The sequence below is a fragment of the Nicotiana attenuata genome, chromosome 3 (assembly GCF_001879085.1).
Source record: "Nicotiana attenuata strain UT chromosome 3, NIATTr2, whole genome shotgun sequence".
NCBI lineage: Eukaryota > Viridiplantae > Streptophyta > Magnoliopsida > Solanales > Solanaceae > Nicotiana > Nicotiana attenuata.
The window spans coordinates 59,211,735-59,283,823 of record NC_031991.1 but is presented as its reverse complement, the minus strand read 5'-3'; the positions used below and the strand labels follow the sequence as shown (position 1 = coordinate 59,283,823).

General features: G+C 41.0%; 3 protein-coding genes and 1 long non-coding RNA gene across 7 annotated transcripts; 1 reads left to right on the top strand and 3 right to left on the bottom strand.

Annotated features, from left to right (window-relative positions):
• LOC109223845 lies at window positions 16,821-24,578 on the top strand. Of its 4 annotated transcripts, XR_002067665.1 has the most exons (4): window positions 16,826-17,040; window positions 17,124-17,228; window positions 17,339-17,419; window positions 22,472-24,578. It is a non-coding gene; the product is annotated as an uncharacterized LOC109223845 (long non-coding RNA). The 4 variants fall into 4 exon arrangements; XR_002067666.1 differs by having other exon boundaries at window positions 16,821-17,228; window positions 22,508-24,578; XR_002067663.1 differs by having other exon boundaries at window positions 16,826-17,228.
• LOC109223843 (protein ECERIFERUM 1-like) lies at window positions 18,713-21,259 on the bottom strand. Its single transcript, XM_019388290.1, has 6 exons — window positions 20,448-21,259; window positions 20,253-20,360; window positions 19,807-20,007; window positions 19,635-19,733; window positions 19,274-19,447; window positions 18,713-19,184 (listed from the first exon to the last, which is right to left on the bottom strand). Exons 1-6 carry the CDS (start codon window positions 20,772-20,774, stop codon window positions 19,002-19,004), a joined length of 1,092 nt encoding a protein of 363 aa, XP_019243835.1. The 5' UTR covers window positions 20,775-21,259; the 3' UTR covers window positions 18,713-19,001.
• On the bottom strand, window positions 25,267-27,179 carry LOC109223844 (protein ECERIFERUM 1-like). The gene is made up of 2 exons (XM_019388291.1): window positions 26,862-27,179; window positions 25,267-25,910 (listed from the first exon to the last, which is right to left on the bottom strand). Exons 1-2 carry the CDS (start codon window positions 26,919-26,921, stop codon window positions 25,638-25,640), a joined length of 333 nt encoding a protein of 110 aa, XP_019243836.1. The 5' UTR covers window positions 26,922-27,179; the 3' UTR covers window positions 25,267-25,637.
• LOC109224733 (RNA-directed DNA polymerase homolog) lies at window positions 33,552-33,971 on the bottom strand (the record flags this gene model as incomplete). Its single annotated transcript, XM_019389258.1, has 1 exon — window positions 33,552-33,971. A coding segment is annotated over exon 1 (420 nt), but the record flags the coding sequence as incomplete, so codon positions are not given.

Here is a 72,089-nt window from a genome sequence, read left to right as displayed (position 1 = left end):
CGCTTCGCAAATGCGAACCTGCTGCAATGTCTGCTTCTGTCGCAATTGCGAACAATTTGTCGCAATTGCGAAGGTTGACTTCCCTTTTGACTTCGCAAATGCGAAGGAAATGTTCGCAAATGGGGACTAGGCTGGCCAGGGCTTCTTCACAATTGCGATAGAGCCCCTCGCAATTGCCAAGCATGTGAGGCTCGCAATTGCGAAGCCTGATCTCGCAATTGCAAGATCAGAGCCTGCAACAAAATACCAGATGCAGCAGCAAATTTTCTAAGTCCAAACTTACCCCGTGGCCTATCCAAAACTCACCCGAGCCCTCGGGGCTCCAACCCAATCATGCACACAAGTCTAAAAATATCTTACGGACTTGCTCGTGCGATCAAATTGCCAAAATAACATCTTATACAACGAATTTAACACCAAAACTCATGAAATTCATAAGATAGTTCAAAATTTTTATTTTCTCAACCAAGGGTCCGATTTATGTCAAATCTCTTCCGTTTTTCACCAAATTTCACAGATACGACTAAAATACCATATTAAACCTCTATCGGGCTCCGGAACTAAAATACGGGTCCGATACCATCAAGTTCAAACATTATTCAATTTCTAAAACTCCTTATATTTTCCAGCAAACAATTTTCTTCAAAATATTCATTTCTCGGGCTAGGGAACTCGGAATTCGATTCCGGCAAACGCCCAAGACTCTTATTTTACTAAAAACCCTACGGGACCGTCAAATCACGGGTCCGGGTCCGCTTACGATAAATGTTGACCTAAGTCAACTTTAATCAATTTAAAAAGGCAAAAATTCAATACTTTTCTTAAATTTTTATATAAAGGCTTTCCGGAAACGCGCCCGGACTGCGCACGCAAATCGAAGAGAACAAAAATGAGGTTTTCATGGCCTCAGAACCCAGATTTAGGTTCTAAAACAAAAGACGACCCTTTGGGTCATCCCATGAATGAACAATATCAAAGCAGTGAATTCAGAAGAAAGCATCAAAGTAGTAAAAATATCGGTATCTTCTCTTGGTGAGCTTACTGAAAATCTAATTTATGTGTGATCAAAAGATAAAAAAGTTACTTGTCTAGCTATAAGGATGTATTAGGTAAGATATGTTTCATTACATGTTTGTATCTTATAAAATTAGAAAAAAAATACATGTATCTAATTAAACTTTGATAGTTCACCTTCGCAAGTTCAAATATCCAATCATTTCGGTCTCGATAAATAAATCACAATATGACGATCACACTGATCATTCATAAAAACTTATACTTTATTATTTTGTATATAATAATTTACCCATAGCTTTATTTTAATAACATTTATTTTATTTTTTAAAATCGTATACTACATGATTTGGTATACACGTGCAACACACATGCCGATAAACTAGTAATCCAAAAATATAAAATATCCAAGTTCTTTTGTCTCCAAAAGATTTGTTTCCATGTGAAATAACAATCCAAAGACCAAAATGATCCACGACCTTTTTTTTTGTAGATAACTATGAAGGTACAATGATNNNNAATTTAGGAAACTTGTGTTAATGGTTAGAAAATTGCCTAAATAGTTAGAGTTCGCTCTTGTAAGCCTTTATTTACTAGTTCTTACTTCGTTTGATTAGTTTGGGATTGTTCGGCTTCGAATTAGGACTTGGGCTCGTTCTTGGACATTGGAAGTGCACTTTGGAGCGAGGTGAGTCTCCTTTCTAACCTTGTAAGAGGGAATTGTCCCCATAGGATTATAAATGAGTAATTGTTGTTAAATGCGGGGGCTACGTACGTACTAGGTGACGAGAGTCCGTGCGTAGCTACTATAATGATAATTGTTCGGGTAGTTTAGGACCCACGTCATGTCTAATTGGGGAATATTTCTTGTTTTAAATTGCCAATATGATCGTTTATGATTTGCTAGAGACTTGAGGAAATGAAAAGTGAACTTATGAGTTTGTTGAGTCTTGGTAGGAATTCCCTTGTATGTAACTGAGCCTTATGTGCTTTCCTGATAATTTCTTGATGATTATGGACCGGGCCGATCGCCTCGGTGAGAATAGATGCATCTATGGTTCGTGCCGCTCGACCCTCGGCAGTGCACAATTTATTTTCTGTTGGAGCGGGCCGTCGACCTCGGCATGATTGTGCATGATTTATATGCTTACATTTAGATATGACATGATCACTTGTTTAATATGAAAAAGGGAAAACTGATAGTTTAATTATGTCAAGAACATGAATATGACTCTTCTCTTAAACTTGTGTTATTGGAAATTCTTCATGCTGTATATCTCACTTTATTATTATATTATCTTGACCTTAGTAAGTATCAAGTCGACCTCTCGTCTCTACTTCTTCGAGATTAGACGGGATACTTATTGAGTACATGTGGTTTATGTACTCATACTACGCTTCTGTACTTAAATGTACAGGATTTGAGGCAGGTGGATCTGGACATCATCCTGGTGCGCATCAGTGAGCACGCTTGGGGACTTCTACGGTGAGCTGTTTCTCTTTCATGCCGATCCGCAGCCGAAGAAGTCCTTTCTTGTACTTTTTGTTTCTGTCTAATCTGATTCAGACAGTAGGATAATGTATTATTCTTTTGTGTATATTCTACTAGTCGCCCGTAGCTTGTGACACCAGGTTCTGGCACACACTGTAGTAGACATTTACTTTGGGGTTGTATCGCTATTTTAGCACTTTATGATCTTTACTGGTCTTATCTTTAAATTCGAAAATCTAGTATAACTGTCTTTGGCTAAAGTAACATGAGAACTTAATCACATTCTGCATCGGCTGGCCTGACACGGTGTTAGGCGCCATCATGACCTATTATGGAAAATGGGTCGTGACATAACCCAATACCGATATCCCAATAAATAATAAACGGTTCGGGTTATCGGTTTCACCCGATATATGCCCACCCCTAGTATGCTCCACCCCCCCCCCCTAGATGAAGAGTGTACGAGTCCCAAGCGCCATTTCATTCAAGGGATATTCCTTACCTTGATAACTTGCCAAGAATGCCGGATGTGGAAGCTCCCACAAGGGATTTTGATGAAATTCGGACAGCAATGTGGGATGAGTCTAGACCAACATGCTGGCAAAGGGCATGCTTTTTCCTGATAAAGCGCACCTAAGCAGGGCTTGTAAAATGCACAACGTAAAAGAGTGCCGTGAGATGACGGTATGGGAGTCAAGTCCGGTTGTATACAAGGTTGTTTGTCGCAGGTGGTTTTGGCCATGTCATTGGATGTTGCGTGCGAGCAAGAAGAAGACAGGTCTGTGGAAAGTGGGTAAACATATTCCCACCCACACATGCGAAATGGACACATTTAACGGGAATCACTTCAACTTGGATATTAACTTGATTTCTCTTGTCCTTATTCTACACATCGAAGCGTCCATAAGGTATAAAATCAAAGAGTGCATTACATCAGTCCACCAGGAACATGGCCATACCATTACCAAAAGAAAGGCATATCTCGGTCGCAAACGAGCGTTTTAAATAGTCTATGGTAACTGGGATAAGTCATTTGCAGCTCTGCCCAGGTACATGGTCGCAGTGCAGCACTTTAACACCGGGATGGTTGTTGAATGGAAGCTTGAGCGGAGTCCGGGTAAACTAGAATATATATTCAATTACGTGTTCTGGGCGTTTAAACCAGCAATTGATGGTGTTTCGCATTGCCCGCCCGTAATATCCATAGACGGCACTCATGTCTATGGAAAGTACGATATCAAGCTATTGATAGCCGTGGCAGTAGATGCTAATGGACAGATATTTCCTCTAGCTTTTGCTATTTATGCCAATGAAAGCCAAGAGACGTGGACGCTGTTTTTGAACCACTTGAAAGAGCACGTTGTCAAACAGCGTTCCAGTATTTGTCTAATATCTGATCGGCACGGTGGTATCATAAGTTCTGTGGAGAACTTGACTGTATGGCAAGAACCTTATGCCTACCACCGTTACTGTGTGAGGCACTTTAAATCCAATCTCCAGAAGGCATATCCCAACAAGGATCTGCATGATTTGATGTGGATGGCAGCAACAGACCACCAACAGCATAAATTCCGGAGGCACATGGAATATATCAGGCAAGAAGACGAGGCAGCCTATCGTTGGTTAATGCGACATGACCCTGAAAAGTGGACTTTGCATGCAGACGGTGGCAGACGATGGGGAACTCTGACTACAAATGTGTCAGAGTCTTTCAATGGGTTATTGAAGTCGGCAAGAGGATTGCCTGTCACAGCCATGGTGCGGATGTCGTTCAAGCAGATGGCGGAGAGGTTTGTTGAAAGGTCTGCAGCTGCAACGTCATTGATGGAAAGGGGTGTTGAATTTATGCCAGTGTCGATGAAGAGATTTGAGAAATACAGACGGCGAGCACATTGGTATTCATTTTTGCAGTATGATAACGAAAGAAATGTTTTTGAAGTTCGCACTGCTATCCATAAAAATCGAGGGAATAATGTACATATTGTAAATGAATCTAGAAGGTTATGCTCTTGTGGGAAATGGTCCATCTACCACATGCCTTGCTCACATGCCATCAAGTGCTTTCAAAAAGTTTTTTTAGGTATAACCAACTATGTTGATCAATAATATAGTGTTGCCAAGTACCTAAACACATATAGTGGGCAGTTGCAGCCAGTGGGTGCTGAGCATTATTGGCCGCTTGAACCATTTAAAATGGTGTGTAACAAGTCCTATTTGCGTCGAATACAGGTGCAGAAGAGAACGCGTATACGGAACCAAATGGATGTTAGTGATACCGTTTATGCGCGCAGATGTGGTATATGCTCGCAAACAAGACACGACCGTCGAAAATGTCCTTCGGCTGGTTTGGGTGGCAATAGTAATCAAGATCGTGGTGGGTGTTCTTATAGTGTGCGTAACTATCAATGAGTTTATGTTGTAATATTTAGTTGTTTTGTTTATGTTGCAAGATTTATAAAATAAAATTATGTTTGTTAATTATGATTTTAACTTTTCCATTTCAGTTTTTTAATGATAATTAAAAAAAATTATATATTCGGAAGAACTGGAAACAACATTGAAATTTCATAAAGCTGATTAATTTAATGTTAATTATGTTTGTTATTTTATATATGTGTGTTGTCTTGTCGAACTGAAAAAGCTGCCCAACTGACATAAAGCTGTTTCGTACCCGTCAGAACCTTTAACACGCAAAGCATAGCGCGGTTAAATACTACGTTATGTGTATACATAGCGCGGTTAAATACTACGTTATGTGTGTTGTCTTGTCGAACTGAAAAAGCTGCCCAACTGACATAAAGTTGTTTCGTACCCGTCAGAACCTTTAACATGCAAAGCATAGCGCAGTTAAGTACTACGTTATGTGTATATATAACGCGGTTAAATACTACGTTATGTGTGTTGTCTTGTCGAACTGAAAAAGCTGCCCAACTGACATAATGTTGTTGCGTACCTGTCAGAACCTTTAACACGCAAAGCATAGTGCGGTTAAATACTACGTTATGTCTATATATAGAGCGGTCAAATACTACGTTGTGTGTGTTGTCTTGCCTATTAATAACGGGCTCATTCTAGTTATTTTCTGCACTCAACAATAACTAATAGCAAATCTTTCAAGAAAAGCAAGGTTTTGTTAACGCACAAATGTCTCAACCTCTTTATGTACCAAGGTGCGAGTGTGAAAAAAAATGCATGATGCAAAATTGTTGGGATAATGGTGAAGTTGGATGCCGCTACTGGCACTGTGTGAACAAAGTTTTATAAGGTTCCCGACGAACCTATTTGCGATTTTGAGGTATGGGTTGATGAACCCTGTTATCAGGAATGCTACAAAGAATCTTTGCAGCATCTTCATAATTTGTGTTTAAAACAGTGGGAACGTGAAAGAGAACTTAAAAGAGAGGTTGCGGAGTTGAAAGCGAAACTGAAAGAGGTAAAAGAAGAAGAAAAATAAGCTGGAAGAACAATTTAAGTGGTTGGAGCAGAGAATAATGGACGGCAGGGACTAAACATTGACATGTATGTGATTAGTGTATTACTTTATCTTTATGTTTCCCGTGTCGTGTATTTTTATTAGTTGTACTGAATTTTAATTATGTTAAGTTACTATGTTTGTTTGTGTTGTAGTATTAAACTAAATTAGTTGTACTGAACTTTATTTTCATTAATTGTAATGGAAGTTAAGTATTAATGCTTGTGTTTGTGTTGTAGTACGAAACTAACTAATGAACGGAGAAATAAAAAAGTAATGCGTATATTATATAAAAATAATTGTTAATGTATATACAAAAATATTATTTACATCAAATACAAAAAAAAAAGGAAAGAAAATCAATGTGTCCCGCATCCATTGTGCTTCAATGCAGCCGCTGGCCTGAGGCGCATCGCATCCCACCTGGAAACGCTATCGGGATCGTCATCATCAAGTCGCCTCCTTATAGCCGGATGCGCCGTAACATGATCATCAGTGGTGCTTACAGGATCGGCAGAAGGGGCCGTCAGTCCAGTAGAAACCTACATAAGAATAGAAAGCTCAGTATAGCAAGGTATATAATAAGTCACAATAAATTAAATTTTCTTACCACGATCTCGTCGGGCTCCTGAATGTAATCATCTATCGCAGCCATGTCAGCATCGCACAAAGCCTTAAAAAGGAAATTAATAAAGTTATGGAAAATAAATGAGAAGAATAAAAACAAATTGTAATTCAATACTAAGAAAACCATACCTACGCCTGTGATGATGAACCATAACTCAGCCGGCGCCCACTATGTAAATCTTGGGTCGGCCGATCCTCAGCAACAGTAGATGGGCCTGGAAAGTATGTATCCCAATCCACTCTAGAAAGGTCCATGCCCGTGATCAATAATTGACCTGACGGGGTCACCTACGAAGTCCCTAGAGTGAGATCCATCCCAAGGCTGTATGACGGCATGTCCGTCTCATGTAGGCCACCCGGCAGATCAGCAGCAACTTCATCAGCAGGGGCCTCAACGCCCCCTTGCTGGGGACCACCTTCTCTGCGCCCACCACCACGTCGTCCGGCAACCCCGCCTCGTCGGGCACCACCACCTCGTCGGGCACCACCACCTCGTGCGACACCAGGGCCTCGCTCGTACTGCCCTGGCTCCACATAATCAGGCATATGTGCCAAACGCTGATCCTCTCGGGCTCGCTGCAGAGTCCGGGCAGCCAACTCTACAAATCGACGGCCGTAATCCTGTAAGGCGGCCGCAGGATCGCCGACATGATCCTGCATCTGCAGTCCCATCTGATAGACTGTATGTAGTCCAATAGCCTGCACAACGTATAAAATATAAACTACATATATTGCACTAAGTTACAGCTATATAATTAATAATAACAGAAAACATACCAGGGCCTCGTATCGCCCGGCATATGGAACGTACCGACCGCTAGCCTGATGAATAGGGTTCCCAATAAAAAGTCGGGTAACGTGGCGGTACCAGGACATATACCTCTGGATAGCCACCGCCTGGATCTGTGTAGGTGGGGGCGGAATCATCCGATCTCGCTGGTTCCAAGTATGGATATGCGCCGCTATCCATGCTATAAATGCATCGTTCGCCCTGGAACGATCATCCCTCTGATAATGTGTAGGCTCCCATATAGGCCCCCTCGGTATATACTACGGGCGGCCAAACTGGCGAAGTACCCGCTCCGAGGCATGATGCTCCACAATGTCGAGGCATATGAGCGGGCAAACGTGCTCCAAATCAGTCGGTCGGCCGAGCAATAATCTGGCAGGCCAGCTATCAAATCGTCGATGTATGGCGTCCAGATGAACTATCAAATAAGAACACAAAACGTGAGTATGCGCAACACTAAGTTAATCTATACCAGGTAAGTTTAGGTACATATTTACCTGTGCGCCCTCCAGCATATCCAACTCATCCCTACAGAGGGGGAGATTATGATGAGCATCATACTCTCGTGAAAGTGTATGACGGAGAACCCACCTCCTGGCTAGAGGGAGAAACAGAGGTGCTTCATTAGGAGGTAATTATGGTAGAGGTGGCTGAAACTGCAAGAACCGCTCCCAGGCCCAAACCTAACATACAAAGTTAACGTAAGGTTTAAGATAAATTCGAACTAGGTAGAATTGGAACTAATGAACAGATTATTCGAATATGTTGTCACCTGTAGAAGCGGTAGAAAACCATAGACATCACTCTGGGTGCCCATGCTTGCCCGGCACATCTGCCTGTACATGTAGGCGAGAACAGCAGCACCCCAGCTGTAATAGGGTAACTCATCTAGCAGCTGAATATGATGAAGAAATCTCAGGCTGACTAGGTTCCCCGAAGTGTTCGGGAACAAGACCCCCCCAAATAGAAGAAGCAACAACAACCTCGTATACCGGGTAATATGTAACTCATTTGTATCGCCGGTGATCTCGGGGTGGAGTACCTCCAGGTACTGTTTAATAGGGGTCAAAGTCATCCGACTGGCCCCCGACGATGCATTCTCGTCATGTGGCCTGAAACCCGTGAGCTGCTGCAGCATGTCCAAATAATCCGCACGCGACATAGATCTCATAGCAATAGGCAGTGAAACGGCCATGCCATCAACGAGCAGGCCATATAAAACCTCCACGTCCTGCAGCGTGATGGTGGCCTCGCCAATGGGCGGGTGGAAAGTGTGCGTCTTCGGTCGCCACCTCTCAATCAACGCCGTGATCAAAGACCAGTCGAGCTGCATCCGCCCGATCTGAATAATCCTATAGAATCCCGTATCTTGCAGGCGCTCGACTACACGGGGATGGAGATCTCTACCCCTCAAAAAATCCCACAGGTCATCCACTCTCCTAGCGCGGAGAGTCTGGGACAGTAACTCTCCGTCCCATATATGGGCGGACCTATGATCGCCCTACAGCACTAATAGCTCACGAGAGTAAGGGCCGGGATGTATAGGCGGCACGTCCATGTCGTCAACTGTAAATTAAACAACATTAATTGTATGTTTAACCAATAAATGGACAGGGTGTATGCATCTATTGGGTTCCGGGCTCGATATTTAAGGCCTAGTAGCACCAAACTATCATGAATAAGTATGTGTGTCAAATTCAATATTTTTATAATTTTGTGTGTTTGTTTTATAATTTAAATTCTTAAATTTTAATTATTTAATTGTACAAAGTATATATACCTATGGGTTCCAGGCTCGATATTTGAGGCCCAGTAACACCAAACTATCATGAAAAATTATGTGTATCAAATTCAATATTTGTATAATTTTGTGTGTTTGTTTTATAATTTAAATTCTTAAATTTTAATTATTTAATTGTACATAGTATATATATACTTATGGGTTCCATGCTCGATATTTGAGGCCTAGTAGCACCAAACTATCATGAATAATTATGTGTGTCAAATTCAATATTTTTATAATTTTGTGTGTTTGTTTTATAACTTAAATTCTTAATTTTTAATTATTTAATTGTACAAAGTATATATACCTATGGGTTCCAGGCTCGATATTTGAGGCCCAGTAGTACCAAGCTATCATGAATATTTATGTGTGTCAAATTCAATATTTTGATAATTTTGTGTCACTACTAAAAAATCTGGTTTTAGCGACAGACAAATTCGTAGCTAAACAGAAAAATCCGTCTCTAATCTCATTTAGCGACGGATTATCAAGAAATTCTGCTAGCTACGGGCTATTTAGCGACAGATTAGCGACGACGTTCATAGCTAATTTCAATTTTTTTGTAATGTGTGAGTTTGTTTTATAATTTAAATTCTTAATTAATAATTATTTAATTGTACAAAGTATACATACCTATTGGGTTCCAGGCTCGATATTTGAGACCCAGTAGCACCAAACTATCATGAATAATTATGTGCGTCAAATTCAATATTTTTATAATTTTGTGTGTTTGTTTTATAATTTAAATTCTTAATTTTCAATTATTTAATTGTACAAAGTATATATACCTATGGGTTCCAGGCTCGATATTTGAGGTCCAGTAGCAACAAAGTATCATGAATAATTATGTGTGTCAAATTCAATATTTTTATAGTTTTATGTGTTTGTTATATAATTAAATTCTTAAATTTTAATTATTTAATTGTACAAAATTATATATACCTATGGGTTCCAGACTTGATATTTGAGGCCCAGTAGCACCAAACTATCATGAATAATTATGTGTGTCAAATTCAATATTTTTATAATTTTGTGTGTTTATTTTATAATTTAAATTCTTAATTTTTAATTATTTAATTGTACACAGTATATATACCTATAGATTCCAGGCTCGATATTTGAGGCCCAGTAGCACCAAACTATCATGAATAACTATGTGTGTCAAATTCAATATTTTTATAATTTTGTGGTATAAAGTATATATACCTATGGGTTCCAGGCTCGATATTTGAGGCCCAGTAGCACCAAACTATCATGAATAATTATGTGTGTCAAATTGAAAATTTTTATAATTTTGTGTGTTTGTTTTATAATTTAAATTCTTAAATTTTAATTATTTAATTGTACAAAGTATATATTTTCATCTACCAGTATAAGAAATACTTAAACTACAGGGATTCTGCGCTAAAATACTCTACACTTTAATACGCTAAAAGGTTCTACATTTTACTACGCTAATAAATAATCTAAACTAAATATAAACAACAAATACATTTTAATCACATAACATTCACAAAAATACATATAACAAACTAGTTTCGCAAATAAAATACAAAACGACATGGAAACACTAATATCTAAATCCGGATATTAACAGAAAAAATTATTTCTCAATTTTATATTTTTTTAGAACACTAATATCAATGTCCGGATAAACATAACATACTAGTTTCGTAAATAAAACACAAAACGACATGGAAACACATTCAAATCAACTAATATGCATTATTATACAAGTTTCGACATAAAATAAATCGAAATACCTCGATTTAGTGTTTTCGAAAAGTAAACTGGCTGAAAATTTGAGTCCGAAAGAGTGAAACCACAATAATACGATGCTCTACTACGATATGGGACCTACGTTCTTAGCGTTTTGTGTGACGGGAGGGGCCCACAATTTTATTTTTAGGAACGAAGGGGTGGGGGACCAGACAAATCGAAAGGAGTAAAAAAAATGGGGGAGGAGGAGTTCTGGTCGGGGAAGACGAAGGGGATTATTTAATCAGGGTATAGCGTGCTAATTCTTGGCGTTATAGGTATAGCGTATGAATTCTATGCGCTAAACCTGGCAGTCAAATCGTCAGAGGGTATATCGCACTTATTCTTTGCGCTATACCTTAATGGCAAAAGTTACCGTTAAGGTATAGCGCCTAGAATTTCAGCGTTATATATAGAAAAGTAACTTTTTTTTACACTTATTAACGTCACAATAGTCCAAAAAAACAATAAAAAGGTTCCGGACTCGATAGAAGAACGACCCCGCTTCAATTGATGTGAACTTATTTTCGTTTTAGTCCGTGCAAAAAAAATGATCTATTTTCTTATTTGAAAATAATTTACCTTTATCCAATGATTTATAGTCACACAAAATATATGTGCTCCATTTTACATCACAAGTTCTAAATTCTTTTCTCTTTTCTTAAACACCGTGCGCAGTCAAACGAGTTCACATGAATTAAAATGGAGGGAGCATTTTCTTAGTCACAAAGGGTAACAAAATTGACAAAAAATTTGTTACTTATTCAAAGAAAATCTCAAATGAGCAATATGCTGAGTTTTAAATAGGGGAGTACGTGGAGCGGGTTGATTAAATTTTTATCAAAATCAAACCAAACCAACTATATTTATTTGGATTGATTCGATTTTGTCGAGTTTTTCGAATTGCTCTAATTTTTTTGTTACATGAATATTGTTTCAATCTTACTTTATTAAAATTACGGATAAAATTTTGATAAGTGAATAAATGTTTAGCAAAAATTGAAAAAATGATCTATTGAAATATTCTTATTACCGAATTTTTCTAGTAACACATGATAGTTATTTTCTTCGTCTAGCAATAATTTTTTGTTGATATACGCTTTCAAGGTTAACCGAATTTAATAATTAAACATAAAACTCAATATAATACATAAATAATGATATGTTCTATTTAATTTTAAATTATCGAAATGCCATTTCAAATTCATATATATATATATATATATATATATATATATATATATATATATATATATATATATATATATATATATATATATATATATAAGAACTTAATAAATCTTAATATATGAATATGAAAGAACAAAGAGGTTGACGCATTTCAATAACACTTGATAAGAAAGTGATGAGACAATGCATTATTTTTAAAGTAAATAAAAGTGGATGTACTTCATAATAAAAAATTCTATATAAAGTCTTAATAGTTATAGTATATATAAAAATTATGTATTTATATGTCGGTTTGGTTCGAATTTTTTTACTTAATACAAAATCAAATCAAACCAAAGCTAGTCGGGCTTTTTAATCGATTTGGTTTGACGTTTCGATTTGTTGTGATTTTCCGGTTCGGTTTGAATAACCCTAATTTCAAATACATTGACCTCATTGGTGAAAATCATGAACTCATAACCCAATCCCTACTCACAATGCGTTACCTTTACCAATTTGTTAAAAAAGATGTCTGTAAAAAAAATAAAATTCCACGCTCATTCATAGTGTACAAAACTTGTAACTCAACTTCCTGAAAGACATAGTACAATTTTAAGAAAAGCAAATGATACCTGATTGCTTTAATTCGCGCCAATTAGAGTTGAAACGCCGTGTTTTATTCGAAGAAAAGAAATACAGGCAACTTCATGAAAATCAGACGGAACACAAACTAACTATTTCCCACAAGAAGACGATTAGTAGGCGCATGATATGTATCATATGTGTATATGTACGCAGAGGCCTATCCAATTTGAGGGATATGGGTCTCTCCCTAAATCGTAAAAAAAGCACGGTCTAGCCAATTTTTGGACCGGTCATTCAAAAATAGCCAGCGTTTACCAAGTCAACAAAAAATAGCCACTATTTTGCTGCAACAAAGATCGGTCCAGCATAATATACTAGAGAATTCGGTGCACCTGTATATGAACTTCCAGCATATTATGCTGGAACTCCAACACACGGAAAGTTCCAGCATAATATACTGGAGATTCGAGCACTTGTGTATGAACTTCCAGCATATTATACTGGACCGGTATACTTTGCTGGAACTCCAGTATATTATGCTGGAGTTCTAATGTACTTATGCTGGAACTCCAGTATAATATGCTGGAGTTCAAGTATACTTATGCTGGAACTCCAGCATAATATACTGGCGTATTTTCCGGGTTTTGAACAGTGTTTTCGCTCAGGTTTGTCTTTACATGAAAAGTGGCTAAATTTCGATTACTTTTGAAACTGGGCTATTTTTGAACGACCACTTGTAAATCTGGCTATTTTTGAATTTCTCCCCCCTAAATCATGTATAATAATGTTATGTTTCTTCAAAATTACTTAAATATATGTGTGTGAACCCATGCTCAAAGATTATTATGGTACAATTATTACTGAGTGCACATCTACAAGTGAAATTGGCAGTTCAAATCCAGCTCTGAACGGTCTTGTTTTCGGCACAGAGTGTAGATATATATATGTGAAAATTACTAAACTTTCAAAAATAATATAATTTTGAACATAGAATTTTAAAAGTGTAATGGGTCATGGTAAGAGACTAAAAGTAAAACAGTCAAATATAAATTCTAGATCTACTTCCGCATTTATATCTACGTGTATAAAATTAGTCAAACACAATAGAAGTAAGACAGCCGCACGATTTTTGCATGCACTTTTGATGTTAGCAGGTAATGACATGAGAAAATAAACTCACAATCCTTGATTAAAACAGCAGAAAGCAAAACTATACTCCAATTATAAGATCTCCATTTTCTCATTCGCCAAAGACTAATAAAGACTGAATCCATGGACCGCATGCAAGAATCTTAGGTTTGGTCCAGAATCATACTTAGCATCTCAGTCTTTTCGTTAGGGGAATTTTCATAACTACAACTTCTCTAAGAGTATATTACATTATCTACAACTATTATTTGATTTATGTTTTGTTAAGCCACCCTACAAATATGGTAGTATCCCTAAAAAATCTCCTCAATTCTCTCTTTGTACGGAAATCAATGAATGAGGATCCCAAAATTTTAGCATATTTAATGAAATCCTTATCATTTCCTAAATTTAAGTCTAACTGAATTGATTACAACTAAAATATAAATTATTTCTTAAAAAATCTCTAAATCCCTAAAACTTAGTTTAACCAAATGGACTACAATTCAAATACAATGAATCATCTCTTAAAAGATGTCTTTTGCCTGTTATTTAAAAATAGGTAAGAGATTACACTATATATAATATATGTTCATCGAGTAATAATACTTTTTTTTTATAGTATTGCATATAATTGATAGTATATTGTATACCCCTTATACAATGCTATAGATATATTATATATTGTATAATGTGTATATTTAATCATTAATGAACAATAAAATGTATTATATATTCTACATATGAAATAATTGTTTAACTTATATAAATAAAATAATATACTTTCTACCTAAGTAAATATACATTATACTTAAAGAAATTGTATATTGTATACATAGTATAAATATACTATATACTACATACTATATAGTATATACCATATACTATATATAATCCTATTATATCCAATGTTCTTTATTTGTATATAGATAATAGAGCATCTAAATATATTTTGGAAATACGTATATTAATCTATTCATATATGCTATATGAAAAGTAACTACATATATTATACCAAATTTATAAATAAATATTTTGGTATTTTACCTTAATCCATGATACTACGTGATTAAACATTATTACTTTCAAAACTGAAATTATTGAATCACGGGAATGTCTCAAAAAATAAATTTAAGAACATTAATTTCTATTGATTGAATTTAATACCGAACAAAAGAAAGAAAAAAGAGGAAGAAAAGAACATCATTGGTGTGAACAACAAAGATCAAAATAAGTTTGAAGATTCGAAATCCAAATTCAATAGTGATATTGGTGTTCTTGGTGGATTTGTAACTCATTTCTGCTTCCATGAATAACACGACAAGTATTTCAAAAAATAAGTGGTTTGGGTGACTCCTCAGTGCTCAAACGAGCAGACGAAATTGAAGTGCAAGGAGAAAATAATTTCCCATGGAATTGTGGAAGAGAATGTCTGTTCATTCTCAATATGGTATGGTGAGATAATTGGATATTTAAGAGAACAAGTGTGTTATGATTTCTCAATACCATCAACTTAAAGAATGAGAAAATTAAGGAGTCAATACTATTAACTCAACTAAGAGAGAGATATTAGGAATATGGAATGTTGTAGATTTTAAAAAAGTTGCATTATATGTAATAATCTAAAAGTAGTTGTAACTCATTTAAATAAGTATTAAATAAGTTGTATTCTATGTAAATTCCTTTTTTTGTTTTGTTATTTGGCTTTGGTCCGTGCCAAGCTTGAGTGAAAATAGCATGTGCTAGCCAGTTTTCGAACTGGTAATTGAAAAATAGCTAGTGTTTGTAAAGTCATTGTATTTTGCTGCAACACGGAAAGTTTCAACATAATGTACTGGAGATTGGTACACCTGTGTCTATGAACTTCCAGCATATTATGCTGGAACTCCAACACACGGAAAATTCCTAATATATTGGAGGTTGGAGTACCTGTGTATGAACTTTCAACATATTATGCAGGAACTCCAGTATATTACGCTGGAAGTTCACATGTAAAAAATTCGAACTCCAGTATATTATGCTGTACTAGTTTTCGAATTTTGAAGAGTGTTTTCGTTCAGATTTATCATAAATGAAAAGTGGCTAAATTTCGATTACTTTTGAAACTGTGGCTATTTTCAATTACCACTTGTAAATCTGACTATTTTTGAATTTCACCCAAGCATAGACTATCAACATCTAGTCTTTCGATTGGGCCTAATTGAACACCACTCAATTATAAAAGAAGAATTAACTCAAATAGCCGCTCACCTAACCGTCTAAACTAAAAATAACCGATTAGAGTATATTATATGCATAATATTTGTACTATATATGTAAAATTGTGTATAATCAATGTATATACTAAGTATATAACAAAATAGTAAACATTGAAATTCAAAAATAGCTAGATTTACCACTGGTCGTTGAAAAATAGCCAAGTTTTAAAAGTCATCGAAATTTAGCCACTTTAAATCTGAGCGAAAACACTGTTCAAAATCTGGAAAAATACGCCCGCAAATTTTACGGGAGTTCCAGGATAACTATGCTGGAACTCCCGCAAATTTTACGGGAGTTCAAGCATAATTATGCTGGAACTCCCGCAAATTTTACGGGAGTTCCAGCAAGTATAATTGTCCAGTATAATATACTGGAGTTTGGAGCACTGGCGCTCCAGTCTCCCGCAAATTTTACAGGAGTTAGCAAAGTATACCGGTCCAGCATAATATGCTGGAGTTCGTACACAAATGCACCAGAACTCCCGTATATTATACTGGACCGGTCCCTGTTGCATCAAATAGTGGCTATTTTTCATTGACTTGATAAACGCTGGCTATTTTTCATTGATCAGTGTGAAAACTGGCTATACCACGATATTTTAACAATAAGTTGTTGTTATTTGTGTAAAGATCCCACTATGAAATCCTAATGGGAGTTGGTGTGCTAGAAGCAAGAGAGATCACGGACCTCCAAGCTACGGTAATATGTGAAGGCTGCACGTGATTTCTAGCAACTTTTGCGGTTCAATAAATGACTTCCTAGAAATAAGAAAGAGCATTTTTTTTCCTATTTATTTGACCCTCTTGTAAACTACTTGGATCGGCTTGAAGTCATTGGGCGGAAGTGGTGAAACAACATGCTAAAAGAAATTCCTTTTAGCAACTCAATATTAGGCTTTGGAGTTTTTCTTAGCCAGAGTTGTTTTCCCTCTTCTCAACTCTGTCTCTCTCAGGCGAAACAGTGTTAGATCTGCAGAACTTTATTTCTCTATTTATGCCTTTTTCACTTTTGTTGAGTAAAAGTTATTTTTTCGGGATCTGTTCAGATATTTTCCTTATTCCGTTTTGGGATCACTGAGAAGTTCATTGATCTATATGGGTTGATTCCTACGGCTATTGTGAAATTGAATTAGTGTTTGTGTTATCTCTAGGTATTTCTCCAATTTCTCGTCTCCTGATTTTTTTTTTTTGGAGTTTCAATTTTTCTTGTTTCAGTTTAGGCTACTTGAGCTTGCTAACTGTATTTTCATATTTTTTTTAGCGCGTACTGTTCAGGATGATGAAGAAGACTATAAACAACCAAGCCATGGAACTGAGCTACCTGCTTGAAAAAATTGATACAGTAAGTGCTATTCTACATCTCAGATCTAATTCTTATTAACATATCGATCATGCTGCTTTGTTTACCCGCTCTATGAAGTTACTGGTCAGCCATACCACTATCAGTAAAAGAAGACTTGTAGAAACTTGCAGAATGAACATTTACAGAGAACATAACTGATATAAGGCATCACTGTTCTGTTTTAACATTTGGACCTTGCAATGGTTAAGAAGACCGGGGGTTTTAGAACTTGTTCATTAAGAATTAGAGAACAATTAGCATAGTGATTGTTGTTGACTTGTTGAATTCCTTTTCTGTGATAATCTAGTGCTTTGCATTTTCAATTATCCCCAACCTTAAAGTGAAGGAAAGCCCAAAGTGACTAAGATGAGCAGTAATCCTAAGAACCAAAAATCATGCAATTGACTTGAAATAAAATTTTCTATTAATTTTGTTTTACTAGAGGATGCAACGTATAGATTCACACAAACTTAGGATGTATTTCATTGGATATTTATGAATGAGCATGGCTAAAGAGTAAGGTTCTGAAGTACCAAACATGACATTCTCTGACAAGTATAATTATAACCTCTTGCACTTAGACCCCTAAATTAATAAAACATTATTTAGCATCTTTAAACCAACTAGCTGACATTTACATAAGATGAAGGATGGTATTATGTTTATTTGTGGACCGCTATAAAAGAAGAAACATACAAACTCCTTAAAGATGTACAAAGTTTTGAAATATACCAGCTGTGGATCTACTTGATGAACCCTGATTCATTAAGTATTTCCCTTTTGGTAAATCATGTACTAAGGAATGAATCACAAGAACAACACCTCCATTTAACACAAACGAGGGGCTCTTATTCTCCGGACGATATAAATTAAAGGACATGGGGAGCTGCCTTGGTTATAGCAAACCAATCCTACCAAGAAGGTAACTATGTCTAATTAGAACATTATTGACCAAATGACAATGTCGACTTAGGATAGAAGGTTGCCTCCATTTAACACAAAATAATACTCTTAACAAATATGAGTTTCTAACTGAGTAGAGGTAAGCTTATATTTTATATCACCAAATTGTGAACTCATGAAAAGTTTAAAATATGCATATTCCGGAATCAAACAAACAAATGATGTCCCACTTATGAACAAGAAAGAGGAAATTGAATTTTGAACTCGCCAAGAAATATAAATTGAGTTTGATTGACCTAAAGATAAGATTGAACTTAAAATTGACCGAAAATGGAGATCGAGTCAGTCCTTGAGTTTGACTAAATGGAAAGTTAGCTCATGAGTTTAGCAAGCATAGAAATTAACAGTCATGAGATAGAATTGTGATAGAAACTGTCGAATTGAATTTAACACGAAACTTACATATTACTGAAATTACATTAAAAGGGAGAACAATATGAGCTGATTGCTTCCCTGGTCTTATTGACTGTATTTTAGCATCCAGGGTCAAAAGGAAAATTCTGCCCCTGTTGTGGTCAAGGAAAATTTTTGGTTGTGAAAGATAAGATGTTTATTACACTATTACAAACTTGGAAGTCACTGATTCAGGATATGATCATGACAAAGCAGTCTATAATTTTTAAGGCTTTGATTCAGTGGCAGAAGTCATGGTTAACGGGCGAAAAGCATGATCAAGACTGGCTTTCCACACTCTTTCAATATCAAACATCATATCACCACACTCATTCTCATTCCAGCCTTCCAATGCGTGCAAAATCCCTGCTATTCTTGATGCACTCATCACCCTTCTTGGTAGCCAGTTCTGGGGTTATAATAATAGTCATAAATTTACTTTAATTATCCAAAAAGATCAAACAAAAACTTAAGGAAATTAAAATTATCTTCTCTAACCTCACAAGAGTCTACATTTTCAAGTTGTTTTGGGATAGTCATGGCTGGTGTGCTGAAGTAGATGCAATCTTTGCGAGCTTTCCTTGGTGGAAACTGTGAAAAAGGAATAAACAATGTTCCTTTTGGTGCTTTTAATTGTTCATCTTCACTCAATCCATCCCCTACTAGCCATATCTGCAATACAATACTTCAATCAAGAACTATTTTCTGCGAGACCGTGGGGTGTGGAGAGAGAGGATGGTGAGGGAGAGGGACATAATGACAAAACTTTGGGTTGGGAGAGGGAGGGAGGGAGATGAAAGGAATTGTTATAAATCATTAAGATTTAGGTCAGTATTTTTCAATGTATTTTGGTTTATACCTTTGATAAATAGGTCTTTGACTGGACCACATTAGTTGCAGCCTCAGGGGTAAGCCTTGATTTAAGTCTCTTGTACTCTTCTTCATCTAACATGATAACCTATATATAAAAATTGTAATGAATGAGAAAAAGGGAAACCAAGGTGATGGAGGAGATTAATAATCAGAGATACCTGAATTCCTCTTTGGCACAAAACAAGGGCGATGGAGCTAGAAACTTTGGACAAACGACCTCTAAGGACCACTTGGGGAGTTCCTTTAGGAATGGAGTTAAGGACCACAGCAACAACTAGACTACTTCCATCAACCACCTTCACTTTCAACTGTGGATGCCTCCTTATGTAAAGTTCACCGTTATTATTCAGCTCCTCCTCCTGTTAGAACGTTACATTTGTGTAAAATTGTAAGTATCAACTGGAACCTTCTTTCGTCCAGCCAACAAACATTGTATATAGGATGTTGGGAGAATTTTTATTAATTTTCTCCCTAATAGTGAATATCTGCCATAGCTAACAGAATGTTTTTCTCAGAAAATTGCATTTTAGGTAGAGATCATGCATTTTTCTTATATACTCAAGTAAGGATGGGAATTATTCGATTTTCTAGAGTTTTTACTTACCTGATTTAGGAGTCCAAGGCTCAAAACTTTTATGCCTTTCTGATCAGCTTCCATGATGGCCTCCTCAATCAAATTGTTAATAGTATCTCTTTGCCATTGCATAAAGTACTGAACAAAGTAAAAAATTAGGCCAACTAGTCGCTTTAACAATGTATCCAGAACATACAACTAGTCATGATTAACAAAAGTTCTTACTTGTTTCCTGTATTTTGGGACAGCCCAAGTTTGTAACTTAAGATTCTTGAATAAATTTCTCTCAACAACAAATGTTTGACCATAAATCCAAGTAATAAAAAACGACCATAGGGTAACGGGCCACAATAACCATAAATACCACTTGGAAGCATGAGGCGTCGAGGCCAAGGATGCAAGCCCTAGTCGGAGATGGTAGATTGATTCTGGGGTTGTTAGATGTGTTAGGTGCACAACGTCAGGCAAGTCAGCTTTCCTCTCAAGTGACTTTTCATACAATGTATCTGACGACTTGTCCACTGTACCATACAGATAATCATACATTGGCATGAAAAGTGAATAATTTGTTCTAAATTGAGTGTGATGTAGCGAGTGGTACCTGTGCCATCAAAGAATTGACATTAGTGGTAAAAAATAAAACAAATTCATCAGGGATTACTAGTCTGCCTAGTCAGTAGGAAAAAATACATTTGAAAGAAGACTTATATTTCCATTTTTCCTTTTATTTCCTGGTGAGCTAAAGTTAGAAGCAGATACAAAATTTCTGTTCACTGAGGTCTCTAACTTTGTTTGTACAGAAGTACCAAAATTGCATCTCTTTTGTCTTCTAATTAAACTGCTCTGCTACCTTCTAGATATGCATGATTAAATACATCTTGGGGTCGCCTGAATGAGAAGAAACATTAATGTTCTGGAAGTAAAAAATGAAAAAGATATTTGTGTACATTATCTTGGGAAAATCTCACTTTATACCCATTAAGCCCAAACTATTTACCCTTTAATACCCAAGCCTAAGCTGTTTACTTTTCCTACCTATGCAGCCTAAAGTATTTACCCGGCCCACCCATTAGCTATTTGCCTTCTCATTTGAAGTACAGAATGTTAAAAATATTCGGTTTCATTTTTGCAAGCTTACTTGGTAGTGCACTTGAATGGATCTACTTCTCCTCCGCCAGATCGATCTTCCTTAAGAGGGTCAACACAAGCTATTGCTTACCTCTTCTCCTTATGATTTTTGTGTGTGTATGAAGACCCACCATTGTTGAGCTTGAAACTCCTAAATTTGAAATTTTATTTTGAAGATTTATTGTATGGTTCGATGTGGGTGCTATAAAATTTTGCTTATAGTACCTTCAAGTAAGCTTCCCAGATTTGAATTTTTACGTGTGTTTGAATATCCACCATTGTTGGCTTTAAGCTCAATTTTTATTTTTGAGGATGTTTTGTTTGATTCAAAGTGGGTGTTATTAAATGTTGCTTATAATACTTTCTGGAAGTTCATACTAAAATTTGATCACATTTGAAGTTGATTTGAGGTGATTGAGATCGAATCTTTCAGCTGAAAATCGAAGAAGAACACAGTTACCTAATAGTATCTGTATACCGCTGCGGTATACAATATGCTGCAGGAGTATATAACTATATTGCACTAATATACTATTATAGTATACAATATACTGCAACGGTATACTGTAATAATTGAAGAACGCAGTTACTTAACAGTATACCATTACGGTATACAATATACTGTAAGAGTCTAGAGTCTACAACTATAATGCAACTGTATACTATTGTAGTATATAATATACTGTAACGGTATTTTGTGTGCAATATACTGCAACAGTATGCTATATTAGTATACAATATACCATAATAGTACTATTTTAATGTAATAGTATAATGTTGAATGAAGAACATAAAATATCATTTTCATATATTGTATGCTATTTTGGTATATAATATATAGTTCAATAGTATATAGTTTACTACAATAATATATAGTTCAATAGTATATAGTTTACTACAATAATATATATTACAACATGATGTTATAATTGGGTCATTTTTAAGTTTTAAATTTTTTTAACTGGATCCTTTTTAAATATTTTAACAAAGTTCTTATGTTTTTTACAAAATTTTTTCCTTAAAAGGTGTTAGATGGAATTCCATGGAGATGTTATTTATTGTATTATAAGTAGATGATGAAAATAATAATTATTTCTCTTTTCGATACTTAACTTTTACAGGCAGCCTACGATTTCACCTCTTGTTGGCTTTCTCAGGTTCTCGCTTCCCTCCTCCTTATGTGATGTGTCAAGAATAAACTATGGGCACAATTTAATCTCACGGTTTAACAATAGCCTCTTATGACTTTCCATTTAACTTTATGAAAGCATAGCCACAATCACGATTCCTCTATCTCTTTTCACTAATATATTACCCACAAAAGCTGCAATGGGTAGAAAATGTAATTAGTTTGGGGGTAGAAAAACTAATGGGTAGATAAGGGTAATTAGTTTAGTTTTTGTGGGTAAAGGTATAAAACTCTCATTATCTTTGTCAATTCAGTTTCCAAAAGAGATCAAAAAGTGGGGGTCTGTGCATTTGAGCCTTTTATTTTGCACTTTTCCTTCGAATGAGTGTTTCCTGATCAGTCATTTCCAAGCCAAACTTTCGAAACAACTTCCCTCTCTTCCTTTCTGAGTTTCTGTTTCTTTTTTCCTCCATGGGTATAGTAATATTTTGTGGCCAATGAACTTCATCCACTGTAACATTAAAGTCACCTTATTGGGTAGGCTTTGTCATTTATGGATAAAGCTTAATGACTTACTATTGTAGTAAGTACATTTCAACTACTTTAATGTGACAATAAAGTTTTGTGACTTTACCGTTATAGTCGGTCGAGTTTAGTTACTTTACTGTTATACAGGTTAAAGTTCGGTTACTTTAGCGCGACAAAACAATTTCTAACTTTACCATTATAATGGATAAAGTACGTGAAATTTAACCCTTAAAAGTTTCTTGTAAATTCCTTTTACTTGCAACTATTTCGAATTATATTTGTTCACCCAATTAACATCCGATGATATTTCAAATCCCTGTCAAAGATAGCCATTGCAAATGAAAGTTGAACATGAAAAGACAATGCAGGATGGAAAAAACACATGGTAAGTGAAGTCTTGTCAAGGCAAAACCAAACAAACGTCTAAAGCATAGTTGATGCTATAACTAGAAAAATTGAAATATAGGGAAAACAGACTCACGAGGGCGTATATATCAAGTACTTGAGAGGGGGAAACATAGAGAACATCCACTTAGGAATGAGCTCAAAGTTGCAATGCCCCATGTTGTTCATGAAATCAACGTAAGTGATGTACGCAACAAATGCAGCTATAGAAGCAGTTCCAGTGAAACAAGTTGTGACCGCCGGTATAACAAAGATAGTGTAATATGCTACGATCTCAGCAAACGGATGAATAACAGCTGCAACAATAAAAAACTTTGCTTTGTAAGTATTTGCAGATAGGTCATTGATTGTCTTTGAAATTAAACGGAAACCAAGTGACCTACAAGCCAGTAGGCAGGTCTTTAATATGCAGAAAGCCAATCTACAAAGTACTTATATTCTCATCCATCCCATTTAAATCATATACGTGACAGCCATTCTACAAGATCTTTTTAACATTATCTACTGACTACTGTCGATATTATTGTCTAGGTTACTATGTCAGGCTTAATATAAGCTCCTTGTAATATCTGATATATTTTCTCAAAGACTGATTGTTCTGCCTCTAGAAAACTACATCAAATTAAACATATGATACAAAACGTTTACGAAGGCCACTTACAAGTGATGGGCTCAGTAACCATGGAGGAGTGATGATGGGAATGATAACGAGAGTAGAGAAAATGGTGGTGCAGAGCTCTGTGAAGCCAATAATAGAGAAACTCCACCGGACCGAGATGCATCAAGGCAGTTATTATGATCCCATCAGTCCTCCACAAAGGCAAGTGATGAGTCTGTTGGAACTTCAGGTATGCAATGTAGAATAACATTCCATTAAATATGATTTGATCATCCCTACAAAAATACTTCAACCTTAAATCAATTTTGTCATGTACATTTGTTTTGCACGTTCTTTTTTGCTTTGTTGGATTCTTTTTAGACACTGTCGAAACCTAATTAGTACTGTCAAAGCATGGTTTAGACATGTGCGACCTAGTCCAAGATTCTGACTCCTATCAGGTGTATAGCTTTTCTTCTGGCTGAAACTTTCCCATAACACCTTCAGCTGGAGAACACTTGATTTGCATCATAACTTTTAATGCACAAAAGGGTCTTGGTTGTAGCAATTCAGCCCCCAATTTTTTATTTATTTGGTGTGGTAATGTAACTGTTCAGCCTACTAGCGATATCTCATCTTTGGGCTAGGCCCACAAGGTCTTAAAATGTGTCACTAGTAGGGGTGTTCAAACCGAACCGGAAAACCGCACCAAACCGAAAAACCAAACCAAACCGATTAAAAAACCCAACTAGGTTTGGTTTGACTTGGTTTGGTATTGAGTAAAAAAACCCGAACCAAACCGACATATAAATATATAAATTTTATTTATATTTTTAAGACTTTGTAGTGATTTTTCTTTAGAAAATGTAGAAATATTTGGATCCTCTCATGTATTAACCTTGAAAGCGTAAATTAACGAAAAATTATTGTTAGACGACTAAGAAAATAACTATCATGTGTTACTAAAAAATTTCTCCCATTAGAATATTTTAATAGATCATATGTTTGTCAATTTTTTCCATATTTACTAAACATATATTCACTTATCAAAGCTTTATCTATAATTTTAATAACGTAAGATTGAAATAATATTCATGTAACAAAAAAACCCGAAAACCCGACAAAACCGAACCAATCCAAACCGATATAATTGGTTTGGTTTGGTTTTGATAGAAACCGAACCAACCCGGTCCATGTACACCCCTAGTCACTAGGATCTAAGGTTTGTTTTATTATATACACCCAGCATCTCTCTCTTTTTTTTTTTTTTTTTGGATATGAGATTTGACTTGGGTGTTACATCCACCACCTTTCGTAAAGATTCAACATTGTCGTAAGATGTGACATACACCTAAACTTCGTTGAGATTTTTCCCTACCGTCTCTCTTAACAATGTGAGATTTGCTTAAAACTCAGCTTTCAGTTGAGAGTTGCCCAACCATCACCTAAGGTTGTATGAGTGGTTCTGATATCATATGTAGCTTCCTAGCCTACAAGGCATCATCTTTATCGTATTTTTGCCGATGTAAAATTTATACAGAGTGTTACGTTAATGACCACCAGGGGTTCAATTATTCGTTATAAAATCAAATCTTCCTTGCTAAGAAATTGGAGGCAAGGTTGAATATTACCACATAACTACTGTGGAGTAGGTGAGGTCGGAATGTACATACCAGTTTCGTTCTCTGTCAACTTGATCAAATTCAATGCTCTTGTCAAGAATCCGATTATCACCCTTGGCAGTCCTGTAGCGGGATAGGGATATCCACATCTGGTTGTGAACTATTCTCCAGAGTAGATATGGGAGTATAACTATGTATGTAATGTCCCTCTGACTTTCATCTTTGCCCATGAAGAATGAGTATATGCTATGACCCACAAATGGTGCCAAAAGCAAGTACTTCATCCCAACAAATTATTTCAAGAAAAAAAGAGTAGAGAGTTTAGCAAGTCTAGCTATAACTTCCTGATTCAGCACAGAATCGTTTTAGAAGGAAGAAAAGAAAACAAAGGTTTAGGCATTAAAGTGTAAACTCAGGGTGTGTTTGGTATGAGGTATAAGAAGGTATAAGGGTGGTATAAAAATTTAATACCAGGTATATTTTTATACCACCCTAATACTCTGTTTGGTTAGCAAACCAGGTATATTTTTATACCACCCTAATACTCTGTTTGGTTAGCAAACCAGGTATAAGTTATCCCGGTGCTAATTTTAACACTGGGATAACTTATACCTTATAGAAGGTGGGGTAATTAGCACCGGTATAACTTGTACCTTCTTCTTAGAAATTATGCAATTGTCATTCTTAATATAACATACCAAACAATGAATAAACAACAATCTCAGCATAATTAATCCCAGCATAGCTTATTCCAATATAACTTATACCGGCATAACTTATACCGGTATTAAGCGTATTCCAACCAAACGACCCCTTAATTGTCAATGCCAATACTACGTAACACATATTCTGATGAAAACATTATAGTGTTACATGGAGCTAATTAGTTACTTACCTTTTACTTTTAAAAGGAAGACGACCGAAAAATGTAACTAGTTAGGGTACCATGAGCATTTTAACAAAAGAGACAGTAGACCTTTTGAAAGCAGTACATATTCAAATAAGAAAGAATATTTTCTTGTAAGTTGTCAGATTTAATTATTACTACTGCTATATTAGAAAGCACTAAAGGAAGTGGCTTTTATCCCTCTCTCTTTTATGTATTCCAACAGTAACTTCTTAAGATTACATCATTTTAAGTCTACATGCTTTCCAATATACTGTAAAAATAACTTGTTTTGACTACAAAAGAAAGAGGAAACAATAGTCTGGAATTCAAGAAAGCGTACCTTGAAGTTTCCAAGGCGTGCCCATGGCCAGTCTGTGAGAATGCCAGGTTTAGTAGCCATTCTTTTGTTACTTCACCACAAACTGGTAAAACTAAGTATTTGTAGCTTTGCTCAACTTGTTCTTTCCCTGTGTCCTCTTAAAAGCTTCTGCTTCCACTGCCTTATATATACTATTGAATCTTGTTATACAAGAATGCATGTACAATATTCTGCCAATGAATAATGCCCGTATAAAGTGCCCTCAGTCAATCCTAATCGGTACTCCCTCCGGTTCACAATAAGTGTCCAATTTACTTTTAGCACGCCCATTAAGAAAATGTTAAATTCTATACAAAAATACCTACTATGACTAAACTACCCCTAATTAAACATTTAATGTGAGGAGTAAGAAAACTTTTTAGGGATATGTACATAGGGGTTATTTTGTAAAAACAAATTGAATTCTTTCTTGATTACATAACTGGACACTTATTTTGAACCAAAATGAAAAAGCAAATTGGACACTTATTGTGAACCGGAGGGAGTAATAATTTAGCATGCAGGAATAAACTATACTGTATAACTACAACTATAAGTTGTATTTCATATTTAAGTGTGACATAATCTTTTCTTTTGTTGGACCGTATGACCTAGGGCTAAGCAAATACGAGTTCACCTAGCAATAGATTATGCTACATTAATTGTGTGTTTGCGTAGAAAGTTGTAAATGCGCAATAAAAGTATGACACCATGCCAATGCAGCAGTTCATGTCAAATCTTGATAGCCTCCACACTACCCCAACCCACCCACAAAATACAAATAAATGAAATCAAAGTAAAAAAGATGACTTCACCCGTTTCATTTTATTCGACGATGCTTGACTAGAAATGAAATATAAGAAGAAAAATACGTCTCGCACTTATCAAACGTACCGTTAAACTTGTAGTCCGAAACGTGTTCGAACGTTTCTATAACATAAGAGCGTGTCATCAAAGACAAAATAAGACACTTAAAGCTAAAAGAGTTTTCAGAGTTCAATTTCTTTGAAAAATAATAAAAAGTAAGAAAAAAGATAAATATATCTGGTAGATCAAGAGAAGTGACATGTTATAAATCACATATAATCAGAATTATATAGATACTGTAGAATGGAAACTATTGAGTTAATATAATATACATTTGAGCTTTTTAAAAGAAGGTGAATGAAAAGAATTGAAGGAAAAAGATAAGAGACGTGACATAACATTTTTACGAGGCATGCATATTCAATATTTTTCCACAACTGCAAGTTCGGAAAAATCAATATATTGTAACCCTTGTTCATAATTAATTGTGGACGTAACCTTTTGCTTTTCTCCAAACAGTGTGACGGTTGACCGAGGGATAAGCAACTAGTATTATATATGTCCACACCTAAGCAATAGATTATGCTACATTAATTGTGTGTTTTCGTAGCAAGTTGGAAAATGCGCATTTAATAAAAGTGTGTGAGGCCATGCCAATGCTACGAAATGATGTAATTGGTGGTGGTAGAGTAAACCCTAACACCAATAAAAAGTTACAGAAATAACACGAAAGTTGGTATATCTTAATGTTACGACCCGGATTTCCCACCCTCGGGAGTTGTGATGGCGCCTACTAATGAGAGCTAGGCAAGCCAACTTAATTAGAAATTTTATTAAACACCTATTCCTTTTTAACAATTAACAACATTAAATAAAGACGACGGAATTAAAATCATAAGCGGAAGACTTAAATGTAGATAGATGGTCAATAATACAGAAGTTCCAACACATATATCTCTACCCCGGGACTGGAGTCACATACTCACGAACATCTAAGGAGTACTACATACAAAGTATGAAAGAAACATAATCTGTTTATCTCGGGTACAATGAGATGATAGCCAAATGTGAAGATAGACGGGAGACGCCGGGCCTGCGGACGCCTGCAAGCTACCTCGGGTCTGTCTGGACTGAAGGTTCGCCCCCGTGCTAATGCTGCTGCTGCTGCTCAATACCTGGACCTGTGCAAAAATGCACAGAGTGTAGCATCAGCACAACCGACCCCATGTGCTGGTAAGTGCCTGGCCTAACCCCGGCGAAGTAGTGACGAGGCTAGACAGGACCTACCAAAAACAACCTGTGCAGGTGTATATGCATAAACAAGTACAATGAAATAACAACAGAAAATACCAGCTAAGGCAGGGAGGGGACATGCTTAGGGGAAATACAGATGAACACAATTTATCAGAAGTAAACACGAAACCACATCCGATCTCATAATCTATATAAGTGGTCGGCGTGCCACACGATCCCATTTCATAATATATATATCTAGGTGGTCGGCGTGCCACATGATCCCAGTTCATAATATATAAGTGGTCGGCATGCCACACGATCCCATTTCATAATATTTAAGTGGTCGGCGTGCCACACGATCCCATTTCATAATATATAAGTGGACGGCGTGCCACACGATCCCATATTATAGTTCAAAATATTTGACTTTGTAAAGAAGGCCTCATTAGGGGAATTCGACAACATAACACTTTAACCCGGCAAGGGTACAACTAACAGCCCAAATATCCCGGCAAGGGAGAGTACATAATAATAGTCTACACGTCCCGGCAAGGGAATAATCACAACACATCCTCTTGTAAATCACTTCTTTCTCGACTATCACATTCTTGTTCGAGCCAACGCTCTAAAATATACCAATCACAATTCTTCCTCAACCGTTCACATTATATGAAATTTATCAATTTAACCAGGTAATTGTGTCACGTCATTCGAATTAAAAACAGTTAAGACTCACGGTCATGCTAGACTCCAGTGCATAGATAACCGTCACCATGCCTATACACCGTACTCCACATTTAGCAAGTAGAAAATAACATCCTAATCCTATTCCCTCAAGCCAAAGTTAGAACAAACACTTACCTCAAATGCTCCAAACTCAACTCAATCCTCTAGTATAGCTTTACCCTTCGAATTCACCACCAAACCGCTCGAATCTAGTCACAAATTACTTGAGTGTATCAACAAAGGCTAATCTAATAAATTTGAATGCATGAAAAGTGAATTTCCCAAAGTTTGTTCAAAAATCCCCAAAATGCCCCCGGGCCCACGTGGTCAAAACCCGAGGTTCGAACCAAAACCCGACTACCCATTCCCCCATGAACTCAGATATATAAGTTATTTTGGAATCGGACCTCAAATTGAGGTCCAAAACCCCCAAATTTTGAAACCCTAGTTCTACCCTAAATTCCCAAATTCCCCCATTAAAATCTTTGTTTTGAAGTTGAAATTATGTTTAAAGATGTTAAGAAGCAAGGAAAATAAGTTAGAAATCACTTACCAATCGTTTTGAAGGAGAAGAATCGTTTGGAAAATCGCCTCTTATGTTTTGGGTTTTGAAAAAGTGCAAAATGACTGAAAATCTCAGATTTATATACTTCGCTGAAGGACTGGCGCGGACCGCGCAAAAATGTCCCGCGGCCGCGCCGAGGAAGGGAGGGAAAACGACTCTCTGAACCTATCCAGCGCGGACCGCACTGATTTGGTGCGCGGCCGCGCTGGTTGACCTAGAGTTCACTGGCCCTCTGAACCTAGCCACGCGGACCGCGCAGAAATGCACCGCGGCCGCGTGGCTTCCAGCGCGGACCGCGCAGAAATGATCGCGGCCGTGCTGGGGGCCTGCAACACCTGGACCTGCAATTTCTGATGCTTTTAAGTCTAAAACCCTCCCGGGACCCACTCAAAACTCACCCGAGCCCTCGGGGCTCCAAACCAAACATACACACAACTCCAAAATCATCCTACGGACTCATCCATGCGATCAAATCGCCAAAACAACATCGAATTATGCCTCAAGACCCATGATTTCCTTCCAATTTCCATGAAACATCAAATTTTTTTACTGTTGCTAGCTCAAAACACGTCAAATGACGTCCAAATCTAACCAAACTTCACAGCAATTGCTTAACTCATATTTAAGACTTGTGCCGGGTGTCGGAACCAAAATACGAGCCCAACAGCACAGTCTTCTAAACAAATAACACTTTCAAATTCTTTAATTATTTTCAGAAAACAATTTCACACAATAATTCATTTCTCGGACTTGGAACCTCGGAATTTGATTCCGGGCACACACCCAAGTCCCAAAGTTTCCTACGGACCCTCCGGGACTGTCGAACCACGAGCTCGGGTCCGTTTGTCCAAAACGTTGACCAAAGTCAAACTTAATCAATTAAAACATCAAGGTTTTATTATTTTTCTCACAAATTCATATTTAAAACGTTCCGGCCACGCGCCCGAACTGCGCACACAAATTCGAGGCAACCCCCAAGTGAGGTTTTCACGGCCTCTGAGATACAGAGGGAGTAGGAATATAGGTGATGACCCTTTGGGTCGTCACATTCTCCACCTCTAAAACAACCGTTCGTCCTCGAACGAACAAGAGAAAGAAGTACCTGAGTCGGGAAAAAGATAGATATAACGGCTCCGCATACCAGACTCGGACTCCCAGTTCGATGCCTCAGGAGGCTGACCTCTCCACTGAACGCGAACAGAAGGAAAACTCTTAGACCTCAACTGACGAACCTGCCGGTCCAGAATAGCTACCGGCTCCTCCTCATAAGATAAGTCCTTGTCCAACTGGACAGTACTGAAATCTAACACGTGGGTAGGATCGTCGTGATACCTCCGAAGCATGGATACATGGAAGACTGGATGCACGACTGATAAGCTAGGTGGCAACGCAAGTCTATAAGCCACCTCATCCACTCGATCAAGAATCTCAAACGGGCCGATGTACCTAGGGCTAAGCTTGCCCTTCTTCCCAAATCTCATCACGCCCTTCATAGGCGACACTCGGAGCAATACCCGCTCACCAACCATGAAAGCTACATCTCGAACCTTACGGTCTGCATAAGTCTTCTGCCTAGACTGAGCTGAACGAAGCCTCTCCTGAATGATCTTGACCTTATCTAAGGCCTCCTGAACTAAATATGTACCCAATAACCGAGCCTCTCCCGGCTCAAACCATCCGAATGGAGACCGACATCGCCTACCATACAACGCCTCATAAGGAGCCATCTGAATGCTGGACTGGTAGCTGTTGTTGTAGGCGAACTCTGCTAAAGGCAAAAACTGGTCCCACAAGCCTCCAAAATCAATGACACAAGCTCGAAGCATATCCTCCAATATCTGAATAGTCCTCTCGGACTGGCCGTCCGTCTGAGGATGGAACGCTGTGCTCAACTGAACCTGGGTGCCCAACTCCTGCTGAACTGCTCCCCAGAAGCGCGAGGTAAACTGCGTACCCCGATCTGAAATAATAGATACCGGCACCCCATGAAGGCGAACAATCTCTCGGATGTAGATCTCAGCTAACCTCTCCGATGAATAAGTGGCTGCAACAGGAATAAAATGCGCTGACTTGGTCAGCCTATCAACAATGACCCAAATAGCATCAAACTTCTTCCGAGTCATCGGAAGTCCAATAACGAAATCCATGGTAATCCTCTCCCACTTCCACTCGGGAAGCTCAATCCTCTGAAACAAACCACCAGGCCTCTGATGCTCATACTTAACCTGCTGACAGTTCAAATATCGAGCCACATATGCAACAATATCTTTCTTCATCCTACGCCACCAATAAAGCTGCCGCAAGTCCTGATACATCTTTGCGGCGCCCTGGTAAATAGAATACCGAGAACTATGGGCCTCCGCTAAGATCAACTCTCGAATCCCATCGACATTGGGCACACAAACTCGCCCCTGCAACCTCAAAACACCATCATCATCTAAGGTCACCTTCGTGGCACCTCCACGCTGCACCGTGTCTCTCAGGATACACAAATGGGGATCATCAAACTGCCGATCACGGATACGCTCCAATAATGAAGAACGAGCGACCGTACAAGCTAACACTCTGCTAGGCTCAGAAATGTCCAACCTCACAAATCGATTGGCCAGGGCCTGAATATCTAAAGCAAGCGGTCTCTGGCTGACCGGAACATAAGCAAGACTACCCATGCTGACGGACTTCCTACTCAATGCATCGACCACCACATTGGCTCTCCCCGGGTGGTACAAAATAGTAACATCATAGTCCTTCAATAGCTCCAACCACCTCCGCTGCCTCAAGTTCAACTCCTTCTGCTTGAACAAGTATTGCGGACTCTTGTGATCCGTATACACCTCACACGTCACACCATATAGGTAATGCCTCCAAATCTTCAAAGCATGAACAATGGCTGCCAACTCTAGATCATGGACTGGGTAATTCTTCTCGTGGATCTTCAACTGCCTCGAAGCATAAGCAATGACTCTGCCATCCTGCATCAATATCACACCAAGCCCAATACGGGAAGCATCACAATAAACTGTATAAGGCCTTGAGCCCGTGGGCAAAACCAATATCAGTGCCGTAGTCAGAGCTGTCTTGAGCTTCTGAAAGCTCGCCTCACACTCATCCGACCATCTGAACTGGGCACCCTTCTGGGTCAATCTGGTCATCGGGGTTGCTATGGATGAAAATCCCTCCACGAACCGGCGGTAATAACCTGCCAACCCCAAGAAACTCCGAATCTCTATAGCCGATGCTGGTCAAGGCCAGTTCTTGACTGCCTCAATCTTCTTCGGGTCCACCTGAATACCCTCTGCTGATACAACATGACCCAGAAATGCAACCGAACTCAACCAGAACTCGCACTTCAAGAACTTAGCATACAACTGACTATCCTTCAGAGTCTGAAGAACCACTCTGAGGTGCTGCTCGTGCTCCTCCTGGCTGCGGGAGTACACCAGAATATCATCAATAAAGACTATCACGAACATGTCCAAATATGGCCTGAACACTCGGTTCATCAACTCCATGAATGCTGCTGGGGCATTGGTCAACCCAAACGACATGACCAGGAACTCATAATGCCCATACCGAGTGCGGAATGCTGTCTTAGGGACATCGGATGCTCTAATCCTCAGCTGATGGTAGCTAGATCTCAAGTCTATCTTTGAAAACGCCTTTGCTTCCTGAAGCTGGTCAAACAAATCATCAATCCTCGGCAGTGGATACTTGTTCTTTATCGTCACCTTGTTCAATTGCCGGTAATCAATGCACATCCTCATCGATCCATCCTTTTTCTTCACAAATAACACTGGCGCACCCCAAGGAGAAACACTAGGCCTGATAAAACCCTTCTCTAGCAAATCTTGCAACTGGTCCTTTAACTCCTTCAACTCTGGCGGGGCCATGCGATACGGCGGAATAGAAATGGGCTGCGTGCCTGGGGCCAGATCAATACAGAAATCAATATCCCTGTCGGGCGACATACCCGGCAGGTCTGAAGGGAAAACCTCGGGGAACTCCCGAACAATAGGAACAGAATCAATAGAAGGAACCTCTGAGCTGGAATCGTGAACATACGCCAGATAAGCTAGACACCCCTTCTCGTCCATGCGTCGAGCCTTCACATATGAGATAACACTGCGGGTGGCATGACCTGGGGTCCCTCTCCACTCCAATCGGGGTAAATCTGGCAAGGCCTGGGTCACGGTCTTGGCGTGATAGTCCAAGATAGCATGAGATGGGGACAACCAATCCATCCCTAATATAACGTCGAAATCCACCATGTCTAAGAGCAATAAATCAACACGGGTCTCAAGACCCTCAAACACTACCACACAAGAACGATGAACTCGGTCGACCACTATAGAATCACCCACCGGTGTAGATACATAAACAGGAATACCCAAAGCATCACTAGGCATAGTCAGGTAGGGTGTAAAATAGGACGACACATATTAAAACGTAGACCCAGGGTCAAATAGCATTGAAGCATCCCTATCACAGACCAGAATAGTACTTATAATGACTGCATCTGAAGACTCAGCCTCTGGCCTGGCTGGAAGAGCATAACACCAGGGCTGGGCCCCACTTCCCTGAACCATATCTCTGGGACGATCGGCTACTGGCTGGCCTCTACCTCTGGCGGTCCGAGCTCCACCTCTAGGATCTCTACCTCCACCTCTATGGCCTCTACCCCCGCCTCTAGCTGGCTGGGCGGCCTGTGGATCACCTGATGCCTGAATCATAAGACGAGGACCCTGCTGCTAAGAGCTGTCAGAAGCTCGAGGGCAGTACCTAGCAATATGTCTCGTGTCGCCACACATGTAACAAGCCCTCGGCTGCTGAGAATAGCGGAGTGGTGGTGCGCTGATGGGTGCTAATGGGGAACTGAAGAGCTGCTGATCAGAAAACTGCGGCTGAGAGCCACGACCACCTGTACCATGTGAGACCTGTAGGGCTGACTGAAAGGGCCTCGGAGGATGGCCTCTACCACAAGAGTCCCCACCTCCAGACGAGGTACCACTAAATCTACCTGCATGACGGGGCCTCTTATCTGACCCATGACCACCTCCCCGTGCAAGTGCCATCTCAACTCTGCGGGCCGCATTGACCGCCTCCTGGAAAGAAATCTCGCTACCAGCTCCCGTAGCCATCTGGAGACGGATCGGCTGAATCAATCCATCAATAAACCTCCGTACCCTCTCCCGCTCTGTGGGGAGTATAACAATAGCATGGCGTGCCAAATCAATGAACCGAGTCTCATACTGGGTGACTGTCATAGTGCCCTTCTGGAGACGCTCGAACTGCCTGCGAAGAGCATCTCGCTGAGTGACTGGGAGAAACTTCTCCAAAAACAACTGTGCAAACTGGTCCCAAGTCAGTGATGGCGACCCTGCTGGTCTGATAAACAATAGTGTCTCCACCAAGTCTTGGCAGATCCTGCTAGACGAAAAGTGGCGAAGTCGACCCCATTGGTCTCCACAATACCCAGAGTCCGGAGAATCTCATGGCAGCTGAATAAGAAGTCCTGGGGGTCCTCTGTAGGAGCACCGCTGAAGGTGGTGGTGAAGAGCTTGGAGAACCTATCAAGCCTCCATAAAGCATCTGAGGACATAGCCGCTCCATCGCCGGCCTGAGTCACAATACCTGGCTGAACCGCCACAGCTGGCTGAACCACTAGAACCTGAGCTTGGGGAGCTACCTGCTCCGGAGTACGTGTAGCAGGAGTCTGAACCCCTCCTCCAGCCTGAGAAGTGGCTGGTGCTACTGGAAGCAAACACGCTCTAGTGACGCTCTCCACAAAGCCTACCAATCTAACCAGAGCGTCCTGAAGGACTAGGGTGGCTATGAACCCCTCTGGGACCTGAGCTGGGCCCACCGGAGCTGCTGGGGCTGGAGCCTCCTCATCATAATCAACATGAGGCTCCACCTCTGGGACTGTTGCTCGGGGCTGAGCTCTGCCCCGGCCTCGACCTCGCTCTCTGCCCCTCGTAGGAGCTGCTGCTGGGGGCTCGGGCTGCTGCGCGGTAAAAGAGTAAGCACGTGTTCTCGCCATCTGTGAAAGAACAGAGTGGAAAGACAATCAGTATTTGGGGAAACAGATTCGCACGACAAGAAAGAACAGAAGTGAAGTTTTCCTAACTCTGTAGCCTCTAGAGGATAAATACAGACGTCTCCGTACCGATCCCTCAGACTCTACCGAGTTGTCTGTGAGTTGTGAGACCTATGTAACCTAGTGCTCTGATACCAACTTGTCACGACCCGGATTTTCCACCCTCAGAAATGGTGATGGCGCCTACTAATGAGAGCTAGGCAAGCCAACTTAATTAGCAATTTCATTAAACACCTATTCCTTTTTAACAATTAACAGCATTAAATAAAGACGACGGAATTAAAATCATAAGCAGAAGACCTAAATGTAGATAGATGGTCAATGATACAGAAGTTCCAACACATATATCTTTACCCCGGGACTGGAATCACATACTCACGAACATCTAAGGAGTACTACATACAAAGTATGAAAGAAACGTAATCTGTTTATCTCGGGTACAAAGAGATGACAGCCAAATGTAAGGATAGACGGGAGACGTCGGGCCTGCGGACGCCTGCAAGCTACCTCGGGTCTCTCTGGACTGAAGGTTCGCCCCCGTGCTAATGCTGCTGCTGCTGCTCAATACCTGGACCTGTGCAAAAATGCACAGAGTGTAGCATCAGCACAATCGACCCCATGTGCTGGTAAGTGCCTGGCCTAACCCCGGCGAAGTAGTGACGAGGCTAGACAGGACCTACCAAAAAAACAACCTGTGCAGGTATATATGTATAAACAAGTACAATGAAATAACAACAGAAAATACCAGCTAAGGCAGGGAGGGGACATGCTTAGGGGAAATACAGATGAACACAATTTATCAGAAGTAAACACGAAACCACATCCGATCTCACAAGCTATATAAGTGGTCGGCGTGCCACACGATCCCATTTCATAATATATATTTCTAGGTGGTCGGCGTGCCACACAATCCCAGTTCATAACATATATAAGTGGACGGCGTGCCACACGATCCCATTTCATAATATATAAGTGGTCGGCGTGCCACACGATCCCATTTCATAATATATAAGTGGTCGGCGTCCCACACGATCCCATTTCATAATACATAAGTGGTCGGCATGCCACACGATCCCATATTATAGTTCAAAATATCTGACTTTGTAAAGAAGGCCCCATTAGGGGAATCCGACAAACATAACACTTTAACCCGGCAAAGGTACAGCTAACAGCCCAAATATCCCGGCAAGGGAGAGTACACAATAATACTCTACACGTCCCGGCAAGGGAATAATCACAACACATCCTCTTGTAAATCACTTCTTTCTCGACTATCACATTCTTCTTCGAGCCAACGCTCCAAAATATACCAATCACAATTCTTCCTCAACCGTTCACATTATATGAAATTTATCAATTTAACCAGGTAATTGTATCACGTCATTCGAATTAAAAACAGTTAAGACTCACGGTCATGCTAGACTCCGGTGCATAGATAACCGTCACCATGCCTATACACCGTACTCCACATTTAGCAAGTAGCAAATAACATCCTAATCCTATTCCCTCAAGCCAAAGTTAGAACAAACACTTAACCTCAAATGCTTCCAAAGCTCTATCTTCAATCCTCTGATACATGCAGCTTTTAACCTTCGAATTCCACCAACCAAACCGCTCGAATTAGTCAAATTTTTGGTGTATCAACAAAAGGCTAATCTAATAAATTTGAATGCATGAAAGTGATTTCCAAAGTTTGTTTTTCAAAATCCCAAAATTTCCCCCGGGCCCACCGGGTCAAAACCGAGTTCGAAACAAAACCCGATACCATTCCCCATAACTCAGATATATAAGTACTTTGGAATCGACCTCAAATTGAGGTCCAAACCCCCCAAATTTTGAAACCCTAGTTCTACCCTAAATTCGCAAATTCCGACCCATTAAATCTTTTGTTTTTGAGTTGAATTATGCTTCTAAAGATGTTAAGTAAGCAAAGGAAAATAAGTAGTAAAATTCACTTACCAATGCGTTTTGAAAGCTGGAAGAATCGTTGGATAAATCGCCTCTTATGCTTTTGGGTTTTGAAAAGTGCAAAATGATGAAAATCTCAGAATTTATATACTTTGCTGGAAGGACTGGCACGGACCGCCGCAAAAATGCCCCCGGGGGCCGCGCCGAGGAAGGGAGGGAAAACGACTCTCTGAACCTATCCAGCGCTGGACGCTGATTTTGAGCCGCCGTGGATTTGACTGACGTGCTTCCATGGTGCCTTAGGTACGCAACCTAGCCACGCGGACGCGCAGAAGATGCACCGCGGCCGTCGGTTTCCTGCGCGGGACCGCGCAGAAATGATCGCGGTCGCGCTGGGCCTGCAACACCCTGGACCTGCAAAATTTTCTGCATTGCTTTCGTAAGTTCATAAAACCGTACTCCGGGACCCACCTCAAAGGTCACCGAAGCCCATCGGGGCTCCAACCAAATCATAACACACACTCCAAAAAACATCCTAGCGGACTCATTCCGTCATGCGATTCAAATCACCAAAAACAAACAATCGAATTAGGCCTCAGACCCAATGGAATTTCCTTCCAAACTTTCCAATGAAACATCCAAATTTTACTGTTGCCTCAGCTCACAAAACACGTAAATTGAGTCAAATCTAACCAAACTTCACAGCCAATTGCTTAAACTCATATTTAAGACTTGCTGGCCGTGGCGTCGAAACCAAAATACGAGCGGCCAACAGCACAGTCTTCTAAACCAAATAAACACTTTCAAAATTCTTTAATTTTTTCAAGAAAACCAATTTCACACAATATAATTTTTTCTCGACTTGGACCTCGGAATTTTGATTCCGGGTCACGACACCAAGTCCCAAAGTTTCCTACGGAGCCTCCGGGACTGTCGAACCACGAGTCCGGGTCCCGTTTGTCTCAACGTTGACAAGTCAAAACCTTAATCAATTAAACCACTAAGGTATTTATTTTTTGTTCTCACAAATTTCATATTTAACAACGTTCCGGCCCGCGCAACGCGCAGCGGGGACTACGCACACAATATTCGAGGCAACCCCCAAGTTGAGGTTTTTTAACGGCCTCAGAGCATACAGAGTGAGTAGGAGATAACAGGTGATGACCTTTGGGATCGTCACACTCAAAAGTTAGTGTTGCTCATATTGGGGTTGTGTTTGGTATGCAAGGAAAACATTTTCTGGAAAATGTTTCCAATTTTCCATGTTCTTGGTTGGCTTAAATGTTTTGGAAAACATTTTCCTTACATCAATTCATTTCCTCCAATTGGAGGGAAATATTTTCCTTATCAAAAAGAAGGGAAAATATTTTTCCAAAAGCATCCTCTCAACTGTCTACCTCACCAACCCACCCCACCCCCTTTCCAAAAAAGGTTTTTATTTTTTTAAATTGTCAGGTTTTCCGGTTACCATCCACCCTACTACCCCTCACCCCCCCTTCCCCCCGCTAAAAAAAATGTTTTTTTTAACCTTAAATTTTTTTTTTTGCAATTTCAAATTTCTGTTTTTTCATTTTTCTGTTGCACCACCCACCCCCCACCCCCCCCGCACAATTTTTTTTACTTTTTTTTTTTGTAATTTAAAATTTTGTTTTTTTTAGTTTTAACTGTCCCCTCCCCTCCCCCAGCCCCGACCCACCCCCTCCCTCCCTCCCCCCCACCCCCCGAAAAAAAATTTAAAATATATTTTTTAGTTTTTAATTTTATTATTTAATCGATTTAAGGCTCAAAATTTTGCAAGTTCCCAATTATGAATTCAGAGGTTTAATGTGTTTGGAAGTTTACGGGTTTAGAAATTATAAAGTTTACGGGTTCGAAAAATACGCGATTTTTGCGTTAAAAAGTAAAGCTATCACTTAGTTCCTTTTAGATTGTGGTCAATTTTTAGAGACTCCGGGAAGGGGTGGGGGAGGGGAGGGGTAGGGGGAGGAGGGAGGGTGGGGAGGGGGAGGGGGAGGGGTGAGGAGAGTTGCATAAAAAATATTTTCCTAAAAAAAATTATTTTCTACTCTCTAACCAAGCAATAGAAAATATTTTCCGGAAAATGTTTTCCACTTACCAACCAAACAAGAGAAAATAAGTGATAAAACCACTCATTTTCCATGAAAACATTTTCTAGGAAAACATTTTCCTTCGTACCAAACACACCCTTGATCTATCATTTTCACGCCCAAATTAAATATTTCTTGCTAAATTCCTTATTTTATTGTGAGATTTTTATAGTTTTTTTTCCTATATAAGTTTAGTAGCAGCGTTTAATTTAACAAATGAGACATCATTGAGATTTTGAACATATGTTTATTTTTCAAATAACATATCAACTAGTAATCGGATGAACTGGTATTAGAGAGAAATTTATTCAACCGTGACGGTTTTGCAAAAGTATAATTTTAATTGAACTCAATAGGTTAATTGAAAATTTAGTACAGACTACAAAACAAATTTCCTCAGATAACTAATTGAAAATAATCATTTACACCCCTACTGAGGCACATAAATTAGCTTCTAACTGAGTGTCTTTTCAAGGGGATACGATATAGCAGTCCTTGAACACCAATTTACAAAGTTTTGATCACTACATATATTACTCTCAAATGTCAAAGGAAAAAGGAGTGTCATAAGGTAGGAATGGGGGGAGAGGGAATCTTAATTGTTGCTTTAGGACTAGTGTGTTCTAGTTCTGGTAAAAGTTGGCAGCCAAATATAGCTGACATTATATATTCTTGTGGTAAACTGCTACAACTTGTACTTGGTATGAGAAAAATACTTTGAAGAAAATAATTGATATTTGGTGTGTAGGTGTAAAAAATTATTTTAAAGGAAATTTCTTTATTAAGAAATAGGAAAAAACGACTTCAATTTTCTCATTTCTGCGCAGAAATTATTTTCTTTCACGACGATCTCAAATGTTATTTTTATATCGTTATTCCAACCAATAGAGAAAATGACAAAAATAGTTCCTTATGTTTGAAATAGGTTTAACATAGTCCTTTAAATATATACTTTTGAATAATTTTGATTCTTTAAATTTACCAAAAGAGCACTTTTCGTATTTAATCTTACTTATTCCATAGCACTAAGTATTATTTTTAGAGCATCCATTAATCATTCAAAAAAAAAAAAGTTGTTATTGGATGTTCTCTAGCTTTTTGACTGATCAAGTCTTAGCCAATGTTTGGACATATATTTGGTTGAACGTGAAAAAAAGAGTTCTTGAAGTTATGTTAAAAAATATTTTTTGAAAATTTTATTTGTGTTTTGGATATGCATTTACTTGAAAATACGTTGAAGTTTTGTGAGTGGAAGAAAAAATTTCACCCAAAAACTAGCCTAAATGAGTTTTTGAAACTTGAATTTTTTTCAAAAGCTGGTCAAATTTCATGAACAAATAATGTTTTTAATTTTTTTCTAGAAAAAGTAATTTTTTTTTATGTCTAAACAGGAGATGAAATTCGATCCTCTAGCATCTGCGTTTGAGCTTGCTTTGCCTCCCAGTCTATCGGGAGTTCATCCGTTCTTCCATGTGTCTATGCTCCGGAGATACCATGCCGACAGGTTGCATGTGTTAGATTACAACACAGTTCAGCTAGATGAGAGCTTGAGTTACTAGGAGGAGCCAGTTGCTACTGTTGACATGCAGGTTCGTCAGTTGAGGTCTGAGAAGATTTTTGCGGTAAAGGTCCAGTGGAGGGGTCAACCAGTCGAGGAGGCGACTTGGGAGATCGAGGAGGACATGCGGAGCAGATATCCTCACCTATTCAGCACTCCAGGTTTGATTCTAGACCCGTTCGAGGACGAACATTTATTTAAGAGGTGGAGAATGTATACCCGACCGGTTGTTTTGATTGTTGGATCCCCGTTTCCCTAATTAAGACTCTACGTATGTGCCTTTACTGTTTATGACTTGCGGGGATGGTTGACTTGGGTTTGGAAGGGTTCGGGTTGAAACCGGAACACTTGGTTCCTTAATAGCGGCCTAAGATGGCCAAGTTTGACTTGAGTTAATTATGATGACCCAAAAGGTCATCACTTGCTTTTAAATTGAATTCTGTGTTCCTAGGCCTTAAAATCCTCTTTTATCTTCACCTCGATTTGCATGCGCAGTCCGGGCGTGTAGCCAGAAGGCTTAAATGAGAAAATCTGTAAAAAATGATAAATTTTGACTATAAAATGAATTAATTTGACTTCGGTCAACGTTTTGGGTAAACAAACTCGGACCCATGATGTGACGGTCCCGGATGGTCCGTAGGAAAATATGAGACTTGGGCGTATGTCTGAAATCGAATTCCGAGGTCCCAAGCCCGAGAAATAAATTTTTAAAGAAAATTATTTTCTGAATTTTTTTAAAGGATTTGGAAATGAAATTTGATTAGAACATGTTGGTATCGGGCCCGTATTTTGGTTCCGGCGCTCGGTACAGGTCTTATATATGATTTTAAGATAATTCTGTGAAGTTTGGTAAGAAACGGAATCCGTTTGACGTGATTCGAGCCTTAAATGCAAAAGTTGATGTTTAAGAAGTTTTGAAATATTTCATTGATTTTGAGGTTTAATTCGTTGTTTGAGAGGTTATTTTGGCGATTTGATCGCATGGATGAGTTCATATGATGTTTTTAGGTTAGTACTCATGTTTGGTTTGGAGCCCCGAGGGCTCGGGTGAGTTTCGGGTAGGATCCAGGGTGTTTAAACTTAGGAAAAATACTGCTGTTGCACCAACTCTGGTGTAACCGCACTTGCGGTTCTTGGGCCGCAGATGTGGACTCGCAGGTGCGAGAAGTGAATCGCAGGTGCGGTCCAGCCTTCGCAGATGCGGGCAAAATTCCGCAGAAGCGGTTCCATAGGAGCGGATTTCCCCCTCGCAGATGTGGCCCCAGTGGGCCAAGTCATTTCCGCAGAAGCGATTATCTTTTCGTACGTGCGGTTGCGAAGATGTGACCCACGAGTCGCAGATGCGGAAGTCGGGCAGTGAGTCTTTTAAAACATAACTTCAGCGATTTTTGTTTCAAACTTTCATAAATATAGAAGAACTAGGGCGATTTTCTCAAGAGATTTTCTTTCCAAATCACAAGTAAGTATTCATTAACTGATTTCTTTCAACTATCTAATGTTTTTCATCAACTTTTATCAATAATGCTAGGGTTTTAATGGTAGAAAATTGAGGAATTGGGTAGAGTTAGGGCTTTTTGGTTATTTGGTAATTTGACCTCGTTTTGGGGTCGGATTTCAAAACAAATTACATATTCGGGCTCGTGGGTGAATGGGTGATCGGGTTTTGGTCCGAACCTCGTGTTTTGACCAAGCGGGCCCGGGGTCAATTTTGGGATTTTTGGAAAGAATGATTGGAAAGTTATAATTGAGCATTGGAATTGGATTGTTGGGCGTTTATTGATGTTATTAAGTTGATTATGTCTAGATACAATTGATTTGGAGCCGAATTCGAAGGAAAGGCGGTGTTTGAGGATTGAGTTGGCCGTGGAAGTTCGAGGTAAGTGTTCGGTCTAACCTTAGCTTGAGGGATTAGGAGTTGAGTCCTATTTGCTAATTGCTTCTTGTTGAGTATGATGTATAGGCATGGTGACGAGTGTCTATACGTTGATGTCGAGCATGACCGTGAGTCTTAAATTGATATTGTTGTGTTCTTATATGATACTACGGATGCTTTAATTGGTGATTCTCGATATTGAGCGAGGATTAAATTTGTTCTCGTGGGAATTACTTATGATTTGAATATTGATGTTAGCTAAGATGAATAGAGGTTGAGTTAAGATTGGTTATAGCTGATTCTCCCTTGCCGGGACGTATTTACTTTTATTGTTGATCCCTTGACGGGATAGTGTAGTTTATTGTTGATCCCTTGCCGGGACATTTGGTATGGTTGTTGCTAAAGCATATATATATATATATATATATTATATAATATATATATATATATATATATATTATATAATATATTATATAATATTATATATATATGGATCGGGTTGCACGCCGCAACAATACTAAATATGGATCGGGTTGCACGCCACAATAATATTATATTATATTGGATCCGATTGCAAGCCGCAACAATATTATATTGGATCGGGTTACACGCCGCAACAGTGGTAAATATTATATTGGATCAGGTTGTACGCCGCAACAATGGTAAATGTTAAGGGATCGGGCTGCGCGCCGCAAAAGTACTATTATTGTTTTGTTGTAGATTCTGAGTTGTTCTCTCGTATTTCTCTTAAGTTCCTGCTGGATTTGACATTATTCCCCGTAACATGTGCCCCCTCTCATTAAAATTGTTTGTTTCTGTTTATTTTTCGCTGTATATTATATAAATGCACAGGTTTATCTAAAGTCTGGTCCTAGCCTCGTCACTACTTCGCCGGGGTTAGGCCATGCACTTACCAGCACATGGGGTCGGTTGTGCTGATACTACACTCTGTACTATGTGCAGATACCGGAGCAGCATTTGGGCAGTAGCACTCGGGAAGCCAGCTTTCAGTCCAGTCAGAGAGCCCGAGGTAGTCCTGCAGGCGTCCGCAGGCCCGACGCTCTCTTCTATCTATGATTATGTTCTGTTTTCGCTTGTTTCCGAGACAGACTGTATTTCCTTTTTCAGACATTGTATGTAGCACTCATAGACAGTCCGTGGTTATTGTGACACCGGTTTCTGGGTAGAGGCATATATTGGCATTTCTGTACTGATTTTAGTATTTAATTTGACTAAGTCTTCCGCTTGATTTCATCTTCCGCAATTATTTTAATGTTGATCACCTGTATATTTTAAGTTGTTAAAGAGGATTAAAGTGAATGAATTAAGATTTCTACATTTCGTGGCTTGCCTAGCTTCTACGAGTAGGCGCCATCACGACCCCCGAGGGTGGGAAATCCGGATCGTGACAAGTTGGTATCAGAGCTCTAGGTTACATAGGTCTCACAATTCACGGACAAGCTTAGTAGAGTCTGAGGGATCGGTACGGAGACGTCAGTATTATCCCCAGAGGCTACCGAGTTAGGAAAACTTCACATTTGTTCTTTCTTGTCGTGCGGTTTGGTTTCTCAATGCTAATTAAATTCTACTCTGTTCTTTCGCAGATGGCGAGAACACGCGCTTCCTCATCTACCGATCAGCAGCCCGCGCCCCCAGCAGCAGCTCCCACGAGCGGCAAAGGGCGAGGCCGAGGCAGGGGCAGAGCTCAGCCCAGAGTAGCAGCACCGGCGACAGAGCCTCAGGTTGATTTTGAGGATGAGGTTCCGGTCCCAACGGTTCTAGTGGGCGCAACTCAGGTCCCAGAGGTGTTTATTGCTACCCCAGTTCTTCAGGATGCTCTGGTCAGTCTAGGCCTTTATTATGCTTTGCACTATTTGAACTCAACTTGTTAGTTTAATTGCTTGTATTAGTAATTAAAACTTGGTTAAAGATTATGTTAAATCGAGATTCATTACTTAGGGAGTTGGAGGAAATGTTTAATTATTGATGGAAATTATATCCTTTCATGGGCTTACCTCGGAGTTGTAAATATGAAATTTGAAATCCGAAAAGTTTCCCTATTCTTGTGAATCGGGCCGAACGCCTCGACAATTACATATATATATATATATATATATATATATATATATATATATATATATATATACACACATACATACATATATTATGGGATGCATCCATGGATCGGACCGTACGACCTCGGTATAACTCGTGCGTGTTGTCACCCAGAGTCCGATTTCACTTGATATGTCTGTCATGACTTGGGGATTTATAATACATGTTAAGCCCTTATTTGTTGAGATTAATATGTGATATTTGAGGACTTTAAATTGTTATTTCGGTAAATGATCATTTAATTATTGCCTCCTATTTCATTATTGTTGTTGCATTTCATGCCTATTAAATAATCTTGTACATTATGTATATTGCCCATTAGTAAGTGTCGAAATCGACCCCTCGTCACTACTTTATCCAGGTTAGACTAGATACTTACGGTACATGTTGTTTATGTACTCACGCTACACATCTCTGTATATATTATGAAGGTTTTGAGGCAGGTGCATCTAGAGTTTGTCTGGGCGTGTACCCGCATTATCCGAAGGATTAGTGGTGAGTTGCTTTCCAATGCTCCGTTCTGCAGCACTCGGAGCCTTCTTTTGTCATGATTTTATCATTCCTGCGTATTTTGTATCAGACAGTAGTTCTTAGGGAGTTTTGTATATTCTACTAGATGCTCGTGCACTTGTGACACCGGGTTCTGGGAATTTTAGTAGACGTTCATGGGTTTTGATTGTTCAACTTACCACCTTACTTCTCCTTTTAGTTTATGCTTTACATTACCATGCTCATTTACTATTCGTTTCCGCATTTAGATAAAAATCAAAGACTATTAAAAATATTAAAATGAGGAATTAAATGGGTAGGTTACTCTTGGCATGCCTAGCGGCGACATTGGGCGCCATCACAGCATATAGTGAAAATTGGGTCGTCACAGCTTGGTATCGGAGCTCTTGGTTCTCATAGGTTTCACAAGTCATGAGCGGTCCTAATAGAGTCTCGCAGATTGATGCGGAGACGTCCGTACTTATCTTCGAGAGGCTATAGGGTGTTAGGAAACTTCTCTTTCTTATCTCCTATCGTGCAGTTGATGTTGTACTAAGTATCTTTCTCTTATTCTCTCGCCGATGGTGAGAACGCACCCAACAGATATACTCGGCAGTGGTGGAGCTGCTTCCCCTATTGCTAGAGGCCGAGGGAGGGCTCCAGCTCCTACTAAAGGACGAGGGCATCCTAGAGTTGCTCTCATCGTACGACCAGCGGATCCAGTAGAGGATACTATCATTTAGGAGTAGGGTGAGGTGACTGTAGCTGAGCCGACCACGACAGATTTCACGTCTGCACCGGGATTTCAGGAGGTCATGGGCCGTATGCTCCAATTTATGGTTTCTACAACGCAGGTTAGTTTATTTCTAGCGGACCCAGCCACATATGAGGTGGGATGGGAAGTACAGACCCCTACCGCTTAGGCTCCAGGGCAAGTTGCTGCCATATATCAGACCCCGGGTGCATTACCTGTGGTCATCGAGCCACATAAGCTGTTGGATAGATGGACCAGACTGCATCCTCCTGCCTTTGGCGGTGAGCGACATGAGGACCCCCAGGATTTTATTGACCGTTGCAGGGACAACTGCAAAACATGAGAGTATTGGAGTCCAACGGGGTGGATTTAACCACTTTTCAGTTGGACGTCAAGGCCCATAGTTGGTGGCAGTCCTATCTTCTTAGCAGGCCAGCGGGTTTGCCTCCTTTCTGGAGAGATATATTCCACTCTCCCAGAGGGAAGAGCTACGGGGTCAGTTTGAGAGCGGCTCCAACAGGGTCAGATGTCTGTGACCGCTTATGAGGCGAGGTTCTATGAGTTATCCCTCCATGCACTTATGATACTCCCCATAGATGCGTAGAGAGTGCAAAGGTTTATTGCGGGCTTGCATTATGGTATTCAGGTTACTATGGCCCGAGAGACGGAGATGGGGACTCCCAACGAGCTGGTTGTGGAGATAGATCGGTGGATAGAGCGTATCCGCACCCAGGGCCGACTGTATACGACGGGGAAAAAGAGGCCTCGGCATTCTGGAGGATTCAACGGCGCCCCGTTTAGGGCCAGAGGTCAGTTCGTGAGGGGTCAGTCCAGTAGACCCACTTATTCAGCACCACCGCTTTCTCGTGGTGCACCAGAGCGGACCTATTTTAGTGCCATTCAACAGAGCTCCTACCGTCCACCGGCTATTCAGGGCCCTTCTAGCGGGTATTCAGGTCCCAGGGCCAGAATCATGGTCCGTCATCTTCCACACCGAGAGGGTGCTATGAGTGTGGGGATCTTGGTCATAAGGAGATCTTTCCCCAGGTTTCGGGGCAAGGCAGTGCAGCAAGGCCAGTAGGGCCATCAACCCATGATTACTGCACCAGCTGCCGCACCGGTCATCCGGCCTGCCAAAGGCGGAGGGCAGGTGGGTAGGGGTTTTCCTAGAGGTGGAGGCCAGGTAGGTGGTGCTCCAGCTAGGTTCTATACTTTTCCAGCTAGAGCAGATGTAGTTGCCTCAGATGTCGTGATCACAGGTATTATTTCTGTATGCGGTAGGGATGCTTCAGTATTATTCGATCTAGGGTCTACATATTCATATGTTTGTTCTCTATTTGTTCATTATCTGGATGTACCTCGTGAGTCCTTGGGTGTTCTTGTTTATGTGTCCATGCCCGTAGGTGATTGTGTTATTGTGGATCAGGTCAACCGGTCCTGTATTTTGACTTTCTGTGGTTATGAGACTAGAGCGGATCTTATATTGCTCGATATGACCGACTTTGAGATCATCTTGGGCATGGACTGGTTGTCTTATATCATGCCATCCTTAATTGACATGCCAAGACTGTACCTTGGCAATGGCAGAGTTGCCTAGATTGAAGTGGAGTGGTTCATCTATCAGTGCATCTAGTCGAGTTATCTCTTTCCTGAAGGCTCGACACATGGTCGAGAAGGGTTGTTTAGTATATCTTGCTTATGTTTGGGATACTGCTGTAGAGACTCCTACAATTGATTCAGTGCCCGTGGTACGGGAGTTCACCGATGTGTTTCCTTCTAGTTTACTAGGAATACCACCGGATCGTGATATCAATATCAGTATTTATTTGGCACCAGATACCCAGCCTATCTCTATTCTACCGTACTGCATGGCTCCGAAAGAGTTGAAAGTGTTGAAGGAGTAGCTTGAGGGGTTGCTGACAATGGGGTTAGTTAGGCTGAGTGTGTTGTCATGGGGTGCACCAGTGTTATTTGTGAAAAAGAAGGATGGGAGTATGCGGATGTGCATTGATTACCGCTAGTTGAACAAGGTTACCATTGAGAATATGTACCCGTTGCCGCATGTTGATGATTTGTTTGACCAGTTGCAGGGTGCCAGGGTGTTCTCTAAGATCTATTTGAGATCTCGGTATCATTAGCTGAAGATTCATGCTTTGAATTTTCCGAAGACGGCATTCCGGATTAGAAATGGCCACTATGAGATTCTAGTGATGTCTTTCGGCTTGACTAACGTTCCAGCGACGTTTATTGATTTGATGAACCAGGTGTTCAGGCCATATCTTGACTCCTTCGTCATTGTCTTCACTCTTCATTGATGACACGTTGATCTACTCGCATAGTATGGAGGAACACGAGCAGTATTTGAGAATTGTGCTTGAGACCTTGGGGGAACAAATGCTATATACTAAGTTCTCTAAGTGCGAGTTCTGATTAGATTCTATGGCATTCTTGGAACATGTTGTATCAGGTGAGGGTATTAAGGTGGATCCCAGGAAGATCGAGGTAGTCCATAGTTGGCCTCGGCCTACCACAGTGGCTGAGATCAGAAGTTTCTTGGGGTTAGCAGGCTATTATCGCTGGTTTGTGGAGGGCTTCTCATCTATTTCAGAACCTTTGGCTAGATTGACCCAGAAGGGTGCTCCATTTCGATGGTCCGATGATTGCGAGGCGAGTTTTCAGGAGCTCAAGACAACTTTGACTACAACACTAATTTTAGTGTTGCCTTCCGGTTCTGGGATGTATGGTTTGTATTGCGATGCTTCACACGTTGGCCTTGGTTGTGTATTGATGCAGGAGGGGCAAGTTATTGTATATTCTTCACGTCAGCTGAAGACCCACGAGAAGAATTACCCTGTACATGATTTGGAGTTGGGTGCGATAGTTCACGCTCTCAAGATCTAGAGGCATTATCTTTATGAGGTGTCTTGTGAGGTTTACACCGATCATCGCAACTTGTAACATTTGTTCAAGCAGAGGGATGTCAATTTGAGGCAGCACAGGTGGCTTGAGTTACTAAAGGACTATGATATTACTATCTTTTATCATTCGAGCAAGGCAAATGTGGTTGCGGGTGCCTTAAGCAGAAAGGCCGAGAGTGTGGGTAGCTTGGCATTCATTTTAGCATAGGAGAGGCCGTTGGCTTTGGACATTCAGTCCTTGGCTAAAAGACTTGTGAGGTTGGATATTTTAGAGCCCAGTCGAGTTCTTCCATGTGTTGTGGCTTAGTATTTATTATTTGAGCAAATCAAGGCTCGTCAGTACAATGATCAGCACCTTCTGGTTCTTAGAGACACTGTAATACGGGGTGGTGCCAAGGAGGTTACTATCGGTGAAGATGGTGTTCTTCGACTCCAAGGTCGTATATGTGTTCCTAATATTAATGTCTTGAAGGAGAAGATTCCGGAGGAGGCACATAGTTCTCGGTATTCTATTCATCTTGGTGCTACGAAGATGTATCGTGACCTGAGGCAGCATTATTGGTGGCGACGGATGAAGAAAGACATAGTTGAGTATGTAGCGAGGTGTCTAAATTGCCAGCAAGTTAAGTTTGAGCACCAGAGGCCATGTGGCCTACTCTAGCAGATGGTTATACTAGAGTGAAAATGGGGTTGGATCACTACAAACTTTGTGGTTGGGTTGCCGCGGACGTTGAGGAAGTTTGTTGCCGTTTGGGTCATAGTCGATTGGCTGACCAAGTCGGCATACTTTATTCCAGTTGTGATTACGTACTCTTCAGAGATATTGGCCCATATTTACACTCAGGAGATCGTCCAGTTGCATGGTGTGCCTGTTTCCATCATTTCAGATAGAGTCCCTCAGTTCACTTTGCACCTTTGGAGAGCGGTACAGAGTGAGTTGGTCACCCCGGTAGAGCTTAGCACAGCCTTTCATCTGCAAATCGACGAGCAGTCAGAGTGGAAAGTTTAGATCCTAGAGGATATACTCAGAGCATGTGTGATTGACTTTGGAGGGCAGTGGGATCGATTCTTGCCTTTGGCCGAGTTTGCTTATAACAACAGTTATCAGTCCAGCATTGAGATGGCTCTGTTTGAGGCTTTATATGGTCGGCGATGTCGTTTGCCCATTGTATGGTTTGAGCCCGGCGAGGCTAGGTTATATGGCATTTACTTAGTGAAGGATGCCTTGGAAAAGGTAAAGTTGATTCAGGAGTGACTTTGCACAACACAGTCCACGCAGAAGAGATACGGAGATCAGATGGCGTGCGATTTATCATTTATGGTAGACGAGAAGTTTCTCTTAAAAGTCTCGCCGGTCAAGGGAATTATGAGGTCCGGGAAGAAGGGCAAGTTGATCCTAAGGTTTATTGGCCCATTTGAGGTGTTGAGACGAGTTGGGGAGGTTACTTATGAGCTTGCTTTTCCTCCCAGTCTATCGGGAGTTCATTTGGTTATGTGTCTATGCTCCGGAGTTACCATGTCGATAGGTCGCATATGTTAGATTACAACACGGTTTAGCTAGATGAGAGCTTGGGTTACGTGGAGGAGCCAATTGCTGTTGTTGATAGGTAGGTTCGCCAATTGAGGTCTAAGAAGATTTATGCGGTAAAGGTCCAATAAAGGGGTCAACCAGTCGAGGAGGCGACTTCGGAGACCGAGGAGGACATGAGGAGCATATATGCTCACCTATTCAGCACTCCAGGTATGATTCTAGACCCGTTCGAGGACGAATAATTGTTTAAGAGATGGAGAATGGAATGACCCGACCGTTCGTTTTTTCTTTTTATATCCTCGTTCCCCTAATTAAGACTTCTCGTATGTGCCTTTATTGTTTTATGACTTGCGGGAATGGTTGACTTGGGTTTGGAAGGGTTCGGGTTGAAACCGAAGCACTTGGTTCCTTAATAGTGGCCTAAGATGGCCAAATTTGACTTGAGTCAATATTTTGAGTAAAAGACCTCAGAACCGGGATTTGAGGCTTCCAATAGGTTCATATGATGATTTTGCACTTGGGCGGGTGTTCGGATCAGATTTCGGATGACCCGGGAGCGTTTCGCCGCTTAATGTTGAAAGTTGACGCTTTGAAGTTTTTCAAGTTCTTTAAATTTGAATTAGAATAGACATTGGTATTATCGAGGTCCGTTTAGGATTCCAAGCCTGGGAATAGTTACATATGGTGATTTATTACTTGTAAGCAAAATTTGGTGTCATTTTGAGTAGTCTAAGTATGATTCGGCGCGTTCAGAGTAAGTTGAAAAGCTTAAAGTTCATAATTTGATTCAATTTGGTTTTGGAGTGCAATTTAGTTTTGATGTTGTTTTAGGTGTTTCGAGAGGTAGGTCTGTATTATGTTTGTGGACTTTTTTCATTTGGACGGGGTTCAGGGTGGCTTGGGTGAGTTTCGAACCACCCAGAGCTAAGTCCAAAAATCTTTCACTACTGGTTCTGGTTTCCTTCTTCGCGATCGCGGGGGTTAGGTCGCGTTCGCGAAGAAGGAATTTGGGGGACTGGGAATTTGTGCTTTGTGTTCGCGACACCCAGTCCGCATTCCCGAAGGTCTGGGATCTGTGGCCTTCGTGTTCGCGTGAGAGGGTCCGTGTTCGCGTAGAGGAAACTGGGGCTGGGGGTGGCACACTGATTGGTCTTCGCGTTCACGAAGAAGCCCTCGCGTTCGTGTAGTGCAAGCCGCGCAAGCCTTCGCGTTCGCCTGGCAGTCGTGTTCACGAAGTTCAATTTTGTGAGGCCTTGGCAGCTTGCCTTCGCGATCGCGATCGCAATTGCGAGGCCTCTTATGCGACCGCGAAAAAGGAATGGCTGGGATGAAAGGTTTTTAAAAGTTGAGACTTAGGCTTATTTGGTTCATTTCCCTCAACTTGTGGCTGATTTTAGAGCTCTTTAAGGAGGGTTTTTCATCTAGCACCTTGGGGTAATAATTTTCTACACAATATGAGTTCAATACATAAATTATGGGTAAATTTTAACACAGAAATTATGAAAATTTTAGGAGATTGTTGAAAAACCTAGGTTTTGATAAAATGGGATTAGACCACGAAAATGATCATGGAAATGAGTAGAAATTATATATTTGGGTTCGTGAGGTTATGTGTAACATTTATTTTCTAAAATTTCTGGAATCCGGGCATGTGGGCTTAGGGGTAAATTTTAGGATTGTTCGGCACCGACTTGAGGCCTTTAGAGTGATTTGTCGACCGTAAAGTGAACTTGGGAAAGAGGTAAGTCTATTGCCTAACCTTGTAAGAGGGAATTTACCCCATAGGTGTTTAAATTACTATTTGCTACCAGTTGTGGGTGCTTTATACGTATGAAGTGACAAAAGTTCGTGCGTAGCTAGAATTCATGTTATGTCTGAGTAGACCTAGGCCTTTATTATGCTATTACTTGCACTATTGGACTCAACTTGTTAGCTTAATTGCTTGTATTAGTAAGTAAAACTTGGTTAAAGATTATGTTAAATCAAGCTTCATTACTTAGAGAGTTGGCGGAAATGTTTAATTGTTGATGGAAATTATATCCTTTCATGGGCTTACCTCGGAGTTGTAAATATGTAACTCGAAATCCAAAAAGTTTCCCTATTCATGTTGATCGGGCGGAATGCATCGGCAATATATACATATATATTATGGGACGCATCCATGGATCGGACCGTACAACCTCGGCAGTGTATGTACACGGATATTATGGATCGAGCCGTACGACCTCGGCTAACTCATGCGCATTGTCACCTGGAGTGCGATTTCACTTTATATGTCTGTCATGACTTGAGGATTTATAATACAAGTTAAGCCCTTACTTGTTGAAATTTAATATGTGATATTTGAGGACTTTAAATTGTTATGTTGATAAATGGTCATTTAACTATCGCCTCCTATTTCATTATTGCTGTTATATTTTATGCCTATTAAATAATCTTGTACATTATGTATATTGCCCATTTGTAAGTGTCGAAGTCGACCCCTCGTCACTACTTCTTTGAGGTTAGACTAGATACTTATTGGGTACATGTTGGTTATGTGTTCATGCTACACTTCTGCACATATTGTGCAGGTTCTGAGGCAGGTGCATCTGTAGTTCGTCTGGGCGCGTATCCTCATTATCCGGAGGCTTAGTGGTGAGCTGCTTTCCCATGCTCCGTTCTGCAGCACCCAGAGCCTTCTCTTGTCATGATTTTATTATTCCTATCTATTTGGTTTCAGACAGTAGTTCTTAGGGAGTTTTGTATATTCTACTAGATACTCGTGCACTTGTGACACCGGATTTTGGGAATTCTAGTACACATTCATGGGTTTTGATTGTTTAACTCACCACCTTACTTCTCCTTTTAGTTTATGCTTTACATTACCACGCTCATTTACTATTTGTTTCCGCATTTAAATAAAAATCAAAGACTTTAAAAATATTAAAATGAGGAATTAAATGGGTAGTTTACTATTGGCTTGCCTAGCGGCAACGTTGGGCGCCATCACAGTCTATAGTGGAAATTGGGTCGTGACAGCTTGGTATCAGAGCTCTAGGTTCACATAGGTTTCACAAGTCATGAGCGGTCCTAATAGAGTCTTGCGGATCGGTGCGGAGACGTCCGTACTTATCTTCGAAAGGCTATAGGGTGTTAGGAAACTTCTCTTTCATCATCTCCTATCATGCAGTTGATGTTGTACTAAGTATCTCTCTCTTATTCTCTCAGCGATGGTGAGAACGCACACGACAGATTTACCCGGCTGTTGAGGAGCTGCTCTCCCTGTTGCTAAAGGCTGAAGCGGAGGCTGGGGGATGGCTCCAGATCCTGCTAAAGGACGATGGCATCTTAGAGTTGCTCCCGTTATACCACCTGCGGATCCAGTGGAGGAACCTATCACTAAGGAGCAGGGTGAGGAACTTGCAGCTGATACGGCCTCGACAGATTTTACGTTCGCGCCAGGATTTTAGGAGGTCATGGGCCGTTTGCTCCGGTTCATGGATTCTATGATGCAAGCTGGCTTATTTCAAGCGGACCCAGCCACATCTCAGGCGGGAGGGGGACTACAGACCCCTACCAGTCAGGCTCCAGGGCACGCTACTGCCGTATATCAGACCTCGGGTGCATTACCTGTGGGCGGAGCCTTGTCAGTTGCAGCAGCTGTACCAGAGCCTAGACCAGATGCGGCCGACGAGCCGCATAAACGGTTAGATAGATGGACCAGACTACATCTTCTTGCCTTTGGCGGTGAGCGACATGAGGACCCCCAGCATTTTATTGACCGTTGTAGTGACAGACTGCAAAACATGAGAGTATTGGAGTCCAGCAGGGTCGATTTCACCACTTTTCAGTTGGAGGACAGGCCCCATAGATGGTGGCAGTCCTATCTTCTTAGCAAGCCAGCGGGTTCGCCTCCCTTGACTTGGGATCAGTTCACACGTCTCATTCTGGAGAGATATATTCCACCATCTTAGAGGGAAGAGCTACGGGGTCAGTTCGAGCGGCTCCAACGGGGTCAGATATCTGTGACCGATTATGAGGCGAGGTTCTATGAGTTGTCCCGCCATGCACTTATGATACTCTCCACCGATGAAGAAAGAGTGCAGAGGTTTATTGCGGGCTTGCATTATGGTATTCAGGTTACTATAGCCCCAGAGGTGGAGATGGGGACTCCCTACAAGCAGGATGTGGAGATAGCTTGGCGGATTGATGGTATCCGCACCCAGGACTGATTTTATACGACGTGGGAGAAGAGGCTTCAGCATTCTGGAGGATTCAATGGCGCCCCATCTAGGGGTAGAGGTCAGTTCGTGAGGGGTCAGGCCAGCTGACCCACTTATTCAGCAGCACCGCCTTCTCGGGGCGTACTAGTGCGGCCCTATTTCATTGCCGTTCTAGAGAGATCCTACCATCCACTGGCTATTCAGAGCCCTTCCAGCGGATATTTAGGTACCCAGGGCCATACTCAAGGTCAATCATCTTCCGCAGCGAGAGGCTGCTATAAATGCGGAGAGCTTGGTCACATGAGGAGAACTTTCCCTAGGTTTTTGGGCAGGGCAATGCAGTAGGGTCACCATGGCCATCAGCCCATGATTAACGCACCAGTTGCTGCACCAACCGTCCGCCCTGCCAGAGGTGGAGGGCAGGTGAGTAGGGGTCGCCCTAGAGGTGGAGGACAGGTAGGTGGAACACTAGCTAGGTTCTATGCTTTTCCAGCCAGACCAGATGCAGTAGCCGCATATGCCGTGATCACAGGTATTATTTATGTCTACGGCTGGGATGCTTCAGTATTATTCGATCCAGGGTCTACATATTCATATATTTCTTTTCTATTTTCTCGTTATGTGGATGTCTGTCATGAGTCCTTGGGTGTTCCTGTTTATGTGTCCACGCCCGTGGGTGATTCTGTTACTGTGGATCAAGTTTATCGTTCCTGTATTGTGACTTTCTATGGTTATGAGACCAGAGTGGATCTTCTGTTGTTCGACATGACCGACTTTGAGGTCATCCTAGGCATGGACTGGTTGTCTTTGTATAATGCTGTCTTGGATTTCCATGCCAAGACCGTTACCTTGGCGATGCCAGAGTTTCCTAGATTGGAGTGAAGAGGTTCATCTATCAGTGGATCTAGTCGGGTTATCTCTTTTCTGAAGGCTCAAAACATGGTCCACAAGGTTTGTTTGTCCTATCTAGCTTATGTTTGAGATACTACTATAGAGACTCCTACGATTGATTCAGTGCCCGTGGTGCAGGAGTTCACCGATGTGTTTCCTTCTAATTTACCATGCATGCCACCAGATCGTTATATCGATTTCAGTATTGATTTGGCACCAGGTACTCAGCCTATCTCTATTCTACCGTCCTGTATGGCTCCGAAAGAGTTTAAAGAGTTGATTGAGCAGCTAGAGGAGTTGCTGGAAAAGGGGTTAGTCAGGCTGAGTGTGTCGTCGTGTGGTGCACCAGTGTTATTTGTGAAAAATAAAGATGGGAGTATGCGGATGTGCATTGATTACTGCCAGTTGAACAAGGTTACCATTAAGAACAAGTACCCGTTGTCGCGTGTTGATGATTTGTTTGACCAGTTGTAGGGTGGAGTGTGTTCTCTAAGATCGATTTGAGATATGGATATCATTAGCTAAAGATTTGTGCTTCGGATGCTCCGAAGACTGCTTTCCGGACTAGATATGGCCACTATGAGTTTCTAGTGATGTCTTTCGGCTTGACTAACGCTCCGACGACATTTATGAATTTGATGAACCGGGTGTTCAGGCCATATCTTGACTCCTTTGTCATTGTCTTCACTCTTAATTGATGACATATTGATCTACTCACGTAGTATGGAGGAGCATGAGCAACATTTGAGAGTTGTGCTTCAGACCTTGCGGGAACAGAAGCTATATGCTATATTCTCCAAGTGCGAGTTTTGGTTACATTATGTGGCATTTTTGGGACATGTTGTTTCAGGTGAGGGTATTAAGTTGGATGCATGGAAGATCGAGGTAGTCCAGAGTTTCCCTCGACCTACCACAGCGATCGAGATCAAGAGTTTCTTGGGGTTAGCAGGTTATTATCGCCGGTTTGTGGAGGGTTTCTCATCTATTGCAACACCTTTGACTAGATTGACCAAGAAGGGTGCTCCATTTCGATGGTCCAATGACTGCGAGGCAAGCTTTCTGAAGCTAAAGACAACTTTGACTACAACACCGATTTTAGTGTTGCTTTCTGGTTCAGGGATATATGTTATGTATTGCAACGCTTCACTCATTGGCTGGGTTGTGTATTGATGCAGGAGGGGCGAGTTATTGCATATGCTTCACGTCAGCTGAAGCCCCACAAGAAGAATTACCCTATACATGATTTGGAGTTGGCCATGATAGTTTACGCTCTCAAGATTTGGAGGCATTATGTTTATGGGGTGTCCTGTGAGGTTTACACCGGTCATCGCAGCTTACAACATTTATTCAAGTAGAGGGATCTCAATTTGAGGCAGTGCAGGTGGCTTGAGTTACTAAAGGACTGTAATCACCATCATTTATCATTCGGGCAAGGCAAATATGGTTGCGGATGCCTTGTGCAGAAAGGCTGAGAGTATTGGTAGCTTGGCATTCATTTCAGTGGAGGACAGGCCATTGGCTTTGGACATTTAGTCCTTGGCTAACAGACTTGTGAGGTTGGATATTACAAAGCTCAGTCGAGTTCTTGCATATGTTTCCCCCCTTCATCATTTGATTTTTCGCATCTAAGAGTTGATCTTGCAAAAGGAGTACAGTGCGATAACAAGCGATTTGTGATCAATAAAAAGTACCACCGGATTCTGTACCCATCAGTCTTGGATCCTCACCTTAGACAGTTTCATTTGGTTATGAAAGAAAGGCTTTATCCCTAGCGTTAAGGTCTCTATCAAGCACTCTTCTAAAGCTGTCTTCAAGCCCTCATATTTGTGGCTTAATCTTCATTATTTGAGTGGATCAAGGCTCGTCAGTACGATGATGAGAGTCGGTTCTACGGGGTGGTGCCAAGGAGGTTACTATCGAAGAGGATGGTTTTCTATTACTCCAGGGTCGCTTATGTGCTCCTAATGTTGATGGCTTGGAGGAGAAGATTCTAGAGGAGGCATACAGTTCTCGATATTTCTATTCATCCTGGTGCTATGAAGATGTATCGCGACATGAGGCAACATTATTGGTGGCAGCGGATGAATAAAGTCATAGTTGAGTATGTAGAGAGGTGTCTAACTTGCCAGCAAGTTCTGTATGAGCACCAAAGTCCATGTGGCCTACTCTAGCAGATGGTTATACCAGAGTGAAAATGGGAGCGAATCACTATGGACTTTGTGGTTGGGTTGCCGTGGAAGTTGAGGAAGTTTGATGCCGTTTGGGTCATTGTCGACAGGCTGACCAAGTCGGTACACTTTATTCCGGTTGTGACTATGTACTCTTCAGAGAGATTGGCCAAAATTTACATTTAGGAGATTGTTTGGTTGGATGGTGTGCTTGCTTCTATCATTTCAGATAGAGGCCCTCGGTTCACTTTGCACTTTTGGAGAGCGGTACAAAGTGAGTTGACACTCGGGTAGGACTTAGCACAACCTTTCATCCACAGACCGACGGGCAGTTGGAGCTGAAAGTTCAGATCCTGGAGGATATGCTCAGAGCATGTATGATTGACTTCGGAGGGTAGTGGGATCGATTATTGGCTTTGGCCGAGTTTTCTTATAACAACAGTTATCAGTCCAACAATAAGATGGCTCCGTTTGAGGATTTATATGGCCAGTGATGTCGTTCGCCCATCGGATGGTTCGAGCCCAGTGATGCTAGGTTATATGCCACAGATTTATCATTTATGGTGGGCGAGAAGGTTCTCTTGAAAGTCTCACCGATGAAGGGAATCATGAGTTTCGGGTAGAAGGGCAAGTTGATCCCAAGGTTTATTGGCCCATTTGAAGTGTTGAGACGAGTTGGGAAGGTTGCATATGAGCTTGCTTTGCCTCCCAGTCTATCGGGAGTTCATCCGGTCTTCTATGTGTCTATGCTCCGGAGGTACCATGCCGACATGTCACATTTGTTAGATTATAACATGATTCAAACTAGATGAGAGCTTGGGTTACGAGGAGGAGCCAGTTTCTATTATTGACAGGCAGGTTTGCCAGTTGAGGTCTAAGAAGATTTCTGCGGTAAAGGTCCAATGGAGGGGTCAACCAGCCAAGGAAGTGACTTGGGAGACCGAGAAGGACATGCGGAGCAGATATCCTCACCTATTCAGCACTCCGGGTATGATTCTAGACCCGCTCGAGGAAGAACATTTGTCTAAGAGGTGGAAAATGTATACCCGACAGGCTGTTTTGATTTTTAGATCCCCATTCCCCTAATTAAGACTCCCCATATGTGTCTTTACTATTTTATGACTTGCGGGGATGGTTGACTTGGGTTTGGAAGGGTTCGGGTTGAAACCGGAACACTTGGTTCCTTAACAGTGGCCTAAGATGGCCAAGTTTGACTTGAGTTAACATTTTGTGTAAACGACCTCAGAACTAGGATTTGACGGTTGCAATAGGTTTGTATGATGATTTTGGACTTGGGCGTGTGTTTGGATCCGGTTTCGGATGACCCGGGAGCATTTCAGTGCTTAATTGAAAGTTGGCGCATTGAAGGTTTTCAAGTTCTTTAAATTTGGTTTGGAGTAGTCTTTGGAGTTATCAAGGTCCGTTTTGGATTCTGAGCCTAGGAATAGTTTCGTATGGTGATCTTTAACTTGTACGCAAAATTTGGTGTCATTCCGAGTAGTCTAAATATGATTCAGAGCGTTCGAAGTAAGTTTAAAGCTTGAAGTTCATAATTTGATTCAATTTGGTTTTGGGGTGTGATTCTTAGTTTTGATGTTGTTTTATGTGTTTCAAGAGTTCGAGCAGGTCTGTATTATGTTTGTGGACTAGTTGGTTGTGCATTTGGACAGGGTCCCAGGTGGCTCGGGTGAGTTTCGAACCACCCGCAGCTAAGTCCAAAAATCTGTCACTAGTGATTCTAGTTTCCTTCTTCGTGATCGCAGGGGTTGGGTCACGTTCGCGAAGAAGGAATTTGGAGGACTTGGAATTCGTGCTTCGCGTTCGCAAAGATCTGGGACCTGTAGCCTTCGCGTTCGCATGAGAGGGCCCGCGTTCACGTAGAGGAAGCTGGGGCTAGGGGTGGCACGATGATTGGTCTTTGCGTTCGCAAAGAAGCCCTCGTGTTCGCGTAGGGCAGGTCAGGCAAGCCTTCACATTTGTGAGTATCTGGTTGCGTTCGCGAAGTTCATTTTTCTCGGGCCTTGGTAGCTTGCCTTCGCGATCGTGAAGAAGGAATGCCTGGGCAGAAACGTTTTTAAAAGTCGGGACTTAGGCTTATTTAGTTCATTTCTCTCAACTAGTGTCCGATTTTAGATCTCTTTGAGGAGGGTTTTTCATCTAGCACCTTGGGGTAAGTATTTTCTACACAATATGAGTTTAATACATATATTATGGGTAGATTTTAACATAAAAATTATGGAAATTTTAGGATATTGTTGAAAAACCTAGGTTTTGATAAAAATGGGATTAGACCACGAAAATGATTATGGAATTAAGTAGAAATTATATATTTGGGTTTGTGAGGTTATGTCTAACATTTATTTTTGAATTCCGGAATCCGGGCACGTGGGCCTAGGGATGATTTTAGGAATCTTCCAATTTGGGTTGGGTAATTACTCTAATAGCTAAATTATGAACTTTTGATATATTGATTAAATTATACAATATTTGGCTAGTTTCGGATTGTTCGGCACCGACTTGAGGCCTTTAGAATGATTTGTGGACCGGAAAGTGAACTTGGGAACGAGGTAAGTCTCTTGACTAACCTTGTAAGATAGAATTTACCGCATAGGTGTTTAAATTGCTATTTTCTACTAATTGTAGGTGCTGCGTATGCACGAAGTGACGAGAGTCCGTGCGTAGGTAGAATTCATGTTATGTATGGGTAGACATGGGCCTTTATTATGCTATTACTTACACTATTTGGACTCAATTTGTTAGTTTAATTGCTTGTATTAGTTAGTAAAACTTGGTTAAAGATTATGTTAAATCGATCTTCATTACTTAGAGAGTTGGCGGAAATGTTTAATTATTGATGGAAATTATATCCTTTCATGGGCTTACCTCGGAGTTGTAAATATGAAATTCGTAATCCGAAAAGTTTCTCTATTCTTGTGGATCGGGCCGAACGCCTCAGCGAAAGTTACATATATATATATATATATATATATATATATATATATATATATATATATATATATATATATATATATGCATCCATGGATTAGTCTGTACGACCTCAGTAGTGTATGTACACGATTATTATGGATCGGGCTGTACGACCTCGGCACAACTCGTGCGTGTTGTCACTCGGAGTCTGATTTCACTTGATATGTCTGTCATGACTTAAGGATTTATGATACGAGTTAAGCCCTTACTTGTTGAGATTAATATGTGATATTTGAGGACTTTAAATTGTTATTTTGATAAATGGTCATTTAATTATTGCCTCCTATTTCGTTATTGTTGTTGCATTTCATGCCTATTAAATAATCTTGTACATTATGTATATTGCCCATTAGTAAGTGTCGAAGTCGACCCCTCATCACTACTTTTTCGATGTTAGACTACATACTTATTGGATACATGTTGTTTATGTACTCACGCTACACTTCTGCACATATTGTGCAGTTTCTGAGGCAGGTGCATCTGGAGTTCGTCCGGGCGCGTACCCGCACTATCCGAAGGCTTATTGGCGAGCAGCTTTCCCATGCTCCGTTCTGCAGCACCCGGAGCCTTCCCTTGTCATGTTTTTATCACTAATGCCTTGTTTCAGACAGTAGTTCTTAAGGATTTTTGTATATTCTACTAGATGCTCGTGCACTTGTGACAACGGGTTTTTGGAAATTCTTGTAGACATTCATGGGTTTTGATTGTTTACCTTACCACCATACTTCTCCTTTTATTTTATGCTTTACATTACCATGCTCATTTACCTTACCACCTTACTTCTCCTTAAAAATATAAAATGAGGAATTAAACGGGTAGTTTACTATTGGCTTGCCTAGCAGCAACTTTCGGCGCAATCATATCCTATAGCGGAAATTCAGTCATGATAGCTTGGTATCAGAGCTCTAGGTTCACATAGGTTTCACAAGTCATGAACGGTCCTGATAGAGTCTTGCGGATCGGTGCGGAAATGTCCGCACTTATCTTCGAGAGGCTATAGGGTGTTAGGAAACTTCTCTTTCTTCATCTCCTATCGTGCAATTGATGTTGTACTAAGTATCTTTTTCTTCTTCTCTCAACAATGGTTAGAACGCGCCCGGCAGATGTACCCGACGGTGGATGAGCTGCTCCCCCTGTTGCTAGAGGCCGAGGGAGAGGCCGGTGGAGGGATCCAGCCCTACTAGAGGACGAGGGAATCCTAGAATTGCTCCCTTTGTACCACCTGCGGATCCAGTGGAGGATCCTATCATTGAGGAGCAGGTGAGGTTCCTACAGCAGAGCCGACCCCGGTAGATTTCACATCTGCACCGGGATTTCAGGAGGTCATGGGCCGTATGCTCCGGTTCATGAATTCTACGACGTAGGCTGGTTTATTTCCAGCGGACCCAGCCACATCTCAAGTGGGATGGGGAGTACAGACCCCTGCCGCTAAGGCTCCAAGGCACGCTACTACCGTATATCAGACCACAGGTGCATTACCTGTGGGCGGAGCCCAACCAGTTATACCGGCTCTACCATAGCCCAGATTAGGTGCGGTCATCGAGCCGCATAAGCTGTTGGATAGATGGACCAGACTGCATTGGGTCATCACTTATTTTAAAAATAAATTCTACATTCCGAGGCCTTAAAAACCTCTTTCTGTCTCACCTAGATTTGCGTGCGCAGTCCGGGCGCGTAGTCGGAAAGCCAATATGTGAAAATCTGTGAAAAATGATAAATTTTGACTATAAAATAAATTAAATTTACTTTGGTCAACATTTTGGGTAAACGGACCCGGACACGTGATTTGACGGTCCCGGAGGGTCCGTAGGAAAATATGGGACTTGGGCGTATGCCCGGAATCGAATTCCGAGGTCCCAAGCCCGAGAAATAAATTTTTAAAGAAAATTATTTTATGAAATTAATTATGAGATTTGGAAATGAATAGTGATTAGAACTTGATGGTATCGGGCCCGTAGTTTGGTTTCGGCACCCGGTACAGGTCTTATATGTGATTTAAGATAAGTCTGTGAAATTTGGTACGAAACGGACTTGAAACGACGTGAATCGGATCATTTTGAGAAAATTGGAAATTTGGAGTTCTTAAGAAAATTTCATGATTTTGATGCTAAATTCATAGTTGTTGATGTTATTTTGGTGATTTGAATGCACGAGCGAGTCCGTATGATGTTTTTAGGTTGGTGTGCATGTTTGGTTTGGAGCCCTGAGGGCTCGAATGAGTTTTGGATAGGCCACGGGGTGGATTTTAGACTTGGAAATTGCAGGTTTTATTGCTGGTGTGATCAGGCCTAATGCGAAGCCTGACTCGCAAATGCGAGATCGCAAATGTGAGAGCTTGGTCGAAAATGCGAACCAGCCCAGGCCTGCCCTTCCTCGCAAATGCGAGATGTTTCCTCGCAATTCCGACCTCGCAAATGCGAAGTCTGCTTGTAATGCTTGAGGCCGCAAATGCGACCTATGTGTCGCAAATGCGACATTTTCGTTCGCAAATGTGAAAGTCCAAATTCTCTGAAGGGTTCGCAATTGCGAACCCTGTTCGCATTTCCCATAACTACAACCTGCAAATTTTTATACTTGGCCGAAAATTAACCATTTTTCACATAGTTTCAAAATACAAACTCCCTAGGGCGATTTTTCAAGAATAAATCTTCTTCCAAATCGATTGTAAGTCAATTTTAACTCGTTTCCTTCAATCATTAACTTCTTTTAACACGATTTCAACTCAAGATCAATGATTTTCATGGGGGAAATTGGGTGTTTTGGGTAGAACCTAGATTTTTCAAAAATTGGGGATTTGGACCTCGATTTGAGGTCCGATTTCAAAACAAAAATTGGGGATTTGGACCTTGTTGTGTTGTTCATGCTTTGGTGATGATTTCTATTGTTGGCAAAGTTTGGGAAGTAATTGTGGCATTGAATATTGAGGAGCGTTGGCTCAAGTCGTTTAATGAAATGTGGAAATGTAAGGGGTAAATTGAACCCTATTAGAGCATTGGCTCAAGTTGTAAAGTGAGTTGTGAAGTAAAAGTGAAAAAAGAGAAAAGCATGTCTCCCTTGCCGGGATATTGTTGTTGTTTTGATGTTGTCCCTTGCCGGGACTTGTTGTTGAATTTTTGTTCCCTTGCCGGGCTTCTTATTGTAACTTCTTTTATTTCCTTGCCCTATTGTTTGCGATTGCTGTTTGGGGTGAGGAAGAGAGTTAAAGCACGAAGGGTGATGCGGTGCATTGTGTTTGTGAGGAAGAGTGTAAAGCACGAAGGGTGATGCCGTGCCACACGATGTACAATTCCGTGCCATTATATGAGTGATTATGTGAGGTAAAAGCACGAAGGGTGATGCCGTGCCAATTATACTGATTTTCACGGTGAGGACGAGAGTAAAAGCACGAAAGGTGATGCCGTGCACTTGTCCTTGATTTTCCTGATCTTATTGGTAATTGAGTTATGGTGTTCTTTACGCTTACTTACTGATTTCCTGTTGTTACTTGATTTATTTGTGATGTTATTTGTGTTGCCGGGATTTTATTGTGATATTATTGTAATTTCATTTATTCCCTTGCCCTTATTGTTTGTGATTGTTTCTTGGGTGAGGAAGAGTGTAAAGCACGAGAGGTGATGTCGTGCATTGTTTTGGTGAGAGAGTGTTAAAGCATGAAGGGTGATGCCGTGCATTATTTTGGTGAGAGAGTGTTAAAGCACGAAGGGTGATGTCGTGCATTGTTTTGGTGAGAGAGTGTTAAAGCAAGAAGAGTGATGCCGTGCACTTGTCTTGATTTCCTGATTTTTATTGATAACTGAGTTATGGTTTCTCTACATTTTATTGTTGGATTTCTGTTGATACTTGTTGTACCCCGCAGCATGATCCCCCTTCCTATCTTCAATTGAACTGTGGTGATCTTTATATTTAAGTGTTATTCTTCTGTTATTATTCGATGTCCCCGCATCATGTTTCCCCCTCCCATCCTTAGTTGTACATTTCTGCTTGTATTGTTCCGCTGTATATGATTTAACTGCACAGGTTTATTCTTGGTAGTCTGGTCCTAGCCTCGTCACTACTTCACCGAGGTTAGGCTAGGCACTTACCAGCACATGGGGTCGATTATGCTGATACTACACTCTGCACTCTTTTGTGCAGATCCTAGTGTTGTAGATTTCGGACTGCAATGAGGTTGCTGCTTCTAGTCCATCAGGCGACCCGAGGTAGTCCTGCAGGCGTCCGCAGCCTTGGCGTCTCCTTCTAGCTATTATTCTTGTTTCTTTCTTGTATCTCCAGAGACAATGTTGTATTATTTCTTTTCAGACCTTTATTTGTAGTAATCTTAGACAGTCTGTGAAGTTGTGACACCAATCTTGGGTAGTGTTGTTATGGAATGGTATTAGCAGTATTATTATGCTCAAAATTAATTCTTCCGCTTGTTAAATTTTTTTGATTGTTAACTGTTGGATTATAACTGTTAACGGATTTAAAAATGGAAACAAGGCAAATAATTCAGTTGATTGGCTTGCCTAACTTTCATTAGTAGGCGCCATCACGACTCCCGAGGGTGGAAAATCCGGGTCGTGACAAGTTGGTATCAGAGCTATAGGTTACATAGGTCTCACAACTCACAGACAAGCTTAGTAGAGTCGAGGGATCGGTACGGAGACGTCTGTATTTATCCCCCAGAGGCTACAGAGTTAGGAAAAACTTCACATCTATTCTTTCCTGTCGTGCGACTTGATTTCTCAATGCTAGTTGAACTTCCACTTTTGTTCCTTTACGAATGGCAAGGTCACGTACCGCTTCTTCAGCGAGCAGCAGCACAGACCGGTAATAGAGCAACTATGTCTTCGGAGACTTGGTAGAGAGATTATCGTTTGGCTAGACCAGTTGGGTCACCAGCTTTGACTTGGGATCAGATCTCTCAGCTGCTTTTGGAGAAGTTTCTTCCCACTGAGAGAGAGAGAGAGAGTTAGGAGGTTCATTGAGGGACTCATTCAGGCCGTCAGGGTCAGCAGTCTCAGCAGCCGAGGGCTTGTTACACTTGTGGTGATATGGGTCATATTGCTAGGTTTTGCCCTCGAGCATCGAGTAGCTCTCAGCATCAAGGTTCCTGTGCCATGGTTCAGGCACCGAGTGTTCTACAGCCCGCCCAGCCAGCTAGAGGTGGGGGTAGAGGTGCTAGAGGTGGAGGTAGAGGTGTTAGAGGTGGAGCTCAGGCCGCTAGAGGTGGAGGCCAGCCAGCAGCAGGCCGTCCCAGAGATGTAGTTCAGGGTGGTGGAGCCCAGCCCCGATGTTATGCTCTTCCAGCAAGCCTTAAGGCTGAGGCTTCCGATGTAGTTATCACAGGTACTGTTCTGGTTTGTAGTAGAGATGCTTCAGTGCTATTTGATCCAAGGTCTACACACTCGTATGTGTCATCTTATGTTGCGCCGCATCTGGTTATGCCTAGTGATTCTTTGAGTGCTCCTGTTTATATGTCTACACCGGTGAGTGATTCTATTGTGGTAGATCGTGTTCATTGTTCTTGCGTGGTTGTGATTGGGGGTCTTGAGACTCGAGTAGATTTGTTACCTTTGGATATAGTTGATTTTGACGTCTTATTGGAGATGGACTGGTTACCACTTTACCACGCTATCTTGGATTTTCATGCCAAGACTGTGACCTTAGCCTTACCGGTTTTACCTCGATTAGAGTGGAGAGGGACTCCTGGTCATTCTACCCGCAGTGTTATCTCGTATGTGAAGGCTCGGCGTATGGTCGAGAAAGGGTGTTTGGCCTATTTGGCCTATGTTCGTGATTCTATTGCGGAGGTTCCTTCTATTGAGTCTGTGCCCGTTGTTCGTGAGTTTCCTGAGGTATTCCCTTCAGACCTGCCGGGTATGCCACCCCACAGGGATATTGACTTTTGAATTGATTTGGCTCCGGGCACTCAGCCCATTTCTATCCCGCCGTATCGTATGGCCCCGCTTGAGTTGAAAGAGTTGAAGGAGTAGTTGCAAGACTTTCTTGAGAAGGGTTTCATTAGACCCATTGTTTCGCCTTGGGGTGCGCCGGTGTTGTTTGTTAAGAAGAAGGATGGATCGATGCGAATGTGTATAGATTACTGGCAATTGAACAAGGTTACAATCAAGAATAAGTATCCGCTGCCGAGGATTGATGATATTTTGATCTATTCTCGCAGCTGGGAGGAGCACGAGCAGCATCTTAGAGTGGTTCTTCAGACCTTGAGGGATAGTCAGTTGTATGCTAAGTTTTTGAAGTGTGAGTTCTGGTTGAGTTCAGTTGGATTCCTGGGTCATGTTGTATCAGCAGAGGGTATTCAGGTTGATCCGAAGAAGATTGAGGCAGTCAAGAACTGGCCTAGATCAGCATCAGCTATAGAGATTCGGAGTTTCTTGGGATTGGCAGGCTACTATCGTCGGTTCGTAGAGGGGTTTTCATCTATTGCAGCCCCGATGACCAGGTTGACCCAGAAGGGTGCCTAGTTCAGATGGTCGGATGAGTGTGAGGCGAGCTTTCAGAAGCTCAAGACAGTTTTGACTACGACACCGGTGTTGGTTTTGCCCACAGGTTCAGGGCCATATACAGTTTATTGTGATGCATCTCGTGTTGGACTTGGTGCGGTATTGATGCAGGATGGAAAGGTCATTGCCTATGCTTCGTGACAGTTGAAGATTCATGAGAAGAACTATTCGGTTCATGATTTGGAGTTGCCAGCCATTGTTCACACGTTGAAGATTTGGAGGCATTATCTGTATGGCGTGGCATGTGAGGTGTTCACGGATCACAAGAGTCTGCAGTATTTGTTCAAGCAAAAGGAGTTGAATTTGAGGCAGAGAAGGTGGTTGGAACTGTTGAAACACTATGATATCACCATCTTATATCATCCGGGAAAGGCCAATGTGGTGGCCGATGCTTTGGGTAGGAAGTCAGCCAGTATAGGCAGTCTTACTTATATTTCGGTCGGTGAGAGACCGCTTGCTTTGGATGTTCAGGCTTTGGCCAAATCAGTTCGTGAGGTTGGATGTTTCTGAGCCCAGCCGTGTGTTAGCTTGCACCATCACTCGTTCTTCATTATTGGAGCGTATCCGAGATCGGCAGTATGATGATCCGCATTTGTGTGTCCTTAAGAGACACGGTGCAGCACGGAGGTTCCAAGCAGGTCATCTTAGCAGATGATGGAGTTTTGAAATTGCAGGGTCGAGTTTGTGTGCCTAATTTGGATGAACTTCGAGAGTTGATTTTAGAGGAGGCCCATAGCTCCCGGTACTCTATTCATGCAGGCGCCGTGAAGATGTATCAAGATTTGCAGCAACATTACTGGTGGAGGAGAATAAAGAAGGACATCGTCGCATATGTGGCTCGGTGTTTCATTTGTCAGCAGGTTAAGTACGAGCATCAGAAGCCCGGTGGTTCATTTCAGAGGATTGAGATTCCTGAGTGGAAGTGGGAACGTATCACTATGGACTTCGTTGTTGGACTCCCACGGACTCAGAGGAAGTTCGATGCAGTGTGGGTTATTGTTGATAGGCTGACCAAGTCAGCACATTTCATTCCTGTGGCAATCTCCTATTCTTCCGAGAAGTTAGCTGAGATCTATATCCGGGAGATTGTTCGTCTTCATGGTGTGCCTGTGTCTATCATCTCGGACCGAGGTACGCAGTTTACCTCACATTTCTGGAGAGTAGTTCAGCGAGAGTTGGGCACACGGGTTAAGTTGAGCACAACGTTTCATCCTGAGACGGACGGTCAGTCCGAGCGGACTATTCAGATTTTGGAGGATATGCTCCGAGCTTGTATTATTGACCTTGGAGGCTCGTGCGATCAGTTCTTGCCTTTAGCAGAGTTTGCCTACAACAACAGCTACCAGTCGAGCATTCCGATGGCTCCTTATGAGGCTTTATATGGTAGGCGGTGTCGGTCGCCAGATGGATGGTTTGAGCCGGGAGAGGCTCGGTTGTTGGGTACGGATCTAGTACAGGATGCCTTGGACAAGGTCAGGACCATTTGGGATAGGCTTCGTACAGCTCAGTCCAGGCAAAAGAGTTATGCCGACCGTAAGGTTCGTGATTTGGCATTCATGGTCGGTGAGCGGGTATTGCTTCGGTTGTCGCCTATGAAGGGCGTAATGAGATTTGGAAAGAAGGGCAAGCTTAGCCCTAGGTTCATTGGACCGTTTGAGATTCTCGATCGAGTGAGAGAGGTGGCTTACAGACTTGCGTTGCCGTCAAGCTTATCAGCCGTGCATCCAGTATTTCATGTGTCCATGCTTCGGAAGTATCACGACGATCCATCCCACGTGTTAGATTTCAGCACTGTCCAGTTGGACAAGGACTTGTCTTATGAGGAGGAACCGGTAGCTATTCTAGACCGGCAGGTTCGTCAGTTGAGATCGAAGAGTTTTCCTTCTGTTCATGTTTAGTGGAGAGGTCAGCCTGCTGAGGCATCGACCTGGGAGTCCGAGTCCGATATGCGGAGCCGTTATCCCCATCGTTTCCCCGACTCAGGTACTTCCTTCTTCTATCCGTTCGAGGACGAACGGTTATATTAGAGGTGGAGAACGTGATGACCTTTCACTTGTTTTAAATTATAAATTCTGCATTCCGAGGCCTAAAAAACCTCTTTCTGTCTCACCTCGATTTACGTGCGTAGTCCGGGCGCGTAGCCGGAAAGCCAATATGTGAAAATCTCTGGAAAATGATAAATTTTGACTATAAAATGAATTAAGTTGACTTCGGTCAATATTTTGGATAAACGGACCCGGATCCATGATTTGACGGTCCCGGAGGGTCCGTAGGAAAATATGGGACTTGGGCGTATGCCCGGAATCGAATTCCGAGGTCCCAATCCCGAGAAATAAATTTTTAAAGAAAATTATTTTCTGAAATTATTTATGAGATTTGGAAATGAATTGTGATTAGAACTTGATGGTATCGGGCCCGTATTTTGGTTCCGGCTCCCGGTATAGGTCTTATATGTGATTTAAGATAAGTCTGTGAAATTAGGTAAGAAACGGACTTGAAACGACGTGAATGGGATCACTTTTGAGAAAATGGGAAATTTGGAGTTCTTAAGAAAATTTCATGGTTTTGATGCTAAATTCATAGTTGTTGATGTTATTTGGTGATTTGAATGCACGAGCGAGTCCGTATGATGTTTTTAGGGTTGTGTGCATGTTTGGTTTGGAGCCCCGAGGGCTCGGGTGAGTATTGGATAGGCCACAGGGTGGATTTTAGACTTGGATATTGCAGGTTTTATTGCTGGTGTGATCAGGCCTGCAGGCTTCGCATTTGCGAAGCCTGGCTCGCAAATGCGAGGGCTTGGTCGCAAATGCGAACCAGCCCAGGCCTGCCCTTCCTCGCAAATGCGAGATGTTTCCTCGCAATTCCGATCTCGTAAATGCGAGGGTCCCTTCGCAAATGCGAAGTCTGCTTGTAATGCTTGAGGCCGCAAATGCGACCTATGTGTTGCAAATGCGAAGTCGCAAATGCGACATTTTCGTTCGCAAATGCGAAAGTCCAAATTCTCTGAAGGGTTCGCAATTGCGAAGCCTGTTCGCATTTCCCATAACTGCAACCTGCAAATTTTTATACTTAGCCGAGAATCAACCAGTTTTCACATCTTTTCAAAACACAAACTCCCTAGGGCGATTTTCCAAGAACAAATCATCTTCCAAATCGATTGTAAGTCAATATTAACTCGTTTCCTTCAATCATTAACATCTTTTAACATGATTTCAACTCAAAATCAATGATTTTCATGGGGGAAATTTGGTGTTTTGGGTAGAACCTAGGTTTTTCAAAAATTAGGGATTTGGACCTCGATTTGAGGTCCAATTTCAAAACAAATTATATATTTGGGTTCGTGGGGGAATGGGTAATCGGGTTTTGGTTCGAACCTCGGTTTGACTATGTGGGCCCGGGGGCAATTTTTGCCTTTTTGGGAAAAACTTTGGAAAATTCATTTTCATGCATTGGAATTGATTCATTTAGCGTTTATTGATGTAATTAAGTAACTTATGACTAGATACGAGCGAATTGGTGGTGAAATCAAGGGGTGGCATCGAGGTAAGTGTTTGGTCTAACCTTAGCTTGAGGGATTAGGAGTCGAGTCTTATTTGCTATGTGGTGTTTGTCGAGTACGACATATAGGCATGGAGACGAGTATCTATACGTTGGTGACAAGCATGCCCGTGAGTCTTATATTGTGATTCTTATGACCTTGTTGTGTTGTTCATGCTTTGGTGATGATTTCTATTGTTGGCAAAGTTTGGGAAGTAATTGTGGCATTG

Coding starts and splice junctions, on each gene's coding strand:
- LOC109223843 (XM_019388290.1), bottom strand. CDS start 20,774: ATGCCAATGTATGATTATCTGTATGGTACAGTGGACAAGTCGTCAGAT. Junction 20,361..20,447: donor TCCCAAAATACAGGAAACAA/GTAAGAACTTTT, acceptor TACTTTGTTCAG/TACTTTATGCAATGGCAAAG. Junction 19,185..19,273: donor AAAATGTAGACTCTTGTGAG/GTTAGAGAAGAT, acceptor TTATAACCCCAG/AACTGGCTACCAAGAAGGGT.
- LOC109223844 (XM_019388291.1), bottom strand. CDS start 26,921: ATGGCTACTAAACCTGGCATTCTCACAGACTGGCCATGGGCACGCCTT. Junction 25,911..26,861: donor CACGCCTTGGAAACTTCAAG/GTACGCTTTCTT, acceptor GTTGGGATGAAG/TACTTGCTTTTGGCACCATT.